The 72,089-nt window shown below is 37.8% G+C and overlaps 4 protein-coding genes, 1 long non-coding RNA gene and 1 other non-coding gene across 6 annotated transcripts; 5 read left to right on the top strand and 1 right to left on the bottom strand.

Moving 5' to 3' along the window:
- Nucleotides 1-448: 448 nt before the first annotated feature.
- On the top strand, nt 449-4,453 carry LOC145166080 (uncharacterized). The gene is made up of 7 exons (XM_079085007.1): nt 449-700; nt 952-1,756; nt 2,046-2,128; nt 2,223-2,937; nt 3,040-3,122; nt 3,216-4,212; nt 4,315-4,453. Exons 1-6 carry the CDS (start codon nt 587-589, stop codon nt 4,203-4,205), a joined length of 2,790 nt encoding a protein of 929 aa, XP_078941133.1. The 5' UTR covers nt 449-586; the 3' UTR covers nt 4,206-4,212; nt 4,315-4,453.
- Nucleotides 4,454-11,917: 7,464 nt separating this feature from the next.
- LOC145166081 (DNA (cytosine-5)-methyltransferase CMT2-like) lies at nt 11,918-17,688 on the top strand. Its single transcript, XM_079085008.1, has 21 exons — nt 11,918-12,775; nt 13,033-13,067; nt 13,155-13,263; nt 13,372-13,479; nt 13,779-13,901; nt 13,983-14,070; nt 14,147-14,331; nt 14,418-14,483; nt 14,571-14,822; nt 14,909-14,967; nt 15,253-15,319; nt 15,431-15,760; nt 15,858-15,926; nt 16,011-16,097; nt 16,181-16,268; nt 16,398-16,510; nt 16,597-16,695; nt 16,780-16,823; nt 16,914-16,983; nt 17,067-17,170; nt 17,261-17,688. Exons 1-21 carry the CDS (start codon nt 12,104-12,106, stop codon nt 17,436-17,438), a joined length of 2,946 nt encoding a protein of 981 aa, XP_078941134.1. The 5' UTR covers nt 11,918-12,103; the 3' UTR covers nt 17,439-17,688.
- A 163-nt stretch (nt 17,689-17,851) lies between these two features.
- LOC145163714 (Leucine-rich repeat (LRR) family protein) lies at nt 17,852-19,139 on the top strand. Its single transcript, XM_079082506.1, has one exon. The coding sequence runs from the start codon at nt 17,852-17,854 to the stop codon at nt 19,019-19,021; it is 1,170 nt and encodes a 389-aa protein (XP_078938632.1). The 3' UTR covers nt 19,022-19,139.
- A 3,860-nt stretch (nt 19,140-22,999) lies between these two features.
- Nucleotides 23,000-23,776, top strand: LOC145162427 (early nodulin-like protein 3). Its single transcript, XM_079081573.1, has 2 exons — nt 23,000-23,195; nt 23,304-23,776. The coding sequence occupies exons 1-2, from the start codon at nt 23,012-23,014 to the stop codon at nt 23,750-23,752; spliced, it is 633 nt and encodes a 210-aa protein (XP_078937699.1). The 5' UTR covers nt 23,000-23,011; the 3' UTR covers nt 23,753-23,776.
- Nucleotides 23,777-54,517: 30,741 nt separating this feature from the next.
- On the top strand, nt 54,518-55,239 carry LOC145162428 (uncharacterized). The gene is made up of 2 exons (XR_013739102.1): nt 54,518-54,864; nt 54,959-55,239. It is a non-coding gene; the product is annotated as an uncharacterized LOC145162428 (long non-coding RNA).
- A 350-nt stretch (nt 55,240-55,589) lies between these two features.
- Nucleotides 55,590-55,685, bottom strand: LOC145168122 (small nucleolar RNA snoR31/Z110/Z27). The gene has a single exon (XR_013741709.1). It is a non-coding gene; the product is annotated as a small nucleolar RNA snoR31/Z110/Z27 (small nucleolar RNA).
- Nucleotides 55,686-72,089: the final 16,404 nt, after the last annotated feature.

Raw genomic sequence — 72,089 nt, forward strand, 5'->3', positions numbered from 1 at the left:
TTGAAAAGAACTTTTACATCTTCCTAACATCTTTATAACTTTTTAAAAAAAAGTTAAAAGACAAAAGTCATTTAAAAAGTATTCCCAAACACCATTCAAATATAGATTTATAGTTTTTTCTTTTTTTAATTTATAATTATCAATAACAACGACAAACCTCGAGTGCTACATGCACGAAGTAACTTGATACGAAGCATCTGAACATGTTTTCAAAAAAGATTTCACTCAGAAAAACATAAAAAAGACCAAAAAAACGCGATGAACGAATAAGGTTTCTTACATTTAAAATGTCAGTCCACGATCAAACATTTTATTATAGTTTTTTAAATTTTATTTTACAGCCCTATTTGTAAAGGTTATATAATATTCAAAAGATGTACATTTTTTCTTTTTTATTCCGAACAAAAATCATATGTTTTTAATGATGTAACACTCGCAGTTCGGACAAGGGTTTGATGCTTTGATATATAAATGTCGTTCTATGCTTGCGCGCCTCCTCGTTGCATTTTGAGTTTCTCATTCATGTTCGATCGAACTTCTTCAAATTGAAGCCCTAATTTTATCCCAGTTCGCTAATAGATTAGTCATGGATTTCCAAACCCTTAACAGAAGAGAACTTCAAGCTCTCTGTAAGCTCAACAAAATCCCTGCTAACATCACCAGCATTGCCATGGTCGAGGCTCTCAAATCTCTTAAGACGGTTAGTTAATTGATTTCAATCAAATTCGATTCTGCATCTTTTCTGTTCTTATAGTTGAATCATGCGTTTTATGTATTTTAATGACTAATGTTTTCATATATCTTGTGATAGCGAGTTTTTCATTTTTATATAATTGGTTTCTGCATTTTCGTATTTTGGAACTCCATTTCATCCGCATCTAATCAGTAACCATTTACATATAATTTTTTTGGTGTTGATTTGGAGACTGATGTTTGTAAATACATTATCAGGTGGAAGGGATTGAAGAGTTTTTGAATTCTTCAAGAACAGAAACTGTCGGATTGTCAATTGAATCGCCTGAAAGAATTGAGATTACATCACCTAGGGTTCCTCGCACAAGCTCTAGAACTTCTTCACGAAAAAAGGCAAAGATTGAGCTTAATGAAGTCCTGAAAACTCCATTGATTTCCTGCACCAGAAAGAAGGATCCAGAAACTTCTTTCCATGATGTGGCAAATCAACTGAAGGAGTGTGAAGTTATTGCAAAAAATGAGAGTTTAGTGAATCATGAGAAGAACTGCATACCAAATACACCTGTGGAAACATATAGCCAGATGAAGGTGACTAAATCAACTCATAAAGAAACTGTGAAAAAGGAAACTACTACTACTGTACAGAGAGCTTACAGCACAAGAAGATCCACAAGGTTAGGTGCAAAGACATCTCAAGGGGCAGGTGTAACATCTAAAGAGGATTTGGGTAAGCCCTTACAAGAGAGACATGATGTTATTGTTTTGGATGAAAGTGATGAAAATTCAAAGATTGAGAAGGTTGTGCATGTGGACACTACATTTGAAAATGAAAAAGAGAAGGTAGATTGTTGTGAAGAGATAGACAATTTAAAGTTGAAATTAGTTGAAGTCTTTGAGCAACTTGAGGAGAAAAGTGGCCATGTGGACAATCTAAAATCAGGTGCAGAAGGCATCTGCAATCCAAGTGAACTCACTGAGCTGGAGCCCTCAAAATTGGATAATCATAATGTTGATGAGGTGATGAATGTAGAGTGTATAGAGGAGAACATCTCCGGAAATACGGGTAAGTTTCATTATTCTCTACTCCATATATTTAAAAATCTTGAGCCCCAAAAATCCATCAACCTCATGTCTCTTAAAGTCTTGATTGCTTTCTTGACAACACTTGAAAAAGGAAAAATATACCATACATACATGCTCAAATAATTAGTCTTTAGATTTATGTAGATATATAAATAAAATGTTACTTGTGCACAACATTATAAATTTTAACCAAAGTGTATAAGTCTTTTTCTTTTACTTCCTTTCAAAATGAGATTTTTCCTCATCTACATTTTCTGTGGAACTATTAGTTGATTTTGTGAATCCCAAGAGGCAAAAGGTGAGCATGAGTTTTGAAGGTGAAGGTGGAGAACCACAAGAATCTTTAATTGAGGTAATGTCTATCATATCTTTTCTGTAGCTGTAATACATAGTATAAAATTGGTTTTATTGATTTAGAAACAGTTGTTTTTGTTATACGTTATTAGGTTGAAAAGATTCTGAATCCTTCAAGTTGTGAAACCAAAAGGATTGAGGTTACTTCACCCAGGGTTACTCGGAAAAAGGCAAAAATTGATGTTAATGAAGAAGTCTTGAAAACTCCATTGATTTCCTGCACCAGAAAGAAGGATCCAGAAACTTCTTCTTTCCATGACGTGGCAAATCAACTGAAGGAGTGTGAAGACATTGCAAAAAATGAGAGTTTAGTGAATCATGAGAAGAACTGCATACCAAATACACCTGTGGAAACTTATAGCCAGATGAAGGTGACAAAATCAACTCATAAAGAAACTGTGAAAAAGGATATTACTACATCTGTACAGAGAGCTTACAGCACAAGAAGATCCACAAGGTTAATTGCAAAGACATCTCAAGGGGCAGGTGTAAGATCTCAAGAGAGACATGATGTTATTGTTTTGGATGAAAATGATGAAGATTCAAAGATTGAAAAGGTTGTGCATGTGGACACTGCATTTGAAAGTGGAAAAGAGAAGGTAGATTGTTGTGAGGAGGTAGAGAATTTAAAGGTGAAGTTAGTTGAAGTCTTTGAGCAACTTGAGGAGAAAAGTGTCCAGGTGGACAATCTAAAATCAGATTTAGAAGGCATATGCAATCCAATTGAGCCCTCAAAATTAGATAATCTTGATGCTGTTGAGGTGATGAATGCAGAGGGTATAGAGGAGAATATCTCCAGAAATACGGGTAAGTTTCAAAATTCTTGTCTCCAAATATTTAAAAGTCTTTTGCTTTTACTTCCTTCAAAATGAGATTTTTCCTCATCTACATTTTCTGTGGTACTATTAGTTGATTCTGTGAATCCCAAGAAGCAAAAGGCGAACATGAGTTTTGAAGGTGAAGATGGAGAACCACAAGAATCTTTAAACGAGGTAATGTCTATCATATCTTTTTTGTGGAGCTGTAATACATATAAAATTGGTTTTATTGATTTAGAAACACTTGTTTTTGTTATACGTTATTAGGTTGAAGAGATTTTGAATCCTTCAAGATCTGAAACTGCTGAGTTGTCAATTGAATCTCCTGAAAGGATTGAGGTTACATCACCTAGGGTTACCCGGAAAAAGGCAAAAATAATGGCTGATGTAGAAGTCCTGAAAACTCCATTGGTTTCCTGCACCAGAAAGAAGGCTTTATCACCTTCTTCTTGCCATGATGTGGCGAGTCAACTCACTGAGTGTGAAGATGAAGATATTGCAAAAAACGAGAGTTTGGTGACTAAATCAACTCCCCAAGACACTGTAAGCAAGGATACAACAAGTGAACCCTTAGGGATTGTGAATGATTTGGGTAATTCCATACTAGAGAAACATGATGATGTTGTTTTGGATGAAAATTCAGAGATTGAGAAGGTTGTGAATGTTGTGATGAATGAAGTTGATAATCTAAAACCAGATTCAGAAGTTGATTTTGTGAATCCCAACAAGGAAGAAGAGGTGAGCATGGATTTTGAAGTCCCTGATGCTGGAGAAGCACAGGGGTCTTTAATGGAGGAGATTGGTGTTGAAACAAGACATGAGTCATCAGTAGCTCATGTTTCTCTTGTTGAAGAAGAACACAACCATCAATTTTCAACAAATGCAAATGATGATTTTATTAAAATGACTGAGGTTTCAGACAACATAATTGAAGAGAATGAAAAAGAAGTTGTAGTGGATATGGATGTGGATGTGGATGAGAAGGCTAAGGCTAAGAGTGTATTTGATAAAAATAGTATAAGGCAGTTAAAGAAGAAACTGAAAGCAACTTTACTTAATAGCCCACCTCCAACATCAATAAGGATTAAGACTGAGGATTCAGACAACAAGGATATAAATAAACCACAGGTTGTTGTAGTTGAAGAGAATGAAAAAGAAGATGCTAAGAGTTCAAATAATAATAATGATACTTGTAGTCTGAGGCAGCTGAAGAAGCAGCTGAAAGCCATGTCAGTAAAATATAACAGCAGTCATTGATGATAAGGTTAATATTTTGTAGTCAAACTATTTTTATTTTTGTAGTGGGATTGATTAAAGATATTGTTTTGACTAATTTAATTTTATGTTATTGTTAACGAATGAGCAGGTGACAACTACAGAAATGGACGACTGAGAGCTATCTTACCTTACCAACGGAAGTATGCAAAATTTTGACATTTTCACTCTTATTTAAAATAGTCACATAAACTACAAAATACATGGCTCCCAAGTTTTGAAACATAATAGAAAATATATATATATATATATATATATATATATATATATATATATATATATATATATATATATTATCCTAATTGATGCCTCTATCGTCTCATAATTTTTATAAGCTCTTGGTTTCTGTTCTGACATCTCAAACTCGGACAGATGAAGGAAAATAAATAATCTCTTATTGGTAAAGGATCTTTGGATACTTTTACATGTCAGAAATCTCACTCTAACCTATACAATATTATTAACTAAACCTAAAATACAACTCTCACACACAGTGTGTACACAAAACTCATAGTAAACAAATGCCAGACTCAGAAAATATTGGAATCCAATATATACAAGTTGCAAAGAAAGGGACGAGAGTGATTTAGGGTTTTCTCTAACTGGGATGATGAGTTATGAGAAACCTCGTACATACATGAGAAAATAGTCATCATGTATCAAGTACAGTGTTTGTCGCATAAGATCAAGAGGAGTATTAACCAATTTATATGATCAAAGCTCAAACTACTTCATTTTTAAGGCAACAACTAATGTAGTATGAATTTTAAAAATGAAGTAGTTTGAGCTTTGATCATATAAATTGGTTAATACTCCTCTTGATCTTATGCGACAAACACTGTACTTGATACATGCTGACTATTTTCTTATGTATGTACGAGGTTTCTCATAACTCATCATCCCAGTTAGAGAAAACCCTAAATCACTCTCGTCCCTTTCTTTGCAACTTGTATATCTTGGCAACAACTAAGTTTTTAAGAACTAAGTTTTTAAGTTTTCAAAATACACGTTTTCTTCATTAAAAACTTAGTTCTTAAAAACGTTTTGACAACTGAAACTTCACTTCTACAACTACCGGTTAAAATTATATCATCAACATATACCAAACAAAAATCTAGAAATGCCTCATCTAAATTTAGAAAGAAAAAAGAATAATCATTTTTTGCTTTGAGCAAAACCAAATTCAATCAAAGATGAAGTCAATTTTTTGTTCCATTTCCTATAACCTATAAAAGGACTTTACTAATTTACACATGTTTATCATCTCTTAAAAAAATACATATAAACATCCTATTTAAGAGATCTATACAAAAAAAAAAAAAGCATTTATAACATCAAGTTTGATATAAATTAAAGTTAAGATTAACAATCATACAAAATATGCATCTTACAGTTACAAGTTTAGCAACTGGAGTGAAGATTTCATTAAAATTCAAACCTTCTCTTTGATTGTAATACTTAATAACAAACTTTGTTTTATACCGCTTAATTTCGCCATTAGATTTGTACTTAATTTATAAACTTGTTTATCCAACTGAGTTTTCTCTCATTGGGTAAACCGATAACGATCCAAGTCCTCTTCCTATTATTTAATGCCTGTAAACTAATAAGAATCTACAAAGAAGTAATAATAATATAGAGAGAAAACGGCTAGGGTTACATTATTGATAGAAAACGGTAGAGAGAAAACGGCTAGGGTTACATTGTTGCTAGATAACTGTACAATACAATGAAAGACAAATAAGTCTAGAGTTAATCAAGCTAATGGCCTAACATAAGGCCTAATACAAAAAGAGCCCAAAATATTATTATGCTAATATCCCCCCCCCCCCCCCCCCTCAAACTCACAATACGGTGGAAACAAACATTGAGAGTTTGTCTTCAAAGAAACGAAAATGAGAATCTGAGTGTGCTATGCAAACATTCATATCCGCAAGCAACCAAACAATATACATTCCTGTAGCGGCCAACAATCTTCATCGAAGCAACAATACCGAACAATCTTCAAGAGAAGCAGCGGAACCAAAGAACCTGCACGAAAACATCCAAAAAAACAAACAATCTGCATAAAGACAACCAAAACCAAACAATTTACACGGAGACAGCCAAAACCAAACAATCTGCATAAAAGCAGTCAAAACAAAACGAACACTAAAGATAATACCGACAACAGCCAAACAAAGAAAACCCAATATGCAAATATGCATTACACTAAACTAATGTAACCAATCCTCCTTATTCAATTTTATTAAACTAATGTACTCAATCCTCCTTATTCTCTTTCCCTCCCTCAAACTCACAATGCTTGAGCAATAAACATTGAGAGTTTGCCAAACAACAACATTGAAACAAAAACAAAACCCAATGAAAAATAAAAGTAAATTAGAGATGCGAAGCAAAAATAGAACAAAAGCAAATATAACCAAACAAATACAAACCCGAATCGGAAATGGAAGCTACAACTGCAAAAACAAACAAAAGAACTCAAATCGGAACAAGAACGCTAAAATAAAACCAAATTAAATATTGTTGAAACTAATATGGATCAAATGATACTAGCGGAAGTGGAAGTTGCAACTAAATTTACCAAACCTTAAAAAAACAATCTCATTTTTTAATAATACCAAATGAAACATAACATCTATATTTTTTGTAATACTAAACTTAAATAAAAAAAACTATTAAAACCCTTAACAAACCATGTTCATAACAAGAAGGTAAGACAAAAACATTATAATTGCTCTTTACATAAAACGATATTCTTGTAAAAGTAAAACAAAAAACTTTTTTTAAGGTTTAATAGGACGACGTAGATTAGACCAATCATTCAACATAATAAAACCTTTTTTAAGAAGCTTTCAAAATCAACGGAAAAAAAAACATGAATTCAATCGGAAACATTAAGAATAACAAGAGTAGGAAAATTTTGACGACCAAGGTTTTCAAGAGCTCCGACAACAAAAGAAAAATGTAATAAAACCTTCGATTAGGTTTCATAATGGAAAGGAAATTATAATAAAAGAAAAGTGTAATAAAAGCAAACTATTACCAATCAACGAATAGAGGCAAATACCTTCAACAACCAAACAAACAAAACTTCGAACAATAAAAGTGTGGCGCAATATGATAATCGCGACGAGATATCGACGAAAAAGGATATTTTCGCGGCGGCGGCAAGATATCGACGAAAAAACCCAAATTGTGGCGCAAAGAACCCCAAAATGCGACGCAAAATATGAATACTAGAAATAGTCGAAACCCCCAAAAAAGGCAAAATCGAACAAATAAAACCAAACAAAATACAAAACCCTAAACAGATCAGAAAATCATATTAAAAATCGTGGCGTGGTGCATAAATTATGACGAGATTCACACAGTCGCATCGAAAAATATCGATCAAAATGTATTTTCACGGCGCGATATAATAAATCATGACGCAAAACCGACGAAAAACAAACAAATCAAACTAAAAAGTGACGAAATAATTAATAAAACCCCACCTCAAAACGACAAATTTAAACAAAATGAAACCAGAAGGCATATAGAAACGAATAAGAAAAAACATTCCAAACAATCATAAAAGACGGAGCGAACATAGCTCTAACTATGTAAACTAATAAGAATCTACAGAAAGCTAATAACAATATAAAAAGATCACAGCTAGGGTTACATTGTTAATAAAAAACTATAGAGAGAAAACGGTTAAAATTACATTATTACTAGATAATTGTATAATACAATGAAAAACAAATACGACTATAAATATAAAAACTATCTAGTAATGTTATAGGCTAAGATAGAGTCTAATATAAAATGAGCACAAAAATATTATTATGCTAACAATGCCTACATTTGCTAATTTATAGTTGTCAACTTCGTAAGGTTCATTTTCTTTATTTTAATATTAGGTGTAAAACTCGTGTAATACATGAGTTGATTAAAAAAAGATTAAATATCAAACTGTAAATAATAAATATTTTTTAAAATAAAATTTTGAAATAAGGAATGAAAAACATATTAATTGCAATTTTTTATCACATTTATTACATTTAATACTTTACATATATATATAAGTATAAGTATTATGTTATTTTAATTTTAAAAATTGAAAAATCTAGAAATTGACATGTGTATATTATTTTATTTTAAATAAATCATAAAATGACAAGTGTCAAAACTTATGAGAAATTGACATGTGTCAAAATTGATCTTCATTTATTATAGTAGATGCCACAAATAAAAATCTTTAGGGTTTAATTTTGAATACCTAACTATTTTATTAATCTCAAACTTATGTTTATCCTCTATTACAAAACCACTAAAGTAGGTGCTCTCCTATCCCTACTAGACCTTTTATTTTTCTAACACAAATTATAATGTAAACTAACTTAACCGTTGGAGTGATCTCCAAGGTTCGCCTAACAATTCATAATGTTGTTACAAGTGTCGATTCGAGATCACATTCTTCGAAACATTGTCAAACTTCCCTACAAGACGACCGTAACATCACTACATACGTATTATATCAATCATACGTATTATATCAATGAAAATGGTGTTGTTCTTTATTCTTCATCATGTTATGTACTCTTCATGTGTTGTTAATTTGTTGTATGAACAAATAACAACTTTCTAAAACAACTGCAAACATTCTATGAAAATGACACATAATAAAAAACAATTGTTCGTGATACTTACCCATTCCAAAACCATCGAAAAGGCGTTAAACACACTTATTACATCTATTTACAACGATTAATTGTAGAAAAAAAATATACACAATAAACATAATTTGTAAGTTTAAATCTTTGACAAAATTGCAAGAATGGTCATTGTGGTATGTCGAAATTGTCACTTTGGTCCAAAAAAGTTTAGACTAGCATCATCAGTCCAAAAGTTTCATTTTGTTGCTAGTTTGGTCCAAAAGTATTTTATATTTTTAAAAATGACGAATTTACCCCTTTTAATTTGTTTTTTCAATTTTCTTTTGTTACAACAATGAAATAGAAAATAAAAATTAATAACAATACTACTTTATCCTTCATCTTTCTCTTTTACACAACACTCCATTTCTCCCCCTCTGTTGTGGCAGAAAAGCATCGCCGGCCACCATACCCATCTTGCTGAAAACGCCGATGCCACTACTGTCGGTTGACGTCATCGTCGATGCCACCACCGTCGTCGCCGTCAGCCACCACCGCCTTCAGCCCACATCGTCTCCCCCACCACCAACCTCCGACAGATCTGAAAGCCACCATCATCTACAACAAACCCTAATCGATTCCCACCACTAGAGACCATTTTATCACCTTCTTGGTTCGTCTTCTCCACCATAAACCATGTTCATAACCCCCATTTTCGACAACTCCCATTTTCGACAGAAACCATCACAAACTTCTGAAACCCGCTGTCACCTTATCTCATATGGATTAGGGTTTTCGGAGAAGAAGGACGGCGGAAACAGAGGGTTTTCGACGACGAAGAAGAAGGGTCGTCGTTTGGGAAACCCTAACTCGTCGGATCTGAAAACCCTAACTAGTCGTCGGATCTAAGAGAAACGAGACTCTTCGAAAAAGGAGAGAGAGACGGATGCGTCGTTTGTGGCTCGAGTTTTCAGACAAAGTTGTCGTCGGGTTGTGAAGACGGCGACGTTTACAGATTTGGAATGTCGTCGATGTCATCAACGCATATCTAAACTCTAGAACTTGAGGGTTTTCAGATCAGACCACTTTGACATCGTCGATCTGGGTTTTCACGTCGTCGCCGCCTTTCGTCTTCTTTGGTACGTCGTCGCCTCCATTTGTAACTAAATAAACTAAGCGGCGCGAGATGAGGCTCGCCAGATTTGTAGCTCGATAACCTCAACGACGCTGGAAATCGAGTTGCCAACAAAAGATCTGAAAATCGCCGGAAAAATGGGGGCTTCTTGTTCGCCGGAAAAATGAGGGTTTTCAAATCGGTGGTGGTGGTGGTGTTGTTTATATTCGCCGGAAAAAACTCGCCGGAAAAAACGAGGGTTTTCCGGTGGTATTCATATTTTCTGGCAGTAGTAGTGTTCATATCTTCCGGCAGTAGCGGTGGGTATTCTAGAGAGAGAGAGAGAGAGAGAGAGAGAGATGCTATATTTATTTTTCTTTTTTTTTATTTTTAATTAGGAAAGTATAAAATTAATAAAAAAAGTATAAAAAGAAAATATCAAGAGTAAATCCGTCATTTTAAATATTTTCAAAAAAAATATGACCAAAAACGCAACAAAATCAAACATGTAAACTATTGGTTAGTCAAAACCTTTTTGGACCAAAATTATGGGGGAAACAGACTTATTAAGGTAATTAACTTTTCGGTTTGTTCACATCTGGATAGCTATCTTTTTTTTGTACATATCAAGGTAACGAACTTTTTGGAAGTGTTTACATATGACCATTATGACCGGCTGTAGCAGGTTACATCCGGTCATAACGGTCATATGTGAACACTTCCAAAAAGTTCGTTAACTAGATGTGTACAAAAAAATTAGTTGCTCAGATTTGAACAAACCCAAAAGGTAAGAGTAAATTACACAAATGATCATTGTAGTTTGTGTAATTTGTGTGTTTGATCCCTAACTTATTTTTTAACTCGGATGATCGCTACTGTTTACTTTTGTCGTGCGTTTGGTCCCTGTATTACCTCAAAAAGACTATTGAGCCCTTTTTATTTTATTTTTAATTAATTTTCTTATTTATGTATTTATTTTTTATATGTTTAAAAAAATTAACAGACCCCACATATTTGTATCTCCTCACCCTAAATCTAAAACCACGTTTGAGAAATTTAAGCTGGGTCCCACCGGTCACCATCCCATCTCTCATCCTCCTCAAATTCTATTTCTTTCCATCTTTAGTGACATCGACGTCTTCACCATCCATTCCTTTTTCAGTCCTTCAATTCCGACGAACCAACACCACAACCCTTCTATTGGGTTGTGGTGGTGGAAAATTCAATGAAAAGACAGTGGGTTGTGGGTGAGGAGATACATATATGTGAGGTCTATTAATTTTTTAAATATATACAAAATAAATACATAATAAGAAAATTAATTAAAAAATAAGTTAATAAGGGCACAATAATCTTTTGAGGTAAGACAGAGACCAAACGCACAACAAAAATAAATAATAGGGATCATCCGAGTTAAAAAATAAGTTAGGGACCAAACACACAAATTACCCAAACTACAGGGACCATTCGTGTAATTTACTCTTACCTTTTCAGTTTGTTTACATCTGGGTAACTATTTTTTTTTTTGTACATATCTTAGTAACAAACTTTTTGGAAGTGTTCACATATAACCATTATGACCGGATGTAACCTGCTACAGCCGGTCATAACGGTTATATGTGAACACTTCCAAAAAAATTCGTTAGCTAGATGTGTACAAAAAAAATATAATTAACAGACGTGAATAAACAGAAAAGTTAATTACCTTAATAAGTCTATTTCTCAGATCATTGTTACATTTTTGTCTTAAATATTTGTTCTAAATATCTGATTTTTAAAAGCATAGTTGCCGAGTTGGAGTTAAAAAAAGAGTTGGAGGTTTTTTTTTTGTTCATAATGGTATATGATAATGCATCATGGTCAAACTTCATGAGATGGAGAGATCTAGAGAAAGATTTGAAATGAAAAGAAAAGAGGGGCGCGGGGGAAGTAGGTGTGAGAATGTAGATCAGGGAGATTTTGAAACTCAAATTTTATTTTTATTTTATTTTTATCGGTGTTGCCCCATTTAATTCCCGATTTGGCGATTTCAGTATACCAAATCACCCTCACACTTGTCAGAATCAAACTCTATTTCCCATAATACCCTTCTCATCTTCCCGTCTCAGTGGAGTCAACCAGAGATGGTTGGTAATATTGATGGCAACGGCGGCGAGGGTTCTACTTCTACTTCACATCCACCCTCAAGATCTCCACTATCGCCGCTGTCTCCACACCCATCTTCTATAACATCCGGCACCGGCGAAGAGGGTTCTAGCTCCCATCTACCCTCAAAACCTCCATTATCGCCGTTATGTCCACAATCATCTTCTCTCCCAAGCTCAACAAGCCAAGACACCCCGGCTGCGCGTTTAGCCACCGGCGGCGAGGATTCTTCTTCCCATCCACCCACAAAACCTCCAATTTCGCTGTTGTTTCCGGAGCCATCTTCTGTAACAGCAAACCATGATTCCCCGCCTGTGCATTTCGGCACCGGTGGTGAGGGGTCTAATTCCCGTCCACCATCTAAACCTCCACTATCGCCGTCACCTCAACAGCCATCGTCTATAACAGCAAACCATGATACCCCGGCTGTGCATTCCGGCCAAATTTCACGCAGACGGTCCCCTAGACTTATTGACTGTAATAACGGCGGCACAGACAGTTCTTTTGACTTTAATAACTTTCCGAAGAAAAAGAAGGCTCGGACTACTGAACCTTTTTCTTCCCTCCCCAATAATGTCTCTTTCTTGATCGGCGATCCAGTTCCCGACGAAGAGGCTCGACGGAGATGGCCTTGGCGTTACGATTGTGGGGTATATTTTTGTGTTATTTTTCTGTAATTGCATTCGCTTTATAAATTCTTTTTATTGCTTATTGCATTCGAAGTTGAGACCGATCTTGAATTAACTCGATTTATTATTGCCCTAATCACTAAGTCATATGGAAACGTATTCTTTTGTTTGATTGTAATAATTAATCTGATTAACTGTCGTATGTCTGGAATTCTGGATTTATTAATCTAAACTGTCGTATGTCTGGATTCATTAATCTAATTAATTGTCCTATGTAGGAACTCAAAAGCAAAGGTCGCTTCCCAAACACCAAGTCAGTGATCACTCTAATGGTGCAATTAATTTCATATGCAGTATCAGACACTTGTTTTTCTTGTTAATTAGTTACTTAATGATGCAGCAATGATAATGGAAATGAGGACAAGTTGGTTTTGAATGTGAAATGCCATTATTTACAAGCTAATATCGAGTCACATATATTTGATCTTGGTGATTATGCATGTGTGAAGGTAATTTTATCATTTTTATCACTTTCCATATACTAACATTAAAGTGGCTATAATCCATTAACAAGAAGTCAAGAACATAGTTGCTTATTGTGCTTATTTTCCTTTCAGGGTGAAGAAGGTGGCCATGATCATGTTGGTAGGATACTTGAATTTTTTAAGACAAATTCAAATGAAGATTTTTTCAGAATTCAATGGTTTTACAGAGCTGAAGATACTGTAAGAATGTTTTGTATACTTTTCAAATGCATTGAGAGTTTGAGACTATGACACATCACATATTTAATTTTATTTTTCTGCTAATTTAGACTATAAATAACAGCTCTCTATTCCAAATGGGGTGCTTTTAGAATCCTGTATGAAAGGAAATCTGCAATGTAATATGTTACTTACATAACTGTTATTTATCTATGTAGGTAATAATAGAATGTAATCTAAGGTAGTAAGGTGTATGAAATTAGTATTTTTGTAGCATATCCACCATATTATTGTGTCATGAATGCATTTTATTTCTTCAGGTAATAGGAAAAGATGAAGCAGCATCTCATGACAATAAGCGGTTGTTCTATTCTACCTTAAAGAATGACAATCCATTAGATTGCATTCTCTCAAAAGTCAAAGTACTCAAAATAGCACCTGGTGTATGTTCAAAACTTATAGTTCAATTTTTTTTTATCTTGTTCTTATACTCATAATTCATGTCTTGCTATTTTATTTCACAGGTAAATTTGAAGTCTATTCCACCATGTGATTATTATTATGACATGAAATACAACATAGATTACTCCACATTTTCTACAATAGAAGATGGTAAGTCGTTATTATTAACACATTAATGTCATTTTTATGCTTCATTGTGCCTAACATTTTTTTTTGAATGTTACAGATGTTCCATGTATTAAGGAGGAAATCCATAATAACGGAAGCAATGATACTAACATAAATGGAACAAATAATAATTTAAAACCTAAAAAATCAGAATTGTCACTATTAGATATGTATTCTGGTTGTGGGGGAATGTCAACAGGATTATGTTTTGGAGCAAAGGCATCTGGGGTAGATCTGTCAACAGTAAGATACAATGAGTTCATTTAATTTAACTTAATTTGTCCCTTTTTTGTTTTATTTTACCAATTTGTGTTGAAATTTATATGTAGAAATGGGCTGTAGATGCCAACAAAGATGCTTGTGAAAGCTTGAGGTTAAACCATCCAGAGACACAAGTCAGTAGTAACATTTTGCTTTTCTAAAATCATTTTCATGAAATTAAATTTTTATAATTTTACTGATTATCCATTCTTGTTTTACAGATTAGAAATGAATCTGCTGAAGACTTTCTTGACCTAATAAAGGAGTGGGACAAACTCTGCAAAAAATATTCAGTCAATGAGGATAAAGATGAAGATCAAGATCAAGATTCCATGTTGGCTGAGTCAGCTGATGATGTCAGCATACCCTCAAAGCCTGATCATATTGTTGCAGAAGATGAATATGAAGTTGAAAGATTGGTTGATATATGTTATTCTGATTTTGGTAAAAATAAACGTGAGCTCAAATTTAAGGTATGCTAAAAACGTTGTGTAATTATATATATTACTATTTTAGATTTTGAATTTGGAATTAAGTTTTCTAAAAACAATATTTTCAGGTGCGTTGGGCTGGATATGGTCCAAGTGATGATACATGGGAGCCACTTCAGGAGTTAAGGTAATGTATTTATATGTTTGAGTAAATTACGCATATGGTCCCTATAGAACGTTTATAATTTAAAATAAAATACGTTATAATTTAGAAAATAGTTTAACGATAAAACTAAGATTAAATTACAAATTTGGTCCCTGTGGTAGTGTTTTTTTTGGGTTTGGTTCAAGGGCTTTTTTGTAATTTACTCTATATGCTGTGAACAATTTTGTTGTAGAAGTAGAACGCAGACTTTACTACTACTACCTACTTATGTTTTCCATAATTAATTTTTATTTTTCTTTTTCATAGCAACTGCGAGGACAAGATTCATGAGTTTGTCCAGAAGGGAATGAAGGCAAACATATTGCCACGTCCGGTATTAATATTAATAATTAATAAATAAACAAATCCCTTAAACTAATATTTGCAACAATACATTATGTTTATTATAAAAAAGAGTTATTTCTTGTGTTGATGTTGCTTGCAGGGTGATGTTGACATCATCTGTGGTGGCCCACCATGCCAAGGAATAAGTGGTTATAATCGCCATAGAAATTTCGAATCTCCTTTAGAAGACGAAAGGAATTATCAAATTGTAGTATTCATGGAAACTATAAACTTTTTGAGGCCAAAATTTATTCTGATGGAAAATGTGGGTGACATTTTGAGATTTGCAAATGGTTGCCTTGCAAGATACGCAATCAGTTGCTTGGTTCGCAATTATTACCAAGTACGCCTTGGGATTATGGCGGCTGGTTGTTATGGTCTCCCTCAATTCCGCTTGCGTGTCTTCTTGTGGGGCGCTCATGCTGACGTGGCAAGTATTTTATTATTATTATTATTATTATTATTAATACTATAAAAAGTACAAACCTAAAAATTATAAAATGATTTGATAAGTATTTACAATGCAGAATCTACCACCATTTCCACTTCCGACTCATGATGCCATCTTTAAGTATGGGCCTCCAACTGGTTTTGAGGTGCTAACTCTGGTTAATTGAATTCAGGTTATGGAGTGTTTTTTTTGTCTTTTTTTACTAATGTGGTTTTATATTATATTGCAGCGTAATGTTGTTGCTTATGATAAAGGGGAATCACGGGATCTTGAGGAATGCGTTCTTCTTAAGGATGCCATATCTGATCTTCCACCTGTATAAACTCTTTCTCTCACTTGTTGATGTTTGCTATGAATGAAAGTAGATTTATTAATCAAGAAATAGCAACATACTTTCAGGTCTCAAACTCTGAAATTCGTGATGAAATGAAGTATGGAAGTGATCCAGAAACCGAGTTTCAGAAATATATTAGGGCCACAAAGTCAGGTGAGTTTATTTAATGTTTTGTTTATTGGTCACATGTAATTATTATACCAATAATATTCAAACATTTCTTATGAAATGAAAACAATAAAAGAAAAAGAAAAAGCTAATTTTGATTCCAATGTGGTGCAGATATGTTGGGAATCCCTTGTATAGAGAACCATAAGCCTAAACTACACGATCACCGCCCTAAAGAATTAAACGAGGATGATTATTTGCGTGTTTCTCAAATCCCAAAAACAAAGGTTATTACTTACTTTTAGTATGATGGTGTTGTGTTACTTTTTTAATATGCTTTAGGTTTTTTCTAAAGTTTTTTATTATTTTTTAGGGAGCAAGTTTTAAAGATCTCCCCGGCATTATTGTTGATGATGATTATACTGTAACCAGGTTACCTGAAGCCGACCTCATGCCATCTGGAAAACATTGGGTAATTTAAAACTTACATTCCCTACATTCTATCTTTTTTTTTTTTTTTTTTTTTTTTATAAAAATCATATTTTTATTTATGCAGGTCCCTGATTATGCAATAAATTTATTAGAAAGGAAGAGTGCAAGGTGAGAAATTCTGTCGAATTGTGTAGATTATTATTTATGAATCTTGTTATCTTTCTCGCATTTCATCAACTTTTTTCCAATAAAATTTAGATCTTTTGCACGTTTATGGTGGGATGAGACTGTTTCCACTGTTTTCTGTTTGCCAAATTTTCGTGTTGAGGTAATTTTTTTATTTTTCTGAAATTATAAAATGCCACAAAGCCATTTTATAGGGTTATGAATTTGAATTTTCTTTGATTTCAGGCTGTTTTACATCCGGAACAAGATCGGGTCCTGACTATTCGTGAGAATGCAAGGTTACAAGGTTTTCCCGACTTTTATGCACTATGTGGTACTGTTAATGAAAGGTATAACAAAACTCTCTTATTTTTAATAGTTGAATATTTCTTTTTATACTTTTTATGGGATTCCAATTCCGATTCCGGTGGGAGTTGCAGATACCGGCAAGTGGGTAATGCTGTGGCGGTTCCGGTTGGGCGTGCACTCGGTTATACACTCGGAATGGCATTCCAGAAATTGACCGGAGATGAACCTCTGACCACTCTCCCGCCAAAATTCTCACATTCTACCACCATCGCCTTGTTGCAGCCGCCAGTAGCCACCACCATCCCTTAATACGCTGATTGGAATTGATGGCATTAAACAAGAAACAAAAACATCCAATAGAAATAGAGAATTTGATGTTCATGTATTTGCTTTTTGACTTTTTGGGTTCTAATTTATTTATGAATTCCTTTGTATTCAAGTTAACCTTCCATCATCTCAAACGGTGGTTGTCTTTCTCTCTTAACCACTGATCGAAAACAACATGGAAGTTGTCATCTCCTTGTCATTACACTTTTCAAATTAACAATCGATTGTTCTAGGATTTGTCTTGCAATTTATTCTTAACCTACAAAGATCCTCTTATCCTATCAAACTTTCAAACGTCAATAATTTTGTCACCCAATAACGTTGTTTAAGGATACATCTCCTTATAAATATCACATAATTAACAACATATAATTACCATTTACCAAGAATAAGAAATGGCGTCCAGAAGCTCTTTAGTTACTACCACTACTGCTGTGTTTTCCTTTTTAATTCTTTACCTCGCCAACATAACAGCCAAACACCGCCATTCCACCACCAACGACCACCACCATCATCAGCATGACTCAAGTGCATCAAACCCACGACTCCAACAAGCTTATCTTGCACTTCAAGCATGGAAACTCGTGATTTACTCCGACCCTTTTAATACAACTTCAGATTGGATTGGGCCTTCAGTTTGCAGTTACACAGGAATATACTGCGCTCCGTATCCAAACGACACAAATATCCAGACGGTTGCCGGAATCGATTTAAACCATGCAGATATCGCCGGATTCCTCCCTAATGAACTGGGCTTGTTGTCTGACCTTGCGCTACTCCATCTAAACAGCAACCGCTTCTGTGGCATCCTCCCGCTCACTTTATCGAATCTCACTCTCCTCTTCGAGCTTGACCTAAGTAACAATCGATTCGTGGGTCCTTTCCCTTCCGTCGTCATGTCCCTCCCTAGCCTCAAATTTCTCGACCTCCGTTTCAATGAATTCGAAGGGCCATTGCCGCCGGAGCTCTTCAACAAAAACCTAGACGCCATTTTCATCAACAGCAATCGTTTAACGTCTGTGATTCCTTCGAATTTGGGGTCGAGCACGGCTTCTGTGGTGGTTTTCGCGAACAACAACTTGGGAGGATGTCTCCCGCCAAGCATAGCAAACTTCGCAAACACCATGGAAGAACTGTTGCTGATTAACACGAATATATCGGGGTGTTTGCCTCAGGAGGTGGGGTTTCTTTACAAGTTAAGGGTGTTGGATGTGAGCTCGAATAAGTTGGTGGGTGAAATACCTTACAGCATTGCAGGATTAGCTCATTTGGAGCAGCTAAATTTAGGGCATAATATGATGAGTGGGGTGGTTCCATTGGGTGTTTGTGAGTTGCCTAATTTGGTAAACTTCACGTTTTCGTACAACTATTTCTTTGAGGAAGAGGGTGTTTGTGGGAATTTGACGTCGGTGGGGATTGTGGCGGATGACCGGAGAAACTGTCTGCCGGAGAGGCCTCTTCAGAGGAGCAAGAAGGAATGTGATGCAGTGCTTGAACATCCTGTTGACTGCTTTGAGCTTCCCTGTGGTCATACTCATATTCATGATGCTGGAAACAGGCATTGATAACTTGTACCGTACAACACGCTGATGCTCTTCCTAGGATTTTTAATTATAGAAAGAAGTCATGTTACTAATGTATGTATAGTAAGTTGTATAAGTATAGTAGGACATGATATTTGTAGCTCCATCGACTGTTGAATAAAATACGTAATTAAACAGTGACACTTGTCAGCCTGCCTCCCTTACCATTTTGCAAAAAATATAAGCTTTCCTTTCATACTAGTCTAGTTATATGTTGTTATAGTTATGTGACTAAATATACTGAATTTGTTAGAAATTGTAGGTGCAAATAGGGTGTTTTCTACTTACGAATGGGTTTCAAGATATTCAATATGGTTAATCCTTAAAAACATTTTCAGTTTTGGGTTACTAATTAAAGAGTATATGGAATATTCAAAATCTTGACAAAGTGCCAAAAGTTGTGTTTTAATTATATACACATGTATTAATACATCTGAAAATAGGATAAAGGATTGAAGAAAATGACACTTTCCGGTTAGAAAATAGATTCCGGAAAAAACGTCAGACAACTTAAAATGCTTAGGCTATTCGGAATGGTCTACACGTGAAGATGTGCCACCTCACCCAAAATATTAACTCACAGACCATTGGAAATGATGTTTACTAGTGTGTGAGTGTGTACGAGAGAGAGCCTTGTGACTGCCCGTAGACCAACTCACGCCAACTCACACTCACTAGGTATAGAAAATAGTGTTTCACCGGTGACTTGATTGCCACATCATCTTACGTATTGAGTCACGGACCCATTCCATATAGCCTTGGAGGCAACTTGGGGTGTGACCAATCACCAGCTTGGGCTGTCAAACAACTCGAGTTGTACGAAAACTTTAAACAATTTGTGTTGTTCCGAACCAAATCAACACATGCTTTCTTTTCCTTATTACTTTTTCCACTGCACTTCGAAACTGAAATTTTGTAGCGGGACTACCGTCAGGGGCTCTTTCCCTTAGAACCAGCAAAAGGCGCTACCCCTTGACCCTGCAAGAGGACACAACCCTTTGTCCCAATCTTTCGGGTCTGTTCGAGACCGAACTTGCCATAAGATTATGTTAAAAATCATTGTTGTAGCTAGACACCCGTAATATCCGGTTTCTGGATGTTTTTTATTTTGCAATGACAGACTTTAATTTAGTCAAGAGAATGTCTCAAGATTTTAAAGATGAGATTTGGACCTTAAAGGATTGAGATTTTGGGCTAAATGTATAAGGCATATGATTTAAACGGTTAGTTTTAGGCTAAGACCGTTTTGGGTTTAAGCTGATCGGGCCTTGCTGTCACAAACATTACTTTATTTATTATAAATTATTCTGTGATTACATTGTTTTAAAGTCAAACACGCAACCTAAACATCACTAGAAACGATAAACAGATGAAACTAAACTCCTGTAGCTTCCTTGAAGACTTCCTCCTCTTTGACACAACTATCCTCCACACTCATCTCCATGAGAATACATGTATTTTTGGAAAACATCAACATAATGTTGGTGAATGCACGAGTTTTTTTTTTATAGTTTTCGGCTTTTATTTGGTTGTATTAATTTAAGAAATCATTTTTTTTTTAGAAAAACATTTCCTAAAGTGTTTTATCAACCCTAGCTTACTATCTTTTCAGAATATCCAACGATTATATCTTTTTATATTTTTAGGATATATTTATTAATCCTAATTTACTATCTTCGTAGGATATCTAACGATCATAACATATTTTATCTACCACTCTAAGGCGTCTCTAATGGTAGTCGAATCTCTAAGGTGTTCTAATTTATTACCATGAGCCCCCATAATCGACGTTGTTTGACTAATAATTTGCCACGCCAAGACGTTTCATTGGACGTCGAATAGTGAATAATAAGAAATTTATCCTACCGGGATTGTAGCTAGCAATCGCAGGTGGGGTTGTCAGACCACGTATAGATCTATACATATCTTCTTAACTCTCGCGAAATTAACGATTATAGGTATCGGGGAATGCCGAATTTAATCAAGGCCTTTGGATGAATATCAACAGCTCACTAACGCATTGACCTTATGTATTTATCTTTTATCTTTATCATTTCTAGGGATTTCCTATAACTATCACAATATAAATCTTTTATCTTATATTTGATAATTATAACTTTTGACCTCATAAGTATATATAAGTATTCATATATATATATATATATATATATATATATATATATATATATATATATATATATATATATATATATATATATCCTAATTATGGTTATTTGAAAACAATATATTTTGACAGAGTAACAACTAGGTACGGTGCATATCCCCATATTTAACTATCATAACTTCTAGGTACTACGTTATCCTAGGTATTTAGTCATTCTAACATTTAGGTATTATCTCTTCCTAGACTATCAGACATCATAACTCTTAGGCATAATATCATAGCTTACAAGTAGGCATAGTATCTATAACAACATTATCTGAAGGCTTTAAGTTTTATAAAATGATTTGATATTTATAGATATAAATATATTTTGATAAAACCATTTGATAAACATGTATCCCCACCCCCACCCCTTCCCTCCCTTATTACATTTTAAATAGTAAAGTAGGGGCCGTGAACTCACCTTAGTCGTGCGAAACCTTTGATGTAGGGTTGAATCGGGCTCGGGACTCCGGGGATCGCTCATAAAGGTAGCAGCTTCGAGATAGAGAGTGAGAGAGAAGATTGAAGATGTGTAGAAATGGAATGACACTACCTTCTATTTATAGTTGAGTTTTGGAGGTGAATGCCGGACAAATATATGCGCGCGCCGCGCGTTATCATTGTGGCTTCACAGGAAGTTGCCACGTGTCACTCATCCACTCAACCATGTCTCTCGCAATCTACTCGAATCCGGTGTCAGGTATGCGACGTGCGGAGACGCACACATGACACGCACAAAAATATTTTGCAAAAATCATAACTTCTTCGTGCGAGCTGCGATCTAAGCCATCTCTATATTTATGTGATGATCTCAAAGGGTACTACAACTCTCATTTAGGTTGTTTTGGCTAGTTTTGAATTTCATTTTCATGCCTAACGAGGGTAAAAATAAATGATTTTACAAAAATCTTATCTCTTTCATACGAATCCCGTTTTTGGCAAACGTTTTCCTAAAGTTTATATCTTGAGGAGTACTACGAAACTCCTTTTTGCACTTTAGTCAAACTTAACCAATCTCTAAGTACCGTTTTGACATAATTAATTTTAATTACGCGGTAATTTCTATTTTATAAAATCCATAACTTTTCCCTTTGGAGTCGGATTTTTAAGAATATTATATCCTTGAGATCATGTCACCCGCCCACCCACCCACCCACCCGCGTAAAACATTTAAAACAGTAAAATAGGAGCCTTGATCTCACCATAGTCGTGTGAAACTTTTGATGTAGGGTGGGTACTCATTTTATAAGCACAATGATTTAATTAACAAATTAACATGTACAATTTTTTTTGAATTAGATTAGAATATATGATTGTTACTTGTTAGTTTCATTTCCTTAACGCGTGCTGTTTTTCAGTTAATTAAATTGTTAATTGATTAATTCAGATCAACCTTAAAACGCTAGATATATGAAGAATTTTGGCTCGACAGACACTTCAACAATGAGTAAAACATGTTTTGGAACGAAGACTGGATATGTATATATGAGCAAAGTGCAGTGTTAAAAGTTTATTTAATTATGATAAGTTGGTGAATCTTTTATCTATAGGTTGATATTGTATTTGTATGTATATAGATGACTTGATCCTGATTGTTAAGGAAAATCCAGAATTTGAATTACAATAACCGTTACAGTTTTACCAACATGATATGCGGTATGAAAATCGTGGCCTCCAACTCAGCTCCAACCAAGCGAATGAAGCGATTACCATGCATTCCAACGGTAACTTTACTTGCGTATCTATTATAAATACGCCATTTCTTCATTTCTCATCTCCCAAACACACAAACACAATTCTCATCTATGGAACACCAAATGAATCTGCTTACAAGCTTCGGTTTGCTGTTCATCATATCCGCAGGGTTCTTCAGGTCATGTTATGGCTACACGTTCCATGTTGGTGGCAAAAATGGTTGGGTTATTGATCCTCGTGAGAGCTACAACCATTGGGCTGAAAGAAACCGCTTTCAAGTCAATGACACACTTGGTAATTAGAAATCTCTCTCTTTAATTATATGTTTGCATGACTGAAAATCAAATGGTGTCAAGATCAGTTTAATGGATCGATGTTTGTGTTTTGTTTGTTGTGTTGCAGTTTTCAAGTACAAGAAAGGGATGGATTCGGTTTTGGTCGTAAACGAAGAGGCTTACCACAACTGCAACAAAACTGACCCCAAAGAAACCCTAAACGATGGTTACTCCGCCTTCATATTTACAAGATCAGGTCCCTTCTTTTTCATCAGCGGCCACGACGGTAAATGCGAGAACGGTGAAAAGTTGTGGATCGTTGTCATGGCGGTGAGTCACCGGACTCACATCGTGCACTCCACTGCCGCTCCTCCCACACCAGCATCGGCCACCCTCCCCCCAACAACACCGGCTCCTCCCAAAACAGCATCGGCTCCGATGCCATCAGCCATGCTACAAGGTACTGATAAACCGAAAATGCACGCACCGGCTCTGGCGACTTCAGGCGTGGCATCTACTGCTTTTGGGGGTTGGGTTGGTTTGATTTTAGGTTTGGGTTTGGTTTTAGGGTTTTAGAATTTTAGGATTTTGGGTATGGGCTCGAGGAAAGAATATTGTTTGATTCTGTATTTTTAAGGTAGTAGTAATCAATGGGATTTTTCTATTAATGATTTCATTTACGATTCTTTTAAGTTTTAACAAGAAAAAATTTGTGTTTTGAAATTAGAATTGGTATATTGTTTTCGTTGTTCAACATTTGATATTGCAAATTAATCGAAAGCAGAATTATATCATCTTTTTTATTTCGTAATGCACTTCTTGAGAATAATTATATTATGAACTAATTTTATGCATGTGTTTTGTATTTTGTATAGTTTGTTTCTATTAAAATATATTTAGAGTTTTATTATTATTATTTTGTAATTAGTAATAAATCTATGGGGAACAATTATAAACTGATGATATAGGTTATTTTGTAATTATTAATAAATCGGTAGAAAATAACGTCAATGATAAATGATGTTCAAGAAAATAAAAACGGTGATAAGTTATCATAAAAATGGCTTTCTTGAGTAAGTTAATTTAGAATTTTACAAAAACCAACAAAATTTACATCTCTCAAAATTTGATAATTTTTAATGGTTGAGTACAACAACAATACTGATTACTCAAGTTTTCAAAAGACACGGAAAATATTTTTATTAAAAACATCGGATATAGGAAACGTTCGCCCATTGTAAATGCATATGATGCTACTTGATAACGGGAGAATAAGCAGAGAATGTGAATAAAGAAAATGAAAAAAATCAGTATGTTGTGAATTCAGTGAAGAATAATAAGTATGTTGTGAATTCAGTGAAGAATCTCAAGAATGGGGCATATTTGGAAAAACCATATGGAGGCCTAATCAAATATTAGTTGAGCTTTTCTTTTTGAAATATATCAAGTAATTTGAAGTTGTATCAAATAGCTGTAATCATCAAAAAATCGAGGCAGAGGTATAATTAGAATGTCATGTTTGGGTGTGAATTATTGGCATCGATGTATCAATTAATTGATGATTTGAGTATTAATATATTTTGATTTCAATCTGCAAGGTAAAAACCGGGCGTACTGCTTTGTTGAAATCTTTTCTCGGTAGCATTGGTATATTTTTTATGTCACCTTCTAAAGTTCCAGAAAAGATGCTTAAAGAATTAGAAAGTTTGAGATGCAAGTGTATGGGGTGGGTAACCTCACGATAATAAGATGATTACTCTACCACATTCATAGAAGAGTTGTTATAGTCTTTTCATTTACCTATTTATTATTATTATTATTATTATTATTATTATTTTAGAACGGCAAATCTACACTACTCCTAAGTTGTTATTTTAGACCATTAATATACTTTCGCAATTCCTATTTATTTGTCTGAATCATTTGCTAAGTGGAATAGAGAATACTTTTCTTCAAGAGTTTTATGGTATCAAAGCCTATCGACCACCCCTCATGCCCATTCCTTCTTTCTTTCTTTTTCCTTCCTCCACAGCCATGTCTGCCTCCTCCTCCACCACTCATAACACCCTTCCCCACTCCCTTGCTCACTTAATCCTTATGAAACTTTTCCCCTCAAACTAGTTACTATGGAAAAACCAAATGATTCATCTCCTAACATATCAAAGTTTCATCTCCCATGTAGATGGTTCATCCACAACCCCTGTCGCAACCTTCACCGACAATGAAAAAACAACCGAAAATCTTGTGTATGCCGCTGATCATCACACCATTATTACCATAACTGTTAGGTCACAATTTTGTGGTTTGAGCTAGGCATTCATCTTGTATAGGTCTTGGTAGGCTTTGGGGTTTGTTATCGTGGTTGTAACTTTTGTGTGGCTGTGTGCGGTCGTACATGTGTGTGCGGCCGTACATGTGTGTGCGGCCGTACACCCTGTGTGCGGCCGCACACGCGTGTGTGGCTGTACACTGGTGTACTGCTGGGTGTTCTATAAATAGTAGGTGTCTGTGTCTGTATTAGGTGACGTATGTGGACGACGTATGTGTGTGTGTTTCCCAAGGTGTACCTGACATTTATACGTAATAGATGTGTGCATGCTTGGCTTTATTCTCCTTCTACTCCTTTTACACTCTGTTTGATTGTTTGCAATTCATTGATCACTGATTTGGATCTATAGATCGGGACTTACAATAACGCTACCTTATCTGAAGAGGTTGTCACGGTTATCATAGGTCTTTCAACTGCTCCTCAGATTTGGGTTGCATTGGAGACTGCTTATGGCAGGTCAGATTTGGGTTACATTAGAGATTGCTTATGGCAACTCGTCCATTGAACGGGTACACAATCTTCGCGTTCAACTTGGCCTGGTTCAAAAAGATTCAAAAACCATTGCTGGTTATGGTCGTCATTTTAAAACTCTATGCGATCAGTTAGCCGCCATTGCTTATCCGGTTGACAGCAATGATCAAATTCACAGCTTTCTCTGTAGTCTTGGACCATCTTTTGAGACATTCTCCACCGTCATCCGCTCGTCTCAACCTGCTCCATCCTTTGTCGATCTCTTGGCTAGGGCTGAAAGCCATGAGTTGTTCATTCATATCCTTCATAGCACTTCTACAACACCGGTGGCTTTCTCGGCTCAAACCTACCGTCCCTCGTCTCCTTCTCAGGGATGTGGTGGTCAGTTTTCTCATGCTCCCAACAACACCGGTGGACGTGGTGGACGGGGTCATGGTCGCCGCCCTCCACATTGTCAACTTTGTCGCCAAGATGGTCACTACGCCAATGCATGTCCGCGTCTGGCAACATGTAACTCCTGGTTCTTGGGACACATTTAATCATAGTTTATTCACTTTTGTAGTGCAACTCAACGAGTTGGGAGCCCCAAACTCGTCGAGTAGAAACCAGAATGGACGCGAGATTTTAAGTCACCTACTCGACGAGTTGAGAGCCTCAACTCTACGAGTAGGGCTGCCAGGATGAAACCCTAATTTCGGGGTTTTGCACCCTATTTAAGCATCCTAATCCTCACTTGATGGCCTCATTTCCAGCCTTCAAGTCCTAAACCCTAGATTCAGAAACCCTAATGCATTTGTGAGCTTGTAAGCCATTTTTGAGTGAACTTTGTGTGTTTTGAAGCTTGTGAAGGAAGGAGAATCTTGAGGATTCAAGGAGAAGATAGTAGATCCAAAGACTCCATTTCATCCTCATCATTTTCTGGTAATCAAGTCTCAAACTTGCTTAGTACCTTCTTACACTACAAATAAAACGAAGTTTAATGGCACAAAAAAAGTGCAACTAAAAACCAAAAAAATGTCACTAAAAACACCCTTGGGAATCAGCGACACAAAAAAAAGTGTCACTACAAGCGCTCCCACTAAAGGCTTTTAGTGGCACTTTTTTGTTGTGTCGTTGCAGCCCTTTTAGGTTTTAGTGACACTTTTTTGTGCTACTATAGCACTTTTGGTTTTTGTGACACTATGCCACTATATAATTGCTAAAATAAAAACAAGTTTTATGTTTTAGCGACACTTTTTTTTACCACAAAACATTTATATTTCAAAATTAGATCCGATGTTTTTTTCATAAATTTAAATGGAATATAAAATAATAAAAAAACAATTAAAATAATAAACGCAAAACACAAAAACATTACTTAAATTAATACTTAACTTTTTTTACTGTAATATTCTCAATATTTAATACAAAAATATATTCCAAAAAGCTATTATAAGTTTAAAATTGTGCTAGTAATTACTCAAAATATTAAACTATCAGATTTAATACTTGTTGGAAAGAGACACAAAAGTTGACATAAAGATGAACTTTGCATAGTTGCTCCTCTTATTTATCCATCTTGAACAATTCCTGTAATATAACCATAATAAATCACATAAAAATATATAAGAATATCACTAATAATCACAAAAAAAGATGTAATAATATCACTAATAATAATCACACATAAAAAGAACCATAGATCAATTGGTTATTCTAATTGAAAGTACTTACCATTGTAACAGTTACATGCCAGAAGGACCATTTCTATAATATATCCCTGCTACAAGGACCATTTTAACAGCTTCTTAAAAGACCATTTTTGTCATGTTTTCCTGGGACCATTTTTGTAACAGTTACCTACCATAAGGACCATTTTTGTAATATATTTCTGCAACATGGACCATTTTTGTAACAATTACCACAGTTGGAGTTATTTTAATCAACATTAAAAGTAAAACAGTTCATCTTTTCTTTCATATTTCATCATACTATAGCATTGTAGTTTTAGAAATCTATGTGAGCATAGCAAAGTACTTTCATTGATTTGTTGATTAAAGCACTCTACTTTCACTGTTTATCATAATCGAGCATTGCATTTTTAGAAATTAATCCAAACATAGCAACATACTTTCCCTGATTTTAGAGCATTGCATTTTTGGAAGTACAATGCTATCATTGGGTATATTTTTCAAAGAATAATGTCTTACAAATGAAAGTTGAATACTTTAAATTTAAAGAAATAGAAGTAGAATGGTATAATAAGAAAAAAAATGCATTGATAAACATCTTTTTCACTGTAAGGATTTTAGAGTCTTTGTTATAACAATGTACTTTATTGATATGTTTATTATAGCATCCTACTTTCATTTATTTCTTATTAAAGAATTGTCCTTAGAAAAAAAATCACCTAACTAAAAATTCAGATTTAACACCAATATGTCTAAACAAATTAGACTGCTTTTGAGTTTATCTAACACCTATTATAATGATGTTATAAAAATAAACAACAATAAACAATCAAGTAACAAATATTTTGACCATTTGAGTTCTTAACTGATAAGTTGAGACAGATGAGAAGAAATAATTAACTAAATTCATCAATTCCTAGAACCAACAACACAACCCATAGGTCTGATGATTGTCCAAACAAATGAAAAAGAATCCAAATTTGTTATCATTTTACCAAGTTTTCTGCCAAACACTTATATTTTGATTTCAAAATTCGTAATTTCAGATCCAAAGATGCATGCTTGTAGAGTGAACTAGACTCACACAAAATTTACTCTTTTACCCTTGACATGAAGATTAATTTACGCATCATACCTGAATATGAGCCAAAGAGGAATTTTATGACGTTTGTAATCAACAGTTGTACTGCCTTGAGAAGCCTGGTTATTTTGAGTAAATCAGAATCAGTAATTTTCCAAAAATTATTACACATGTTATCATTGGTATTTAATTTTTGACCATCCAACAGGCTAAATATCAGTAATTAAAATATTTTGCTCTTATGTAGGAGTGGCTAAGAGCATATGATTACTTTGTTCTTTAAATATTCTGAATTTGTTGATAAAGATTAAGTAAAGAGCATTTCAGTCTTGTTTGGACAAGAAAGCATAATAATCAAGAGCCGGTTTCAAGAAAATTAAACACACTAAAGTATTTATCTTAAAAAGTGTCAAAATATGAAGGATTAAAACCAAAGTTTATAAGAAAACTTATATTAGAATAAACAAACTACATGCATATATATGTTATTGCTTCTGAAAAAAAAAGTAGCATATTAAGGAACTTCCATCGACTTTCATTCCACAGATCCAGTAGTTCCCTCCCATATATCTCACTTTCACAAGCACAAAATTAACAGCCAAAACAAAGGTAAATCTATGTAACTTATGTGTTATTTTTTAACAATAAGTGAGATAATAATTTCAAATACCACACCTTATAGCTTGGGTGGATATCAGTTTTGTAACCGAGTCACATTTCTCTTTATCTATGATAGATCCTGTAATAACCTATTAGAATACAAATGAAGATAATATGATCACTAGTAACATGCGAAATTAGCTTGCAGGGTGAAAAAGATTACCATGTCAGGGTAAAAAACTAGTCCATCAGCAGGAAAACCAACTATCTTTAAAATCTCCATACAATAGTCATAAGCCCGTCCTTCCTAAGCCTTCATGTTCATTATTTAAGTCATTTGCAAAACACAAGTAAGGTCAAATCTCAGTAGCCATAGGGTGAAATGTTAAGCAAGTAAGATTCATTGGAATTATGAAATTGATCAATACAGTAAAACTGAATATATAATCAATTACTATTGAAATCTATGACAATTTCTTCATATAAGATAAATATTGTGTTTGATAATTATACACTATTTGATAACTTAGTTTAAGCATAATTGTTGTAATGATTGAAGTCTATATGCAAATTATTGGTAGCAGAAAGTGTCACACCCCCAAACCGGAACGGCGGAAACGTTCGGGGGTGGATGGCGTCATGTATAGTATCACAACAATTGTATCATAGCAATCATAGTAAACACAACCAAACATTAAATACATGTGTGAAAAAGGTTTACATATGTTTAAGACTTGTTTAATTACATCAAAAGTAAAAGTAAAATTTAAAGACATCACTTTAGTTGCTCCAACTTCTCAAAACTCCAGAAGGTACCTGTCTACTGATTTCCTGAGAATACAAGCAGTTTTGAAAGAGTATCAGCATAAAGCTGGTGAGTTCATAAGTGAGGTTATGTAGCAAAATCTATTTATGAATTTTGTAGAAAGGTTTCCATGCTTCCAAGAAAATCCAATATTTTCTTATGTTATGAAAAGTAGTCTTAAACCCTAAGATCCAATGTAAGTTCGTTATTGAGTTCTGTTCTTATATTTGAAAGTACTTACATGAAATTCCTGGCTACTATCAGTAACGTAAGTATCATATAGTGTGAACACCCTGGTTAACACCAGTATGTATAGTAGGTTTAATTACTTAAATAAAACCATTGAAGAGTGAAATCCCGTAAACATATGATTAGTTTACACTTATTATGAGTCGTATAACCATGCTTGATATGACCTAGAGACCTTTACAACGTTCTTCAAGTGTTGGTTAAATGACATTTGTCACCTCAGGCATGCCTGCCTAACTGTAGCTAGCAGTTCAGGTGTGGGATTGTCAATCCCGAATAGATCTATTCACAAATCTCACGCTCTCCCTCCAGGAGACTCTGGTTATACTAGGATAGGATTTAATTCAGTACCCTAAGGGTACAGTTTTGAAGTAGAGCTTCACAATGTTGTACAATCTAGTTTACATGTAATTCTAAAGTGTTTTCTTGTAGTAGAATCTGTTGGATGCAGTATACAGTAATAATTATACTTAAATAATTATACTTAAATAATTATTAAATGCCATACCCTTGTAGTAAAGAATACCATAAACTAAATCTGCCATAGTTTATATGTTTAGTGGTGAATAACTCTGAATCTGTAAAAGTTATGATTTGAAAACCCGAAACTATACCTATTATAGTTTGCATGTATATAATGTGAATGTTGAATCTGAAAAACTATGCAATTTTGGTGGTAAGTTGAAAACGTCCCATATGCTCAACATAGTACAAAAGGGGTAAGGTATCTAAGTATATGAAAACCTTTTTCTGAATTCAATTGCATGAGTTTTATACTTGTTAAAAGTCCGTTTGTATTAGTTCACAAAAACATTTGTGTTTAGCTTGTATTCCCCCCTGAAAACGTTTAAAAATCATAAAAGTGTAGGGGTATGAAATCACCTTGAGTGAGTGGTTTGTACTAGAGATCGATATGAGATGCCGAGTGTCAAGTGAAACCTCGAACACAGTTTGATCATATTTAACATGTAATAACACATATAGGAGCCAAATTAGGGTATTACCCTACTAGACATGATAAGAAACCACTATAAGGACTTGGAAACACTTAAAGTAAGTGTTAGAACCATATGGGATTGAGTGAAGGAGGTGTACGGCCACCCTAAGGGTGTGTACGGCCATGGGTGTGCGGCCATGAGTGTGCGACCATACTCTCATGATGGGATGTGTCTTTGAGGTGATTCCAAGGTTCTAACTAGCATTCATGAAGTGTTCTAGGTCCATGCTTAGTTGTAGTGCAAGTTTGAGGCCAATAAAGGTCATCAAACTGGGTTTGCGGCCACAAGGTGTGTGTGCGGCCGTACAAAGGAGTGTGCGGCTGTACACTCCTCATGTTTATGCCCAAGTTGTCAACTTTAAGGTGTATCAAGACTAGGATCATGTCCAACTTGAAGATAGGGGTCAGACTCTCACTTTGGAGAGCCTTTAAGGGGGGTGTACGGCTGTACAAAGGGGTGTGCGGACGTACTCCTTCAAAGAGTGAAGAACATGATGGAATTTGATGAACTAAGGCTTGAATCCAGAAGTCCTTAAAGTATAGCAAGCTAAAGGATGGAATACTCACGTTTTTGAAGTCTTGGAAGGGTTCACGGTTGATGAAGCTTGAGAGAAGGGAGTAGTGTGCGGCCAAGAGAAGAAAGGAATGAAGTAAAGGAGTCTACCCTTATATATAAAAGGTGAGTGTGCGGCCATGAGGGGGGGTGTACTGCCGTACACCCTTGTGTGCGGCCGTACACTCCTCCTAAGAGTGTGTATGGCCCGATTTTTTTACTGTACGACTTGATAACTCATTCCTAATCTCAATCTTGGTTGTACTCAAGCTTAGAACACTTAAACGAACCCTTAAACAGTGCTAAAAGACAACAGTAACGAGTTTAACATTGACTGAATTGGCTAATTGTAAAAGATAGAAGTTTCGGGTTGTCACATCATCCCCCCGTTAGAGGGAATTTCGTCCTGAAAATCAAGAATAGAAATACAAATCATGGACTTGGAAAAAGATGAGGGTACTTCTGTTTCATTGAATCCTCATGCTCCCAAGTGAATTCAGGTCCCCGCTTGGCATTCCAGCGAACCTTCACTATCGGGATGCGACTTTGTTTCGTTCGTTTGACTTCCCGGTCCATGATTTCAACTGGCTCTTCCACGAAGTGTAAGCTGTTGTCTAGTTCAATCTCATCGAGGGGAATCACAAGTGTCTCATTGGATAGACAGTTCTTTAGGTTCGATACGTGGAAGACGGGATGTACGTTGCTAAGTTCTCGACGTAACTGAAGTTTGTATGCCACAGGACCGATCCTAGCAAGGATCTCGAATGGTCCAATGTATCTTGGATTTAGCTTTCCACGCTTTCCGAAGCGTATCATGCCTTTCCAGGATGAGACCTTCAAAAGGACATGATCACCAACCTGGAATTCCAAGGGTTTACGTCTCTTGTCGGCGTTGCTATTTTGTCTATCTCTTGATGCTTTTAGTCGTTCCCGGATTTGTACGATCTTTTTAGTCGTCTCTCGGATGATTTCAGGACCTGTGAGAATGTTGTCGATAACTTGACCCTTGACTAGCTGCGTGTCACCCACTTCAGCCCAGCACAGAGGGGATCTACACTTACGGCCATAGAGAGCTTCAAACGGCGCAGCCTTAATGCTGGTATGGTAGCTGTTGTTGTAGGAAAATTCGACCAAGGGTTGATGAGTGTCCCACGACGTGCCGAAATCGATGACGTAGGCTCTCAGCATATCTTCCAATGTCTGGATTATCCTCTCACTCTGACTGTCTGTCTGTGGATGATAAGCCGTGCTCATATCCAGTTGAGTTCTGAGAGCCTTTTGTAGTGATTTCCAGAATCTTGAGGTAAACCTGCTATCTCGATCGGAGATAATGGATACAGGTACCCCATGAAGGCGAACTATTTCTCGAAGGTATATTCGTGTGAGTCTCTCCATTTTGAAGTTTTCTTTGATTGGCATGAAATGGGCAAATTTAGTCAGTCGATCGAAAATTATCCAGATGGCGTCATGCCCACTCAGAGATCCGGGTAACTTAGTGATAAAATCCATTTTAATCCTTTCCCACTTCCACTCAGGTATTTCTGGCTGTTGAAGTAAACCTGAGGGCTTTTGATATTCTACCTTCACCTTGGCGCAAGTCAAGCACTTGCCAACAAAGGTAGCGATTTCTGCTTTCATGTTCGGCCACCGCTAGAGTTGTTTGAGATCCAGATACATCTTATCTGAACTTGGGTGAACAGAGTATCTAGTCTTGTGGGCCTTATTCATGACAACCTCCCTGTACCCGCCGTACTTTGGGGTCCAGATTCGGTTCATGAAATAGTAAACTCCGTCTCCCTTGACCTCTAAGTTCTTTTCCATTCCCCGTAGGGATTCATCTAACATGTTCTCTGGTTTCAAGGCTTCTAGCTGAGCCTCTCTGATTTGCGCGAATAATTGGGAATGGATGGTCATTGTCAAAGCCTTCACTCTACGACCTGAATACTCCTTTCGGCTGAGAGCATCTGCTACCACGTTGGCCTTGTCGGGATGATAGCGTATTTCACACTCGTAATCACTGAGTAGCTCTACCCATCACCGCTGTCTCATGTTTAACTCTTTCTGATCAAGGATATGTTGTAGGCTCTTATGGTCGGTGAAGACTGTGCACTTGGTTCCGTAGAGATAATGTCTCCAGATCATTAACACAAAGACCACTGCTCCCAATTCTAGGTCGTGAGTTGTGTAATTGACTTCGTGTGTTTTCAACTGCCTCGAGGCATAGGCGATAACCTTTCCTCGCTGCATGAGTACACAGCCTAGGCCCTGATTGGATGCATCACAGTAGACAACGAAGTCTTCTGTCCCTTTCGGGCAGGGACAAGATAGGTGCGCTGCATAGGGCCTGCTTCAAGGTTTGAAACGCAGTGTCTTTCTTGTCTCCCCAACTAAAGGTTACACCTTTCTGCGTCAGGGTAGTTAAAGGCTTAGCGATTCTGGAGAAGTTTTGGATAAACCTGCGATAGTAGCCTGCGAGATCCAAGAATTGGCGGATTTCTGTGGGTGTCTTTGGTGCTGACCAATTCTCAATCGCTTTGATTTTGGAAGGGTCCACGTGTATGCCTTCCTCGCTAACCATGTGTCCAAGGAAAGTTACCTTCCTGATCCAGAACTCACACTTTGAGAATTTTGCATATAGATTCTCCGCCCTTAATGTTTCTACCACTAGTTTCAAGTGTTGTTTATGATCATCTTCGCTCCGCGAATAGACAAGTATGTCGTCAATGAACACGATCACGAACTTGTCTAGGAAAGGGCGGCACACCCGATTTATCAGATCCATGAATACCGTCGGTGCGTTGGTTAGTGATGTGCACGATAGTACCCACTAATTTTATAATTTATAACCTAACTAACTAACTAACTAAAATGCACCTAGGCAGTGTACCTAGTCGAATTATAGAATAGTTTGGTAAGTCGGGTGTCGATCACAGGGAACGGTGTTGACTAATTAATTTATTTACTACTAAACTAACCTAATTACTAACGAGCTAAAAAGGGGTTTTTATCTAATTTTGCAAGTTTAGATGAATTTAATTCTTTAACAAAAACTCAATCAATAAACAAAACACTTCTGTTAGTTCGAATCCGCTTTCACTCAATGGTTATACATTAGCTAGGACTATTACTGTTTGTTACCAAATTAAGAAGTATTAGCAATTTAGTTCTAAATCTACTAATTATTAATCAATTCATGTAAATCTATGTATGGTCATACAATAGTTAACACATAATCAATTATTAAATAAGATTGGAGCCATGAAAGATTGATTAATCGAAACACAATTACAGTCATAATATGAGTTCTCTAACACAACTTAATTCAATGATTCAATTACTTATCTAAGATTGGTTTGATCTTAGCTCTAATAACTAGTGTTCACTATATTATTAGGTATTCAAATTCATGCAGATTTGTGTTCACTAACTACACAGAACAAGAAGTTAAAGCAATCAAATAATTAATTCAAGCATGCTAGGTAAAATCAATCAACACAAGCGTATCACCAACAAGTAAAGTCAATTCTAACGCATTAAAACCATGAGTTCCAGCTTCATCTAGCTAACAGAAGCAGCTAGATTTAGCTGGACATACTAACAGCTAAATAAACAAAAACTATAATCAAAGACATGTTTAAGTGTACCAATCTATAAACCAAATTATGAACTTCTTCTTCCTTGGTGTTAAAACCAGCTCCCAGAGCTTCTTCTCCTCTGAATTTCGTCTCCAGGAACCCTTCTAAGCCAGCCAAAAGTCCCCCAATCGTAATGGAGAAGGGTATATATATTTTCTCCAAAATCACCGTTCACGTCGTGAGAATGTAAAACTCACGTCGTGAACTCGAGGTAATCGTGATCGTCAAGGATTCCTTCACCCGGATGCTTATCTTCTAACTTTTTCCACTCACGTCGTGAACCATTAATTGTTCACGTCGTGAGTACGTCTTTTTTTGGGTGTTTTTCTTGTCTTTCAAGCCTTCAACCTCCAAAGTTCCATCCTTTAACGCTTCTAGTCCCTTTTCTTCAAAATGTCTTCTTTTTGGCTGCAAAATATAATTTAACCTTATAAGTACCATTATTCTATGCAAATGACCAAAATATATATAAAAATGTACTTAAATATTGCCTAAAAATATGTATAAATATGGCAATATCAGTTAGACCAAAGGGCATTACTACAAACTCGTAGTGTCCATAGAGAGTTCAGAATGCTGTCTTAGGCACATCATTCTCGTGAACCCGCAACTGATGATACCCTGATCTTAGATCTATCTTCGAAAAGTAACTGGCTCCCTGAAGTTGGTCGAAGAGGTCGTCGATTCTGGGTAGGGGATAACGGTTCTTGATGGGAAGCTTGTTCAGCTCTCGGTAGTCAATGCACATCCAGAAGGATCCATCTTTCTTCTTTACGAATAAAATCGGGGCTCCCCAGGGTGAGGAACTCGGTCTTATGAATCCTTTGTTGATCAGCTCATTGAGCTGGCTGGATAACTCTTGCATTTCTGTCGGCACTAGGCGGTAGGGAGATTTAGCTACAGGAGTAGCTCCGAGGATTAAGTCGATACGAAACTCAACTTGGCGCTCGGGAGGAATTCCTGGAAGATCTTCCGGGAAGACATCAGGAAAGTTGCAGACTTCGGGGATGCTCTCGAGGTCTTTAACTTTTTGCGTTTCATCAACAACATGAGCTAGGAATGCATGGCATTCCTTCCGCGGATACTTCTGGGCTTTGATGCATGAAATGATACGAAGGTCTGAACTGAATTTATCACCGTAAATAGTGAGGGCTTCGCCAGAGGGAAGATTGAGACGGATGGCTTTCTCAAAACAGAGGATATTAGCACGATTGGGGCTCAACCAATCCATGCCGATTATGACATCGAAGCTTTTTATGGAAACTGGCATAAGGTCGATGGGAAAGGAATGTTCGTCTAGGGTAAGAGTACATCCTATGAATATGTCGTTAGTGCTCTCTTTCTTTCCGTTAGCCATCTCGACGGTAAACGTTTAAGTTAAGGTTAGGGTGTACGTTTGAGTAGATGTTTGAATGCATGACTAACAAAACTCTTCTCCGCACCAGAATCGAAAAGAATACATGCATAAGAGTTGTCAAGGAGGAACGTACCCGTAACAACGGTAGGATCAGCGACCGCTTCCTCCTGGCCCATAGCCAGTACCCTCCCTGTGTTGCCAGTTGTTGTTGCTTTGGGACAGTTTCTTTTGAAATGCCCAACCTCTCCACATCCATAACAGGCTTGACCAGCGCCTGCTCCAGGAGTCTGATTGGTTGGTTGAATAGGTGTCTTGCAGTATCGAGTCGTGTGTCCCTTCTTTCCACAGCTGTTGCATTTCAATTCACGGCAGGGTCTGTGATGATGAAAGTTACACTTGTTGCACAGAGGTAGGTTTCCAGCATAACCACCGGTAGGAGCTTGAGTGGTTGGAACAGCAGTTGGAGTAGCAGCAGGAGTAGTAGCAGCATGAACTGCCACTGATTGTTGTTTCTTGGAGGGCTCCTGCGAAGACTGTCCCTTGCGTTTGTTCCAGATGTTTTTCTTCTTCTCTCCACTATCCTGTTGTGGCTTGGGAGTGGCTGTCACCTCATCAAGATCGACCCCATGATCTATTAGAGTCTGCGCCAGACACTTGGCGCTATCAAATGTAGTGGGCCTAGCAGCCAAAACATTTCCTTTGGTTGGGGCCGTCAGTCCCCAAATGTACCTCTCAATCTTCTTGCTTTCCGGGGTGACCATTCCCGGACAGAGGAGAGCCAGATCAAAGAATCTAGCGATGTAGGCAGCGATGTCGGAACCCTTCATCTTCAGGTTCCAGAGTTCGTGTTCTAACTTTTTCATCTCGCCCCTTGGGCAGTATTCAGCTAGCATGAGTTCCTTCAAGCTCCCCCAACCCATGGCATTAGTGATCGGCAGGGTTAGGGATTTGACTCGACCATTCCACCAGGTCAGTGCTCGGTCGGTGAAGGTGCAAGCAGCGAATTTCACCTTGTTTGCCTCAGAGCATGCGCAAATTTCGAAGATGGATTCAATCTTCTCGAACCATCGAGTCAGGGCAATAACACCTCCACTGCCATCAAAAGAGTTGGGTTTTGCGTTCATGAAGTCCTTGTAGGAACACTCCTTTTGTTGTCCCTGATCCTCGGGGTTCTGGGGATGAGTAACACTTCCGGATCCACTGGAGTTTTCTTGTGTCATTTTTGCAGTCACAGCGGCGGTAACTGCTTCCTGGAACATGACAGGATCAAACTGAGGAGGCGGCGATGGCGGAGTGTTGTTGTTCCTTCTAATGGGTCTTCTTCGGGGAGGCATCTTGCTCTAGAACAATCCGGAAGAAGAGGATGATAAGTCCCCTGAATTTAAACAAAGATATATGAAACAAGATATATCTCATTTTGAAAGTTAAAGCGTTCTACGAAGCGATATATAGAGGAGGGTTACTATTGCAAGTAAATATCGCTAAGAAAGGATATGTAGTAACACTTGAAATGAATCTCTATGTTATATTTGGCTCTATCTACAATACTCCTATAGTATTTTAAGTTGTATGTTTTTGGTTCTATCGATATCTGATGTATATATACTTGGTAAGTTTTAGGCTTGCTGCAACACTACAGTCACTCCCAAGTACATGTTGGTCATGTCTCGAGTAAATATAGTTGATCAGGCTATATTGACCCTAGACATGATTACATAACTGCCCAGGTTTAACCACAGTGTCCAACATCCAAATACTTTTGTTCTGTTCTACCTATGACTATGGTTCTGTTAAGTATGTATATTTGTATACTTCTTATAAAACACTTATATTTTGAAAATATACTTTTAGTTTCAGAGCGCTTCAGCCCCTTAGTGTTTATAGTTGTATACCATGTAAGGTTCGGTATACTTAGTTCACTATAAACAAGATCTCTGATACCAATCTGTCACACCCCCAAACCGGAACGGCAGAAACGTTCGGGGGTGGATGACGTCATGTATAGTATCACAACAATTGTATCATAGCAATCATAGTAAACACAACCAAACATTGAATACATGTGTGAAAAAGGTTTACATCTGTTTAAGACTTGTTTAATTACATCAAAAGTAAAAGTAAAATTTAAAGACATCACTTTAGTTGCTCCAACTTCTCAAAACTCCATAAAGTACTTGTCTACTGATTTCCTGAGAATACAAGCAGTTTTGAAAGAGTATCAGCATAAAGCTGGTGAGTTCATAAGTGAGGTTATGTAGCAAAATCTATTTATGAATTTTGTAGAAAGGTTTGCATGCTTCCAAGAAAATCCAATATTTTCTTATGTTATGAAAAGTAGTCTTAAACCCTAAGATCCAATGTAAGTTCGTTATTGAGTTCTGTTCTTATATTTGAAAGTACTTGCATGAAATTCATGGCTACTATCAGTAACGTAAGTATCACGTAGTGTGAAAACCCTGGTTAACACCAGTATGTATAGTAGGTTTAATTACATAAATAAAACCATTGAAGAGTGAAATCTCGTAAACATATGATTAGTTTACACTTATTGTGAGTCGTATAACCATGCTTGATATGACCTAGAGACCCTTACAACGTTCTTCAAGTGTTGGTTAAATGACATTTGTCACCTCGGGCATGCCTGCCTAACTGTAGCTAGCAGTTCAGGTGTGGGATTGTCAATCCCAAATAGATCTATTCACAAATCTCACGCTCTCCCTCCAGGAGACTCTGGTTATACTATGATAGGATTTAATTCAATACCCTAAGGGTACAGTTTTGAAGTAGATCCTCACAATGTTGTACAATCTAGTTTACATGTAATTCTAAAGTGTTTTCTTGTAGTAGGTCCATGCTTAGTTGTAGTGCAAGTTTGAGGCCAATAAAGGTCATCAAAGTGGGTTTGCGGCCACAAGGTGTGTGTGCGGCCGTACAAAGGGGTGTGCGGCCGTACACTCCTCATGGTTATGCCCCAGTTGTCAACTTTAAGGTGTATCAAGACTAGGATCATGTCCAACTTGAAGATAGGGGTCAGACTCTCACTTTGGAGAGCCTTTAAGGGGGGGTGTACGGCCGTACAAAGGGGTGTGCGGCCGTACTCCTTCAAAGAGTGAAGAACATGATGGAATTTGATGAACTAAGGCTTGAATCCAGAAGTGCTTCAAGTATAGAAAGCTAAAGGATGGAATACTCACGTTTTTGAAGTCTTGAAAGGGTTCACGATTGATGAAGCTTGAGAGAAGGGAGTAGTGTGCGGCCAAGAGAAGAAATGAATGAAGGAAAGGAGTCTACCCTTATATATAAGGGTGAGTGTGCGGCCATGAGGGGGGGGGGGGTATACGGCCGTACACCCTTGTGTGCGGCCGTACACTCCTCCTAAGAGTGTGTATGGCCCGATTTTGTTACTTTACGACTTGATAACTCATTCCTAATCTCAATCTTGGTTGTACTCATGCTTAGAACACTTAAACGAACCCTTAAACAGTGCTAAAAGACAACAATAATGAGTTTAACATAGACTGAATTGGCTAATTGTACAAGATAGGTGTTCCGGGTTGTCACAGAAAGAGATCCACGCACCTGAAGCAACTTATGAGTCTCCATGGGCTTAGATATTGGTGATTCGGCGTGTTTCCCTCTTCAAGTACTTTGCCACTCTTTATCCTTATCATCTAAATAAAATCCTCAAAAAATACCTAAAATCAGTTTTACACTTACGAGAAATAAACAGATATTGATTGACCTTCGAATGAGTAGGTTCGGAGAGGAATTCATCGGATCTAGACCGTATTGTTTGAGCAAATCCCTTTCTCTTCTGTGGAATAGAAACTTATGTTGGTTCTAGAAAATGTTATCGTTTTAGGGCTCGAAATTCCTGACCTTCCATTTATGAAAGCAAATTAGGGCTCAAAACAAAAGAAAGAAGAGGCACAAAGAAATCTCTGGCCTTCGATTTATGAAAGCATAAGTTCACAGAATTAAAAAAAATAAAAAATAATAAAAAAATTGTAATGGAAACTTAGTTTGATACTAATAGATGTTGTAGGAGGGTAGGCGACGACGACCGTGACGAAGGGGCCGAAGGTGAGTCGGTGGCGACAAGGATTGGCAGTGAGTCGGCGACGGCGAAGGATGGCGGAGAATGATTGACAATTAGGTCACAACGACCATGAAGTTGAGCGATGATGGACCACAGGGTGGACGAGGAATGAAGTGACATAGATATAATAAATTTTTCCCTTTAAAAATTTGCCAACATTTTGCCAAGAGAGGAATGAAGTGACATAAATATAATAAATTTTTCCCTTTAAAAAATTTCCAACATTTTGCCAAGAGATTATGGAATTTTCAGGCCCGACTTCTTTAAAAAATTGGGACGGAAAAGCGGGAGAACAGAAGGCAACCTGAAAATGATATATTAAAATATGTAGAGGCATAAAAAAATATGTGTCATTAAAAACATAACATACATTGGCACAAAAGATATATGCCATTAAAACTATATGCCACTGAATGTAATTTTATTTGTAGTGTTAGATCTCTTTAATATCACTTTATTGGGTTTTTGTCCAAGAAGCTTGGTCTTTGGGATATGGACGTCCCAAGTGAGTAAACCTTTCAGATCTGGAATCATGGAGGGTTTTCATGGCATAAAGGTGCAAACTTTATGGCCATTGAAGCCCCATGCAAGCTATATGATACCCTTTTGGCCTTTTAAGCTCCAAAAGGTCATGCAAGGAGTGAAAGGAGGAAGCTTCACGTGTTCATGTAGTGTTTAGGGTCTAGATCTATGTTTGTATGCTTTAGTTTGGAGTATGTATGACTTGTAGACCAAGATCTAGGTCCTAAAGATTTAGGGTTTGAGCTAGACTCATTAAGTGAGGGTATTAACGGGTAAAGTTAGAAACTTTACCCTTAAAAGGACTTTTTTCAGTGTGTATGTGAAGTATGAAGCCCAGATCTGAGGATTAGGGGATTAATCTGTTAAGATGGCTTAGCAGACTGAAGAACTCGTCGATTCCATAGAGTAACTCGACGAGTTGGGACGAAGTGTCCTGATTCTGTTAAAGGCAAAAACTCGACGAGCTCAAGGATGACTCGACGAGTTGACTAGGAGAAGTCTTGATGCTGTAGATAAGAGGAACTCGACGAGTTGTAAAAGAACTCGTCGAGTGGGATCACGATTTCAGGGTTCATGATTCATGGAACTCGACGAGTTGATGGACCAACTCGGCGAGTTGAATCAACACAGGATGTTGACTTTGACTTTGACTTTGACTTTGACCAAGGTTGAGACGTGAAGGGGTTTTGAGTATGGAATGTTATCTAAGAGGTTGTTCTATATAGGGTGTGAGTAGAGCCGGTTGCGGAGCAGGGACTTTCAGCTATTCACAACATTGAGGTGAGTTTCCTTCAGTAGGAACGTGTCTAAGGCACCAAGGCCGACCCGTATATGTGATATGATTAGTAGCTGAGTGTGGGCGGGGCCCGTATCTCCTAGATAGCTGATATGGTACAGATTTATATGCTTAGTTATACTTGTTGTCTGTGTGATACCTGTATGTATTTTCATGACTAGCTGATTGTGGGCGGGGCTTGTATCTCATAATAGTTGAGTGTGGGCGGGGCCCGTATCTCATAATAGTTGAGTGTGGGCGGGGCTCGTATCTCATTGAGTGTGGGCGAGACCCGTATCTCCTAGCTGCATGTTATGTGGTAGTTTGGGGAGACTCACTAAGCTTCGTGCTTACAGTTTTCAGTTTTGGTTACAGGTACTTCCGGTAGCAAGGGGAAGAGCTCGGGATGATTGCAGTGCACACATCATTTGTTTAGCATGGGATGTTTTTACTCTGATATGTTTGACAGATGTTTATGATATTTCGAGATACATGACTTATCATTTTTATGTGATGAATTGTTAACCATGGTTTTATTAATGATTTAAAACGAAATTTTTGGACCGTATTTTTGGGATGTTTCAAGTTGGTATCAGAGCCTTGGTTTGAGGGATTTGGGCACACTCTCGGGTGTGTCTGGACTCAAACTAATGACTTGGTATGAAAATTTTTCAAAAGAAAATTATTATTATAAAAAGAATTTGAAAAGAATTTGAAAAGAGAAAAGGGTGTGGTGCATGCAATCAGCCGAGCTCAAGTAAGTACTCCCAAATTACCCATACAAGTTTATGTTATGATATGTTTATGAGAACTGCATGATCGATTAGGGCTAAGGATCTAGGAAGGATGCCTTATGTGCTTGTTATATGTGTATGAGCTTTATGAACTGCATGCTAGTACAGATTAGTCAGTGATATGATGGCCTGATTAGGATATGCTTGATTATGTTTACTCGATGCTCGAATGTTGCTTTCTTTGTGCTTTTAGGAGTCCTAGTTATCTTTAACTAACTAGTAAACGGATATTTTAAGTTACACATTACGAGGATTAAATAATTTCAGAAGGTTAGGTTTAGCTCTATTTCGTAGCTCTTGTTTAAGTCCAACCGTTGTAGGGTAGGACCTCTCATTCGAAGAATTATATAGTTTTAGTGATATGTAATGGTATTCGCGAGCTAGTTAGGGGGAGATAGCAGGGATTTCTTATGCAGCTGATGGCGGGGAGTGGGTTGGTGATTACCCTAGGGAAAGCCTAGGATGATATTAGCATAAGATCAACAGTAGTAGTAGAAGGGACTTGGTGGAGTCAAGGAAGTTCTTGAGGAATGTATGGATAGATGTGGAAAGTAGTATGGGCCCGTACTACTGAAAGCAGAGGATCCGTACTCGAATCAAGGAAGGCTGAGATGATCCATGGAACTTGTAGTGTGTGTGATCCCTCGTGTTATGATGAGTTTTCTGATGTTTGTTATGGTGTATTTTTAGAATGGTGACGCTACGCACTAAACCAGTCGGCACTTTGGGAGCCGGAGAAGGATCAGGCTCGGGCTCTGGAGTCGGGCAGCTCGACAAGCAGATGAGAGAGTTCATTTCGTCTTAGGTCACGTGTAGTATTTTAGACCAGACTCCTGTGATCTTCGGTACGATCAAGGAGGGTATTTTGGAGCTTTTGGATGAGAGACTGAGTGCATTCCGCACTGAGGTGGCGGTCATGATGGGGTCGTGCACGCTGACGTTCAGGGAGTTCAGAGCTTGTGGAGCTCCCGACTATCAAGGGTCTCGGGACCCCATTGCTAGCAGCAGGTGGTTGGCTGATGTCGCCAACGCCTTCCGTACGAGCCGATGTCCTGAAGGGGACAATGTCCGACTTGCTTCCTGTCTTCTGAAGGACAGAGCACGTGACTGGTGGGAGGAGGTCGGACATGTCATTGGTGATGATGAAACTCTTGATGCTATGACTTGGAGTGACTTTTCATCCAGGTTCAGGGCCGAGTTTGCACCTGCGATCGAGGTGCAACAGCTTGCTAGGGAGTTCCAGGATCTCCAGCAGACGACTGAGACGATGACGGAGATCACCGCTAGGTTCAAGGAGAGGGCCCCTCTCGTTCCGCAGTGTGTGTCGGACGAGGAGATGAAAAAGGCCTGATACCATGAGATGTTTCGGAGTGACATCCGCCAGTTTGTGAGTCGATCCAGCTGCAAGACGCTGGAGGATATGATTGCTAGGGCTCGTGAGAGAGAGATTGATTTAGAGATGGAGAGGAAGAGGAAGCCAGAGGCGGTGTTTGGCGTGGAGGGCTCGGGAAAAAAGCCCAAGGTAGATTCCCGAGGGAAGGGCCAGCAGGGCCGAGGCCACTGCGGCAAGTGTGGTAGGATGCACGAGGGCACGTGCAGGGCGGGTAGTTCGGGCTGCTTCAAGTGCGGCCGAACTAGACATGTCAGCAGGGATTGCACTGCTACCACCACCACCACGGTATCTTATCTGATTTGCTTCCAATGCAATTAGAGGGGCCACAAAAGGTCCCAGTGTCCGAGTTTAGCAGCAGCAGGGAAGGTAGCGGCACCCGCTCCTGCTACGTTGAGGATTACAGACGGTCGGAAAGAGGCGCCAGTGGCAAAGGGCAGAGCCTTCGAGTTGACAGCAGAGGAGGCACGTGCAACTCTTGATGTCGTTAGGGGATCGTTGTTAGTGAACAATATATCTGCTACGGTATTGATCGATTCAGGGGGCTACCCAATCTTTTGTGTCGCTCGCACTTAGCAAGCGATTTGTTGGAGCTCCAGGAGAGCTAGATTGTCCGTTGGATGTTGAGATAGCAGATGATAGGACCGTTCGGGTTGCCAATGTTCATCGGGGGTGTACACTGCAACTGTTCGATGAGCAGTTTTCAGTAGATTTGGTCCCCATTCCCCTGAGAAGGAATAAGGTTACTGTGGGTATGGACTGGATGGGTCCCAATGGAGCAGTGATCGACTGCGAGCAGCAGGTAGTGAGATTTCAAACTCCTAGTGGGGGAGGGTTAGTGATTCAGGGCGAGAGGTCGCGGTGTGGACCGACTATATGTTCAGCAGCGAGGGCTAGGCGCTACCTTCAGCAGGGTTGCGCATGTTATGTCGCCTATGTTATGGATACCCGGGATAAGGGTAAGGCAACAGTGCATGATGTACCGATCGTACGGGATTACCCGGACGTGTTCCCATAGGATTTGTCTGGGGTGCCTCCGGAGAGACAGGTAGAGTTTAGGATTGACCTAGTTCCTGTTACGGCTCCGATAGCCAAGGCACCATATCGGTTGGCTCCTCCTGAGATTGCAGGAGTTGTCTACACAGCTGGAGGCGCTGTTAGACAATGGATTTATCAGGCCGAGCAGTGCGCCATGGGGAGCCCCGAACTTGTTTGTGAAGAAGAAGGACGGGTCACATCGGATGTGCATAGATTACAGGGAGCTGAATAAGGTAACGGTGAAGAACCGTTATCCCCTCCCGAGGATTAATGATCTATTTGACTAGCTACGGGGTGCATCTTGGTTCTCCAAGATCGATCTACGATCAGGTTATCACCAGATGCGAGTCAGGGACGACGACGTGCCGAAGACAGCCTTTCGGACTCGCTATGGTCACGATGAGTTCGTGGTGATGCCGTTTGGGCTCACCAATGCTCCTGCCGCGTTCATGGATCTCATGAACCGCGTGTGTAGATCGATGCTGGATTGGTCTGTGATAGTCTTTATAGATGATATCTTGGTTTATTCCAAGATCCAGGAGCAGCATGAGGAGCACCTGAGGGAGGTGCTAGAGACACTAAGGAGGGAGAAACTTTTTGCAAAGTTCTCCAAGTGCGAGTTCTGGTTGTGCGAGGTGCAGTTTCTGGGGCACCTTGTCAACCAGAAGGGTATTCTGGTCGATCCGGCCAAGATAGAGGCCGTGATGCAGTGGGAGGTTCCGAGGTCTCCATCTGAGATTCAGAGTTTTCTTGGTCTGGCGGGTTACTATCGGAGATACATCCAGAATTTCTCCAAGATTGTTGTTCCCTTGACCCGACTGACCAAGAGGTCCGTGACATTCCGCTGGGGGCCTGAGCAGCAAGAAGCCTTCGAGACTCTCAGACAGCGATTATGCGAAGCACCGATTTTGACGTTGCCGGAGGGCGTCGATGATTTCGTGGTTTACTGTGACGCTTCGATCACGGGTATGGGTGCAGTACTGATGCAGCGGGGTCATGTGATAGCTTACGCTTCGAGGCAGCTGAAGCCTCACGAGGCTAACTATCTGACGCAGGATTTGGAGCTGGGGATGTGGTTTTCGCCCTCAAGATTTGGCGGCATTACCTCTATTCATTGAGATTTAAATCGGACTTTTACAACATCTTGATGGTTTTTATGAAACTTGTTCAAAATCAATTCTCTTGTAAAATAAATCTTTCAACATGATGGTGGAACCGAATTTGTCAATCATAAAACTCAATCTTTATTTGAAGAAAATGGGACACTCCATAGGTCGTTTTGTCTATATACGCCACAACAAAATGGCAGGGTGGAATGCAAACACCGACACGTTATCGAAACTGGGTTGGCCATGTTATTTAATGCAAAAATCCTTCATTCCTTTTGGGTAGATGCATTCTCTTTGTTAGTTTACATTTCAATCGCCTACCTACACAAATACTTGATGGCAAGTTTCCGTTTGAAATCTTATATTTGCAACCACCCAATTATAACACTTTTCGGGCTTTTGGTTATCATATGTTCCTTTATCTAATGGATTATTCAAAACATAAACTCTCCCCACGAAGCATACCGTACATCTTTGTCAGTTACAACTCCATCTAGAAAGGATATCGTTCCCTTGACCCTATTACCTCATGTGTTTATGTCACTCGTCATACTAGGTTTGATGAAGAGGTTTTTCCATTCCTTGATACTTGTAACATCCATAACAATCATGATAAATTTTAACTTTTTTAAAATACAACCCAAATCCATAAAGTGTTTACAAAATAGTTTTCAAAACATTTCCGACATAAGAGTTTCCCAAAATCATAGATCATAAACCAGAGGATGTGTACGGTCACGTCTTCGCCTTCCCGTGATCATCCAAAGTACCTGAAACATAACCAAAAACTGTAAGTCAACGCTTAGTGAGTTCCCCCAAAGTACCAACACATAAACAAATAACATATATGATAACAACATGGAATGGGTCAACAGCTGAAAGACTGGATTACTGTAACCCACAGATTCGGGCTAGTCAATTTAGACACAGTAAGCGTCAAAAATGAATTTTTGATAGAATATTATTTAGAATGAATAATCTTAACTAAGTTATAGTATATGTCACAAGGGTTACATACATATAAAGAACGTTGAAATCCGAGTTATAACGAAGAAGTTATGACCCGACAAAGTTTTGCGACAAAACCGACAGGGTGCTATGAGACGTAAAAACTGAGTTTGCGATAAAATACTTTTAGCCTTAACGATCTAAACGAAAGTCGTAGTATACGTTAGAACGCCCAAATCTGACTTCGTATGAGGAAGTTATGATTTTTCTAAGATTTGGCATAGCAGTATGCAGCCCGAGATTCGAATATTAGATCGACCGATTTTTAGCCGACACAACCTAAACGAGAATCGAAGATCTCGTTAATAGGAGCTCAATGATAAAAAGACAAACGAAATAGGACATCGGATGACAAAGTTATGAATTTTTAACGGACTTTACCTGTCCAAGCCTGTTAAAAATATAACTTTCAAAATAAAGTCAAAATTAGCCGACGGAGTCTAAACGAAAGTTGTAGAGTACGTCTCCACCTATGCGTGGATATAAAGAATGTCGAAAACAGAGCTCGTATGTGAAAGTTACAGAATTTAGAATTCGGAAGTGGCTGATGCGAGATGCACGTGAACGCCCCGCGCAGAAGAGCTCTATCCCCCGTGTTCTCGCAAAGCTTGGCTCCGGAATGACAACATCGCCCCCATCGAAAGTTTGACACGTGCCTACTCATATGCGCTGCGTAAGCTTGTACGCCCTGCACACCGGGAACGTGCAACGTTCCTCTGAAGAGCGCCCTGCGCACCGAGGACCAGCCCATCTATAAATAGTATGTGAGGGATGCATTCATTTCTCACACCTTAGCCTCTCTTTCTCTCTCTAACCTCTCTCTAAATCCCTCCCAACCCCTAGTAACTTCTAAGTGCTAGAGGAAAGCCCCCGGAGCACCAGAAGGCTCCGAAAAAAAAGAGCTTTTTGGCTTAGAAAGTTCTGCCCCTACAGAGCCCGGTTTCTAGCAAACCTCCCGGTAAGTGAGTTATGTTATAGCTTAGGTTTAAATTTATTATCGTTATTATGAAATTATAAACAATATATATTATAAAATATAATATATAAAGAGTTATTATAATATCTTTTAACTACTCGCGGTACGAGGAATCTGGTTTGAAGGGTCGCATAGGGTTGTTGGATTTCAGAAGTGCTATAATGCCAGAATGGTCCTGCCCTCCGGTGTTTCATGTTTGGCCCCTGTCTATACATAGTGGTTGAAAAGTATTTTTTAACACTTATAAAACACTATCGCTCGTAAATAGACGCGATAAATATTAGACTAAAATCTAGTGGTAATAATACTAGCTTTCGTCGAAGGAAATTATATTATTAAGAAGCAAAGCGCTGTCCAAGTTGGAATCACCACTTTAACAAGTGAGTGCATAGTTACTTTCATCTTACACATAGATATGAAGTATTTATTATAAATTACGTGTTACGTGTGCATATTATATGTGTTCTTGATATCTATGTTGGATAAACGATTTATACATGTTTTAAATGATTTAAACTGTATATGTATTTTATATCTACGAAAATGTTGGGTAAAACACGGGTATATGAAATAGTTGATGTGTGATAAGATGATGAGAGCTCTCGATGTTTACGATGATCCAGTCATCTAGCGGAGTATAGATGACGACCACAGACTATTCTAGACAGTCCAGTGGAACGCTGGCAGGCTCGCAACCTGTAGGTGTTTATTTGAACTACGTGTTCACCAGGTGTACTCCATCCCCCTCAGGGCCTCACAGATGCCTTATTTGACATAAATTGTTGAGGAATCCCCTAAGCAGTGTTGTCACCCCGATAAAAAAAAAACCCTTAGGCTAGGTCGCTTGAATTAGATGCTTTAGGGACATAAAGTGAGGATAAGGGGAACGGGTAATCGGGTTGTTTGATTTAATGAAAGTAATAAACTTAATTATTGTGGGTTCAAAACCTTATGTGCTCACCAGGATCCCAAGCCCGACCCACTCAGTTTATTTGTATCACAGGTTTCGATACGAAGCTATATTACACTGAGAGATTAAAGGAGATGGAAATCACTAGTGTAAATGAATGTAAGGTCTGCTTATGCTTATGTTTCTGTATTAACGATGAAATCCCAAAGTTTTAATATAAACAAAATACATTTCTTTGGAAATATTTTGATAATATATTTATCACGTTTTTCTGGGAACAAATTCCGCAACACTTTCTTTAAAAAGTTACTCTAATTTTCAAATAAAGCATAAACAAATCGGTCTTTTATGGCCGTGAAATTGGGGATGTCACAATTACCCCTGAGCCCACAACATAAGTCTGGCTTGCCCTCGGGGCCCACAACTTATGTATGGCTTGCTCCCTGATCAGATCAGTCATCGGACTGAAATACCATCAATCCCTCAGTACGAGTCTGGCATATCGCCCGACCCTCATCTCGTATCTGGAATGCTCATGAGCCCTCAGTATGAGTCTAGCATGCCCTACCCTACCATCAACTCATATCTGGAATGCCCCAGGGTTTATTGGCTACCGCACGGAGCAATACAACCTCAACCCTCCACAATATGTCGACATATAACAGATAATAAACATATACAGATAGTCATGCAGACAGAATCACATGTAGTCCTACAGGTCTACCATACTAGCATATCAATAACTAGCATAATCATGCATATCTATTTCATACTCAACATATCAGTGAATATTAAACCAATGGGCCGGCCTTGGTGCCTTCGACCCACAAGTACAGTGAGAGAAAACTCACCTCGCAAGCTGGACAAAACTGATGAAGTCTCGGCTTCAAATCTCAGCTCTAACCGACTCCTATTTCAACCAAATGACCAGTCTTAGCCAAAATACCCTTAAGGTCAAACTTGCTCAAAGTCAAGGTCAAACTGGTCAAACCCACCGAGTCAACTGAATCAACCCAGTCGAGTCAACTCATTCGAACCGACTCAGGGTGAGTACGTGGGGTGTACTTTGGAGGTACGTTGGGCGTACTCCTCCGTTGACCAAAGTCGGGGCCGCTGACAGCGTACGCTGGGCGTACCCCAGGTACGCACGACGTAACCCCCAAATTTCATTTTCTCTATTAAGTGCTTAATACAATAACTTAACACGTCCAAAAGCATATCCAATGTCAAAATGTCATTAGGAGTCATAAAGTTTCCAACTTTATGACTTAGCATGTTCAATAAGTGCTTAATCCTTACAAACCCATCATCTTAATGCCTTAAGACACTCTATAACATGCATGGGATAACTTCAACCATTAGGACTTCATTTTTATGACTTAAGACCCCTCCTAGGGTCTGAAAGGACAGCTTAATGGTCAAGAACATGCCATGCACAAGATCTAACATTTTTGGGACCAAAAAGCTTTATAAAGACATCCAAATCTAGATCTATATGCTAGAGAGATAAAGTTGCAACATTTATACCTTAGGAAGGTTGCAAATGATGTAGAAATCCCAAATCCAAGTGTTCCACGCCTTCAAGATGAGCTTGGCTTCCTTTTTTCTTCTTCTAAGGCACCAAAATACACACTCTAAGCTTGAAAAGGCTTCTCAAGGTGAAACTAGGGTTGCACAAACGTATAAGAGGGATGGAGGCAGATAAGGTGAAGAAAATGAGGTCATAAGAGTGCTTAAATACGAGCCTCACCCTAAAAATTAGGTTTTCCATATCTGGAAAGTACACCCCGCATACACTAATGTACGCCCAACGTACACACGTACGCATGGCGTACTCCCAAGGCTAATTTTACGAAAATGCCACTAGGGCCCCTTTTTGCATATAATCTCGGACTTAGGGACCAAAAATGCAATATAATAAATTATAGGGTTGATATTCGAAGTACCTCGCCATCGGGATGTTACAATACTAAAGAAAATAAACCCATTACAACCCTTTAGTTAAGTACATTTGATGACAATTCATTCCATATACCAAATCCCTCAAATACTCCATGATCAAACCCACTTCCACCTACTACACCCAATTCATCATACCCTCCATGCCACCTTTGCATGGACTTTCCCACATCACCCAATCCAACAACCCTATTCCAACCAACCCTCCTCCCTCTGACTCACCTCCATCACTTGAACCCACCTCAGTTGATCCTAGTTCAGAAGCTTATTTCACCTTATCCCCAACCTCTTTCGTCACTAAATCACCTCAAGTACCTCGACGCTTCTTCCACCAACTTCCACTCGCCATATGGTCACCCGTGCAAAAGCAGGTATGTTCAAACCCCGACATTGAATCGAATTCTCACCTGTCGCTCACTCATCATGCCTTATATGCTTCTCTTTTTGCCTCAACGGATACTAAGGGTTATAAAACTACTCTCAATAATCCCATATGGGTGATGGCCATGCATAATGAACTTGAGATGTTACATAAAAACAACACATGGACCCTTGTCCCTCGTCCACCCAACCATCCTATTGTTGGGTCCAAATGGTTGTTTCGGACCAAGTTTCATTCTGATGGATCCATTGAACGTCATAAGGCTCGTCTTGTCGCTTAATGGTATAGTAAAACATCGGGTATTGTGTAACATCCCAAAAATCAAGGTAAAAATTTCATTTTTAAAATCCAACCAAAAACCATAATTATTTACAAAAAAATTGTTCCCAAAAGTAATAATCACAAATTAGAGTATCCCAAAATCCAATATCATAAGACCAGAAGAATGTGCACGATCACGTCTTTGCTTTCCTACGATCATCTAAAGTACCTGAAACATAAAACTTAAACCGCAAGTCAAAGCTTAGTGAGTCCCCCCATAGTACCATACACAACCAATACAGATAACAACATGCACATATGAGCCTTCACCCTGACTGGACTGCCTCGCAGCGCCTACAACCTATCTGGACTGCTCTCCGGGCCTTCGGCCTGACTAGACCGCCTCGCAGGCCTTTGGTCTATTCGGACCACGCCGGGTATCTTGGCCTTCAGCACAAAGAAGGACCGATTCAACCCAATAAACCATAACATGTCGACATATACAATAACAATCAATAACCAGCAACATAGGTAATCATACAGATCTACCAATCTAATTCATACTCGGTTAACACAGGTAATCATACAGATCTACCAGTCTAACACATACTCAGTATAACTTCAATCAAATATATCAGGATATAAAATTCAATGGGCTGGCCTTGGTGCCTTCGACTTAGAAGTACAGTGAGGAAAACTCACCTCAAAGTCTGATAAGATAGTTGAACATGTCACAACTCCGACTGTTGACACAACAGGTCACCTATACATCAAACAGTGACCAAATCTCAACTACAACTCAAAATACCCAAAATATCCCTAGGTCAAAATCCTGGTCAAGGTCAAAGGTCAAAAAGTCAACCGAGCCAACTCAGGTTGAGTACGTCTGACATACTCAGCCATTACGCCTCGCAGAATACATTATTTGGCCAGCTTACGGGGTCCTGACCAGGTACGCGTAACGTACCCTTTAGTACGCCCATCGTACGCGGCTGCCATCTTTTCTCCCCTATTAAGTGCTTAATCTATTAATTCCTTTCGTCCAAAGCCCATATCTTGTACGAAATAACGTCTTAAATCATAAAGTTTCCAACTTTATGATCTTGCATGGCTATTAAGTGCTCAACACCAAAACCCTAACTTAACACAAGGTTTTAAACCACTTAAGAGCATGCATGGAGGGATATGAACAACCAAGATTCCATTTTTATAACGCAAGACACTCTAAAACGTCCAAAAGGACAACTCATTTGGTCTAGAGTAGTCCATACTCTCTTAGACCAAGAATATGGGACTAAAAAGCACAAAACTCCACATCTAGCAAGATCTAATAAGATAATCAACAAGTTTAGAACTTTATACATTTTGGAGGTTGCTCAAAGAGTGTAAAACTCATATCTCAAAGCTTGGAGTTCCTTCCTTGCTTTCCAATGGCTTCTTTCCTTCAAAAGTGGACCCCAAACACCAAAAATAAGCTCAAAACACCGCAAATGGGAAGTAGGGTTTGTAAGGGACGATGAGAGGGATGGAGGCTGATGAAAATGAAGGGGTCTCAATGAGTTAAGGGTGCTTAAATAGGGTCCAAACCCAAATAATTAGGGTGCGTACACACAAAAGACGCGTTTTCCACTTTAAGTGTCAAAGGACCAACTTTGCAAACAATTCTCATACTAAGGGTCAAAAACGTAAATTACCTGAATCAAGATGTTACATATTGATTACTCCCACACATTAAGCCCAATTGTTAAAGCCTCAACTAAACCTCAACTTTTCGAATTATAATTTTTCGAATTATATACTCTCTTTGGTTGTTCTCAACAACTAGAACTTGTATTTTTAAATTTCATATATGTCCTTCTTAAGCATCAAAATATCATATTTGTGCAACTTAATTTCTTAATATCATATTTTACCATTCATAAACATTCAAAATATGCTATTTACTCAAATCTTTTTTACAATGTTTTTAATAGTTATAATAATTTTTATATCTTATCATTATTATAATAATTAAAATTTTTAACCATATTATCCCTACGTCTATATTAATGGAACATATACTTCTAAATTGCAGGAATGTTTAAAAAAAAAATCATATTTAACCTTCTCCACGATGAAACATACATTTTAAATTGTTGGAATGTTGTTCTGTTGAAAAAAAAAAAAAAAAACCTTTATATTTAAGCCTTCTCTATAAAATTATATATTGATTGCTTAGTTTTTGTTCGTTGTTGTTGAATATTGTGAATTTTGTAGGAGGATATTTTAGAAATTATTGTTGAATATTGTGAATTTTGTAGGAGGATATTTTAGAAATTAACATTGTTATTTTGATATTAACATTGATATCGAAAAGGAGGAACGGGTTGTCCACACCCGAATAATGATCCGACGGACAACTGTCAGCTGCAGAAAGGAAAGATCTCGTTAATTTTCCCCCTTTTGATTCTCTGTTGCAAACCATAATTCAATTCACCAATCGGGAACCTCTAAGAACTTTGAACAACAATGGCTACCAGATACTGGATAATTTCTCTTCCCGTTCAAAGTTCCAAAAACTCACGACACTCCTCTCTGCAGAGTATAGCACTCATGGCAATCGCTTTCGCTTATTTTTACCAAGTATCTTATTCAATTTGAGTAACTTTGCAGTTTAATATCCCAAATCTTCGTGTTGGCACTCTGGATTCGCTTTCAGACCCCAGCGATGAACTCAAGGTTAATATTTTAATAGTTAGTGAAAGCTTTATCCTAAATTTGATTTTTGGTTTGAAACTGGTTATTGACATAACTGTGTGCATGTTCTCACAAGATACGGCGTCAGACTGAAGATTTGGAAAAATTTTAGTAGTTCCTTGACCGTTGATGGAGTTCCTGTGGATTCATATCTTACAAAGTAATGGATCGACATTTGTTCTAATCATGTTTCCGTATTGATGAAAAATTATGCATTTTGATTGGATGAATTTGATATTGTAGATTTGTGTATGAGACACTAGATTCGCTTGTTAAGATCAACTGAGATTCATATGATCCTTGGGTTGTAAATGTATTGAGGTTATTTAACTTTGATAAAAGGATTATTTTGAAGTACATTGGAATAGTATAAGCAGTCCTATCACCTATATACTAGGTAAATGATGAGAGTACCACTGATATGTGGTATTTCTCAATGAAATGAGCTGAAATCGTACAGTATTAATTTACAAAAAGATAAACTTGATCGTTATAAACTAAAACCACAAATGACTAAATAAGTAGATATGTAAAATAAACTTACAAGACAAAATATGTATGCACGATAACCTATTCAGGACAAATATGTACACAAGCCATTAAACCCTAAAAAAATAATCTTTTTTGATAATAAGTTTCGCAATATTTTTAGTGAATCTAATCGGAAAAAGCCATCTGCAATGGATACAAATTTTTATAATGAAATCATCAAAATCAGAAACAAAAAATGCTTTCTCATACACAGCATTGTCAAACCGTGTCAGAAGGTGTCCTAAGATTTTTCTGATTTCATCATCTTTGATGATTTCAATTCTCGCATCCACGCAAAATCTCAAAAAATAATAATAATAATAATAATAATAGTAATAATAATAATAATAATAATCCAAAGCAACATAAATCAACACAGGACTAAAGAGTACATAAAAAAAGAGATTGAAAAAACCAAATATTATGATCAGAAAGAACGTAGCAAGGAGATATCGGGATCATTTGATATTAAATCATCTCCGCTCCATTATCCTCATCTCATAAAAAATCGAATTTTAAAAACAGAAACGTAAGCCCGATTAAGTCATCGATTGATTTCTTCTAGGGCTTGAAAAAGGAAGAGGTGGGAATGAAACGGAATAGGATGGAGGGAGAGGAGAAGAAAGGCTAGTTTTATAGTGGAAAATTGTTATAAAACCCTAGCGGCAGATTAGATTTGCAGCCGCTATAATATGGTGTTTGGTTGAATGTATATTGTTGTCCTTCGTCTGGATTAGGGTTTTATATTTTGGTGTTTGGCACTTTGCTTTTTTATAAAAATCAAAAAATCAAAAATAATTTCTCTATAGGTTTATATATATAGACAAAATTGTAAAAATGGTACTTGTGGTTTGCCAATTTCGTTGGCTAAGTTCTAAAAGAAAATTTATTAGCAAAAAAGTCTTTATTTCGTGGTTTTCTTGTGGTTTTGGAAAATAATGGATCGATTTACCTCTGTGACCATTTATGCAATTTTGGCAAATGATGGATTTACCTTTTGTAATATGACTGTTAACTTTTGGCAAATGATGAATTTACCTCTGTGACCATTTATGCAGTTTTATCTTTTTACCAAACTACAAGGACCAATTATGTAATTTCTTTTTCATTTTATTAAATTATTATATATTAATTCTTTTAATTACTTTTTTTTTAACTTTTTTCTTATTGTATTATTTTTTATTGGATTATTATATATTAATAAATATTATTTTTAATAAATTATATTTATATATTAATAAATATTACTTTTTTTTAATTAATTTTTTTTGAATTTCTTCTTTTATGCATTAATTCTTTTTTATTGGATTATTATATATTAATAAATATTATTTTTAACATATAATATTTATTTATTAGTAAGTGTTACTTTATTGGATTATTAATTTCATTTAATTAAATTTTTTTAATTTTTTAATGCGTTAATTCTTTTTATTGGATTATTAATTTAAATTATTTTTATTTATAAAAAATCATATTTTTTAATTGTTTTTATTTTCTTTTAATTTCTTTCTTTATTATTTTAAATAAAAATACCAAAAAATCTCACCCACCCCACATTTCCCAATTTATTTTAAATATTTAGAAGATAACATATTTTGGACAACACCACCACCATCACTCAGTCACAACAAACCACTATCGGGCTGTCTCCAACCCTGTTACTATATATATATATATATATATATATATATATATATATATATATATATATATATATATATATATATATATATAGTAGCCGTTTACCCGCGCTAAGCGATGGGTACGAATAATTTCTTTCAGAATTTGTTTCTAAAGGTAATTTTTTTTTGCGTAGATAGTTACTACATTTAAATAATTATCAATAAGAGTTATGTTAATAGAAGCGAAATCAATAAGAATTAAAAAATGAAAAGTTGGAAATATTTACAAATGTACATGACCACATGATAGATTGTGTATTATTAATCGTGTAACACTTCTTTATACACCACAATTGATGTATAGACTTCACTGTCGTTGAATTGTTTGTTAGACTCCACTAATACTTTTGTATTGACATGTGATATCCCTCTCGATAATATCACATAAAGTTGGTCATGCAGTAAAACCGGTTTTGAAAGATAAATACCAACATTTGGAATTGTTTATCCCTTATTTTATGAATTGTCATCGCGAAACATATCGAATTGAAAATTGTTTTCTCTTTAGCTTGATGGGAACATGTCATCTTCAGACGGACATAGATTGCATCAGTCAAAGCATTCAATGACTTCTTATTTTTTTTAGTGAAAGGAATTACTATATCATCGGGGATGCGAATAAAGTTTTCTTGCACAGTTTCTTCTAATCCATGACCAACAAGTAATAGAAAGTTAGAGAACCATATATCAGTTAATGCTCTAATATTTATCGTTGCAACTTGATAATTGAAGACCAAAGAGACGATATTTGTATGCTAATCCACAGTTTGTGCTCGTGTGAAGGGTGGTGCAACAAATGCAAGTATGTTAAAATTTGATGTTAAAATACAAATTTGTTGTCGTTTTGGTAAAAGTAAAAGTATTTTGATGTTTGGTAGCAAACGGTAAGCTTTATGCAATATCTCTTTAGGTTTAATCACAAAAAAATAACTTTATTTTATTAAACTTTTTTTGAACATCGGTTAATCACAAAAGAAATCCATATGTTGTTTCTTATTAGATTTAGGGTGTTCAAATAACTAAAACCAAAAAAACCAAAACTAACAAATCATTCCATTCTACGATAATGCCTATGTTCTAGAACAAATCCAACTAAAAGAAAGTAATCCAATAATATTAAAAATAGCTCATCTAGACCCTTTCTTCCCTCTGAATATAATCTAGTTGTATAAATTCCACGTCCCCAAGATATGCGGCGAAACAAAAGCATCCAAACCTGCTTCGGCATTGGTAGACAACCTAGCTTTGTCGATGACAACATTCAAATGTAAAAATTTATTGAACAAATACATAAATAAGTACATACACATACAGAACACGAACTCATAATACACATCACACACGGGACCATAACAATATGCTTTAAAAATGACACATTTAGCTAGTCCAAATGAATTACACTAATAATCCCGGGAATTTGAAAGCGTGTAGAAGATAAGTATGTTACAATTTAATTAAGTTCAATACCATTGTACTTTCAATTATTAGTTATTAAGCCATTGTACTTTGAAAATCCACCAAATTCTAACATTGTACTTTCAATTTGTTTTCTTATTATTTTATTATTGACAAAAGGCTTTTGAATAAATGTTCATATCGGAGTTTAATATTGTCCCTAATCGACACTACATCATAGTTCCAAATAACCATATAATAGTTTCAAAACTGACCATTTTGAGACTTCTTTTCAACAAGCTTTTACTATTTTTACTGTACTCTTGACTAAAATGACCATTTTGATAGAAAAGTGCTGGAACATTTTTTTGGAAAATAACCATATCACAGTTTCTTATTAGACCTAAATGACACCATGTCACATTTCCGACATAATCATATAATAGTTTAAAAAATGCCTATATTAACCAATTTACCTTCTTTTTTTTTGGCAAAATGACCAAGTCAAGACCGTTCTAATGAAGAAGATAAAATCACCCATTTCAAGACATGTAGAAAAACTAACACACATGTGTGGAGTTAAACATAGCACCTTTGAAAGTCCATAAGCCACATGATCTTCTACTTTGATTTTGTTCATACTATAGGAAGATCAGAACTATACTTTCTAGTGGTATGACATATCAAGATGACGGAACTGGTTGATCAACTATCATTTCCTAAATAAAAAAGTTGAATGGCTTCTTCAAGTTTCCAACTTGTAGCCTGACTTTAGGGAAGCATCATAGTAAATAATATTGATAATGGTTCCAACAGTCTAAAAGTTAACATGTGTTTATCGAAAAAGGTAAATTGTGTTATCAGATAGTCAAAATCAATGTCTTTCAAATGCAAGAAAGAAAATATTGCGTTCCGATAAAACCAACTGGTGAAGGTATGTTGATATAAAGCCTTACACAAAATCATTTTGAATGTACAATGGTGTATTAAGAATAAATGAAAGTACAATGTTATAGCAAACAAATCTTGAAAAGTATATTGATATTACTTGCATATATCCTAAAAAGGATATAAATTTTTTTGGAAAGCACATTGACACTACTAAACTAAAGAAGGAACATAAATACAAAACAAATATATATAACAAAAAATAAAAATTTATTTTTAATCAATAAAAGTGGATACCCAATGGGTATCAGTTCCAAATATTTGAGAAAAGGAACCAATCCTATTTATATAGGTTTCGGTCTCCAATTTTCGGTTCTGTAGCAATTCTGGTTATACACCTGGGGACCAAGATTAGATGTTCACCCCTAGTATCTCCAATGCTAAGGCTGGTCTGTAAACAACATTTTTGACCCATAGATTAATTCGAGAGTGAAGGTAGTAAGTACCTGGGAAGTGATTTCGAAGTGATAAAGGTGTTGGGCAAGGGCGGAGACATTGACGCTGGATACCTCGCTGGAGAGTCCAAGGTCATCGATAATTTGAAATTATTTCATTCTGATGGCGATCGAGAGAGAGAAAGAGAGGCGAGAGAGAGAGAGGGACGTCTTCAGTGGGGGAGGTCGACAGCCATGGACCTTCGGTCTTCGGTGGGAGACGTTGGTGGAGATTTTTGCATCTTTAGTGGAGACGATGAGACAGCGGCTGTGTTTAGGAGATTAGGGTAAGGTTCGCGTGTAGTGTAGTGTTTAATATTATTGTACCTGATGTAATACATGTTGTACCTCTTAATTTTCAAGAAAGGGGCAATATGTTTAATAATATAGTAAAGATATATATATATATATATATATATATATATATATATATATATATAATTTCAGTAATTATTCACGAAGTGAGATCATCGTGTGTATTTTAGTTTTTGTGTATTCACATGTATCTAAATTTGTTATATATTTCAATAAACTTATGATTTTAACTTATGATTTTGACATATATAATTTCCCTAGAAATATTTCTACATGAAATACGCAAAAGTGTCGTGTTCCATCGTTGAAAATCGGTCGGACAACCGCGAATAACCTTCATCGATTGTTCGGCGAAAACCCCACCAACTTATTACACCCAATGCCACCAATAGCCACCTAAGACAACCTCATCACAATCTGTCAGAATCCTCTATATCTGCCACTAAGCTAACCATATTCTGCTACAACCACCAGGAGGTCCGATCGAAACACTCCTGGTCAGCTCCTCCTTTCGTTGCTTTTTACCATCTTGCGTCGTCGTATCATCTCGCTGGAAATCATCGATCATCGACTACATTCGACCATTCTCAACGAAAACTACACTAGTCGACTACCCACACAATGTGCAATAAACCCCAGAAAGCATACAGCCTCCAGCCGACTATTCATTAAAGATATTGCCATCGATGACGACAATGTTAGATCGAGGGTTTTCAAACCACCATAGCCACTACAGGTGGTGGCAAGGTTGTAGAACTCGTTATTCGGTACTCGTTCGGCCAACCGCCGAGTAGCGAATACTTGGATTTGGTAATTCATGTAGAAATATTTGTAGGGAAATTATATATGTCAAAATCATAAGTTTATTGAAATATATAACAAATTTAGATACATGTGAATACACAAATACTAATATTCACACGATGATCTCACTTCGTGAATAATTACTATAATTATATATATATATATATATATATATATATATATATATATATATATATATATATATAATATATATATATATATATATATATATATATATATATATATATATATATATATATGTATATATATAGTAACAGGGTTGGAGACGGCGAGTTGACGGGTCAACTCGGCGAGTTGAGTTGGACTTCATGAGGGTCCTGGGGGACCGAAGGGACTCGGCGAGTCGCATAGATGCACTCGGCGAGTCGGGTCAACATGGACTGTTGACTCAAGTGTTGACTTCTATGACTTTAGGGTTTGGTCAAGGCAGGGTTGTAGGGACATGGAGGGGAAAATGGTCTTTTACCCATTCCAAGAGTTTGAGAGAGAGAATAACCTAGTTTACTTAGAGACGTGATTTGAATGTTAGTTAGAGATAATTATCTTATGTGTTAGGCGGAGGCCAGTTCGAGATTCGCGTACGAGAGTATTTACTTGCTTGCTTAAGAGGTGAGTCTTCTCACTATACTTACCTAGAGTGGTAACCTTTGTGTGACCGGAGGGTCTTATGTGCTTATTTGAGTTATGTGATATTATGCATTTTGTCTGTGTGATATATATGTTATATTCTATGTTTTACTGAGACAGGACCGGAGGGTCCAACCGGAGTTGTGGGACCGGAGGGTTTCCACTGAGACAAGATCGGAGGGTCCAAACCGAGTTGTGAGACCGGAGGGTCTTCACTGAGATACTGGACTGGAGGGTCCACCCGAGTTGTGGGACTGGTGGGTCCCACTGAGATACATTGACCAGAGGGTCGTATTGAGCTATAGCCATGAGAAGCTAATGAGATATGTGTGGTATTTTGGGGAACTCACTAAGCTTCGTGCTTACCGTGTTATGTGATATGTGTTTCAGGTTCTTCTCAGGACCGCGGGAAGGCGCCGGTTTGATTGTACACACCAGAGAAAGAGTTATGTTTTGAGGATCTTGGATTATTAATCAAACAATTATGGAGTTGCGTTTTGTAAATTAAACAAAAGGGATCTTTGTGAAATGTGTTATGAGAATTATGCGATTTTAAAATGAAATTTTTTTTTTGAAAATTTACGGTGTTACAAGTTGGTATCAGAGCCTTGGTTTGAGGGATTCGGATGCACCTTCGGGTATGTCTGGACTCAAACTGAGGATTAGAGAAAAAATTTCAAAATAAATGATTTTTCTAAAACGAGCAAGAGTTTCCAAGAGAAAAACGAGAAGGAACAGTGTGTACAATCAGCCAGAGCACGAACGGTGATTTCTCAAAATACCCTTACTTATTTGTGTTATGAGTTATTATTGAGATATTAGTGATGCATGCTAGAAGATAGGCTAGGTATTTCATATTTCAGGGATAAAGTTGCCTGATTTGTGATGCCTTAGCCTAGGAGTTGTTGCTATTTGTTATGTGCCTTGAGTATGTGCTGAGCAAGGTGTTGTTTGTTTTTTCGAAGCGAAAATTCGTGAAGTCTGCAGACCACCTCTGCAATCCTCAGTAGCAGAAGAGGTGGAACAAACGGCTGCAGCCCATAATAAGAAACATGTTTGTTTTTTAACATCTGCAGACTGCTGCAATAAACTGAAGTTTAAATAAACTAATTTTATAAACTGAAAATAGTTTTCAACACCGAAATTTAAATAATAATCTAGTCTTAAAACATTGAAAGAATACCTAAAAAGAACATGTAAAAAAACAAAAATATAAAACTTTTTAAAAAAACTTACAAAAATATAAAAGAAGCTAACAACTTTATTCTAGAAAAAAACTAACTTTAAAAAACATAAAAAAGAAAAAAAAAATTAAGAAAGAATTGCAAACGATGTCTACAAAGTTCGTAAAAAATTACACACGTTAACAAAGATGAAATTGAAACTGAAAATATTATTAACAGAAAAGGTAAAAGAAATTAAAAAAATTAAAGTTTTTTTTTAAATCAAGTTTAAAAAATTTGTAGAAACTATAATAAGAAACTGTATCAAATCCGTAAATAAAAGTTAAAAAAATCTAAGTTTTTTAAAAAAATAAAAGTTAAAAAAAAAGTTATACCAAAATTCTAAAAAACACTTTAAAAAAATGAAAGCTGAAGAGGTTTGAAGAGGCAAGTCAAGTGTTGCGCCACGCAGCACACGCGCAGAGGTTTTGCAGTCTAAAGTCTTCCAAAAAACAAACAGCTGCGAGAGGGAAAGTGCTGCGCGTGTGCTGCGCCGCGCAGCAGAAAGTGGTTTGAAGAGGTTTTTTTAAAAAAACAAACAACACCTAAGAGTATCTAGCATGAATCACTTAGGGAGAGAGTTCTGAGTCGAGAGATAATCTAGGAGAGATACCTAGATGTACATTAAGGAATCTACTGAGAGAGTAGTGAGATACCCACAAGAGGTGGGGTTTCCTGAGTTCGGTAATGCCTTTTAGAGTTGCGCATAGATAGGTGGAGTTGTAAGCCATAGTGGTTTTACGTTCTGGTGGAGGTTATTCGAAGCCCGAATGCTGCTTGCTTTGTGCTTTGTGGAACTCTGGAGGATGGGAGTCAGCTATCGAGTGAATATGACGATATTCAGGAGGTAGACGGTTGGCATCATGAGGAGTTCTTCAGCAACCGATGGCAGAAAAGTGTGAGAACCTAGGAAGAGCCTGGGGAGTGACTTTAGTCAGCTGAGTACGCCGACAAAGGAGAGTATTCACTGGAGAGCGACCATGTGTAACAGGATTAGTGATCGAGAAGGTTGAGCAGCTACTTAGGAAATCTGGGACGATCCGTGTGGAAAGTATGGGTAGATGTGGCAGGTAGTATGGGCCTGTACTACTGAAAGAAGAGGACCCATACTCGAAGCAGGGAGGATCCCAGAGGTTCTAAATAGCAGGTTAAAGGGAGATAACATGGTTCGGGTACCATGATTCGTAGTAGAGTGTACTTTCACCTTTACCAGTTATCCGACGATGGGTGTTCAAACTGAGAAAGTATACGGTAAACTGTGGGGCCAGAGGGCCATGTCGATTGAGCTTTGATAGAGTGTACCTTGTGAGGGAATTGAGTTTAGATCCCGAGGAGTTGACTGGTGGGCTGCCAGTTGGAGTCGCGGGACTTGAGGAAAAGTGGAGGTGATACACTGAGGAGAATTTCGATCTGGGTTAAGTGATTGATCGATGGCTGGGATGTCACATCCTGTGACGAAGATTACACTATTTCCGATTCTTGTGTGGAGCAAAAGAGATAACAAGCTTCCGGTTCCAAGGCTCGGAGGTAACCCCGAGGGGTAGCATATGATTGTGATATTTCCACCAGAGTATATATATATATATTGCTGTGAGGTAATTCTTATACCGTGAGAGAAAGTCATCAGTGGGGACTAAGATGGATGAGGATAAGGAGTTGTCGTAGTTGAGTAAGGCATACTTATTAGCAGCATTTTGATGCAATCAAGAGGAGTATACCAGGGCGGCGACCCTCGTTGCCTACGTTGTGTATCGACTGTGAGAGTGAGGTCTCTTGCTCCTATGATAATTTATGCGATGGAATATTGGTCGAGAGGTCGGAGACGCGGTGTGTAATAATGCATTACTGCCAGAGTAAGAGTCGTGACTAGTTCAGTACAATTGGGGTATCCGGCGGTGTGTTAGTATGAGATTTCGGGATGACTAGAGGCAGTCGTGTTGGGAGGGCTCAGAGGATTTCATCTGAGATTCTAGATATTTGGAGTTGCTTGGTCTCTATCGGGAAGATCATCGAGTGTTACATTGTACGATTCCAAGAGTCAAGAGTGATGTATCTGGTGAAACAGCTTATGGAGTAGACGGTTGGTATGCCAATTGGTGATGGTTCGAACCCTGAGTGGGGGAGAGCTGGGTATTCCACTGAGAGAATCATAGATCTGTTCAAAGGCGGTTATAGAACTGGTTAGGGAGATCTGCGGTGCGGACACTCGAAGACTTGGGTTATTGGTGGATGAGGCAAGGTGCAGAGCGGGATGATCCATGTTATACGTGTTCAGGAAAGGATGAGTGTATCCACAACGAGTATCCATTGGTCAGAGACTTATTTGTGGTTCGGAACTCTTCGAGTTTGTAGTGGTGGAGTTCGAGGCGGGTGGCTCGTTGATGACCAGTTCCGACTGCTGAGACTTTCAGGTTCGATGTATGGATTGTTATATGCACTCCAGGAAGGGCAACAGTTGTTTGACAACCAAATTCAGAGTCGGTATGAGTATTCTCGTATGGGTTTTGATCCGTAGAGGATGGGGTATCGGATTGTCGTCAACGTGTTCTTGACATTGACGATTCCTCCGTGTTTCAAGTTGTGAGTTAAAGTATTTCGAGGATTGCGAGTTGTGCGAGTGGAAGATCAGTGGTCGAGGTAAGACATTATGAGATTCTGAGAGGGTATGTTGTGGTATCCGAGTATGATGCTGTGAGTGGAAGATCCGTGGATGAGACAAGACATAGTGAGGTTCTGTGATGGTGTACCGGGGTATCTGAGTATGACACCCTAGGTGTCACACCCCGAAACCGAAGCCGGAAACGTTCCGGGGTGGAGGACGTCATGTATAGCATCACAACCAATGTATAATAGCAATCATAGCAGCACAACCATTACAATGAAAACTTAAATAAAAATGTTTACATAAATTTGGAAATCGTCTGGAACTTGTTTGAATTACATCATATATTTTGTATGAATATAAACATTAAACTCTTATTGCTGCCACTCCTCAAAAACCCAGTAGGTACCTGTCTACAGATTTCCTGAGAATACAAGCAGTTTGAAAATATCAGCATAAAGCTGGTGAGTTCATAAGCAGTAATTTGTAATGAAAACTTGTTGATGAGCTAGCCGAAAGGTTTGTATAGATTCAAGAAAATCCAATATTTTCTTTAGTGAAAATGTAGCGTTATCGATTACGTATAAAACCATGAATGTTCGTTACTGAAAACTGTAGTGATATGCGAAAATACTACCTCATGTGACTAGCTAAAGCTAATCATGAAGTATAAATGTTTTGTATGTAAAGCCATAACATAATTGGTTCTGTTTGAAAACCCTGGCTTGGCCAGTATACGTAGTGTGTTTTAGTTCTATTTAGTATAAATAAAACTGTTGAAGAGTGTCAGTTTGTAAACTAAAGGTGATTTATACATAATGTGAGTCGTATAACCATGCTTGATATGACTAGAGACCTTTCCAACGTTCTTCAGGCGTCGCGCTAAATGACATTTGTCACCCTAGGCCTGCCTGCCTAACTGTAGCTAGCAGTTCGGGTGTGGGATTGTCAGTCCCGAATAGATCTATTCACAAATCTCACGCTCTCCCTCCAGGAGACTCTGGTTATACTATGATAGGATTTATCCCTGTACACCTAAGGGTACAGTAGTGAAGTAGCGCCTCACAGTATCGTACAATCTAGTTTACATGTAGTGTAGTAGCGTTCTACCGTAGTGAAAATCCGAATGTATACCGTTTGTAGTGATAATTACAGTTATGAAAACGCGATAAAGTAGTGATGCAAACTGTAAACTATTTCTGTCTTAGTGCATACGTTGAGTAGTGAAACTTTCTATACTTGTTATGTTTAGAAAATCCCAAACTATACCGATTATAGTTTGTATGTAAAACGTAGTGAATAGCGAGTCCGAAAAATCATGCAAGTTTAGTGAAAACGCCCCTTATGCTCAACACAGTACAAAAGGGTTAAAGTATGAGAATTTCATGAGTTTTGAAAACATTTATGTTTAGCTTGTATTCCCCCTGAAAACGTTAAAAAATATGGAAAATGTAGGGGTATGAACTCACCTCGAGCGAGTGGTTTGATTGAAGGATCGATACGGAAAGCTGGGTGTTCAGGTGAAGCCTTAATCACGATTCGATCCTAATTATCATGTAATGACACATAAACGAGTCAAATGAAGGTATTTCACCACTATATGTGATGGAAATCCACTCTAGGGACTTGAAACTAATTGCACCAAGTGATAGGGCCTTATAGGATGGAGTGTAGGGGGTGTATGGCCACCTAGAGTGTGTGTGCGGCCATGAATGTGCGGCCCAAAGGGTGTGCGGCCGTACACTCATGAAATGAGGTGTCTTCAAGGTGTTCTCAAGGTCCATACTCACATCCACGAAGTGTTCAAAGTCTATACTCAATTGTAGAGCAAGATAAGGGTCCTAGAATGGGTGTATGGTCGCACACAAGAGTGTGTGGTCGCACACTTGGGTGTGCTGCCGCACACTTGGAGTGTGCTGCCGTACAAGGGTGTGTGCGGCCGTACACAGGTGTGTGCGGTCGTACACCCCTCAAAATGATGCCCAAAATGTCCATTCCAAGGTGCAACAAGGCTAGGGGCATGTCTACATCGATTATGGAAGCAAAACCCTCACTTTGGAGGGTGTTTTGAGGGTGTGCGGCCACCCTAAGAGGGTGTGCGGCCGCACTCACTTCCAAACACGAAGAACATGTCGTTTTTGCACACTTAGAGCTTGGATAGAGTGGTCTTTCATGGATTGCAAGATAGAGAATGAAGTACTCACGTTCTTGAAGCTTTGGAAGGTTCAAAGTTAGAGAGACTTGAGAGGAAATGATGTTGTGTGCTGCCAAGGTGCTAAAGGAATGAAAGGAAGGGGTCTACCCTTTATATAGGGTGAGTGTGTTTCCCACAAGCGAGTGTGCTGCCAAGGGAGTGGGTGTGCGGCCGCACACCCAGGTGTATGGCCGTACACTCCTCCAAGAGGTGCGTATGGCCCGATTTTCTCACTTTGCTACACTTTGACTCATTCCTAAACTCAACCTTGGTCAAATGCAAGCTTAGAACACTTAAATGAACCCTTGAATAGCACCAGAAATCAACAAAACAAGTTAAATATTGATTGAATTGATTAATGGTACAAGATTGAAGTTCCGGGTTGTCACACTAGGCTTTTGGGATTATTTGAGACTTGAGTTTGTGAGATGTCAAGTGGATCACCGAGTGGCTATTGTTCCATTGGGAACCCTTCAGCTAATTGTCATCGGACGGAGAATGAGCTAGTGGACTCAGTATGGTGATGACTTGAGGATGAGAATGTGGGGTGATAAGAGAGTGAACAGATCCGAGTGGGAGTAATCGCTTAGGATTGTCAGGGGAGACAGTGGAAAGAGCCCATGGAGAATAAGAGAGTGTATCGTATGATTATAAGGGGCTGTAACATACTTGAGTCAGAGAGAGAGAGAGAGTATCGTATGATTACGGGGAGCCGTAACATACATGATTCAGAGAGAGAGTGTCGTATGATTACGGGGAGCCGTAACATACTTGAGTCAGAGAGAGAGTATCGTATGATTACGGGGAGCCGTAACATACGTGAGTTAGACAAAGAGTATCGTATGATTACGGGGAGCTGTAACATACGTGAGTTAGAGAGAAAGAGTATCGTAAGACTGTGGGGAGTTGTAGCATTCGTGAGGCAATGAGAGAGTGCCATAAGACTACGGGGAGTCGTAGCACTTGTTAATTAGTGAGAGGGAGTGTTTTATAACTGCGGGGAGCCACATCCTTGCTAGTCAGGGTGTGACGCAGAGCGGCTCGTAGGTTTGGGTAGCCTTACCAGAGGAGTCTGTGAGAACCTGGTGGCCGAACCAAGGACGAGACTGGGGTCTCGGCAGTGGTCGGAAACTGTTGTTTTCTGAGTTAGAGAGGGGTTGTCGCGAATCGTACGGATCGAGGTGTAATGCATACGTATAATCGTAGAACATGGGCCATGATTTGAGTGCTAGATTGGGACGAGTGGTTCCAATTATGTGTCAGATCAGACTCTGATGGGTGAGTTTGGCTCTATTTGTGTGGAGGAAGAGTAGGTTGGGATTTCGGGTGGATCTCATTCTGAGAAGGATGTGTTTCCGTCTGATGTTTTAGACTTGAGTAGTCTAGTTCGTTGGTTTGGGAAGGACCACGAGACACATGGAACTAGTGAGTAGTACGTGACAGAGGTCGGAGGTGAAGCGACTTCAGAAGGGGATTGTAGTGTTCGCTTGAGGTAAGTTAAACTTCGTGACTTCGCCTGTCACATGAAGGGATGAGATAGCTATTGCGAGAGGAAGTTATAAAGTTAACTGTTGGATGGGCAATGAGTAGCCCTTGGAGGTCCAACTGTTGAGTCAGGAGTTGACCGGGTGTTCAGTGTCAGAAAGAACATTTGAGAGGAACTGGGACTTATGATTGAGGGTGTCAGAGGATCATTCTGAGCTGGCTTGACCGCTCTCTTGTGTCTGTGGACAAAGTTTTGAGGATCATTCCTTCAGAAGATTTCTGATAGTTGTTTAGGCGGTGGATCCTTAGTGGGATATGACCTTTCCGTTCCTTTTGAGTTACGACCGGGATCGATTAGAGAATCAGAATTGGTAGAGTGTTCTTAGAGTCTATTATTTGATGAGCGATTAACGTGATGATATTTTGTGAGGGTGGTCTGGCAGGGGGACAGACCACTAGAGTTTTTAAGTTCTGGAGAGGCAGATCATGTGTCGCAGCGGCAGAAGGGTTTGCCCTTTTTCGGGGTCGAGAGTTCCTGTTGGGTTCAGGTGTCTTTGAAAGAGATTTTTGTATGACATGAGACGACAGTGGTGCCATTGGAGAATATTCAGACTGATGATAGCCTAGATTATATTGAGAGGCTGATAGCGATCTTGGATCAGAAAGTGAAGGTTCTAAGGAACAAAGAGGTGCCCCTGGTTCAGGTCCAGTGGCAACGTCGGAAGGGGTCCGAATGGACTTGGGAGCCGAAGTACGAGATGCGAGAGCAGTATCCCGAGTTATTTCCGGAGCATGACTTCGAGGGCGAAGTCTGATTCTAGTGGGGGAGAATTGTAACATCCCGATTCCCAGGTACTTTATTTATTTATTTATTTATTTATTTATTTAATGAGTGACTCGACGAGTTGGGTGTTCGACTCGTCGAGTAGAGTTGGATTGAGCACGTGGGTTTAAAGACCGACTCGACGAGTCAGAGAGCCGACTCGCCGAGTTGGTGCTGAGAGATGAAACCCTAAATCCTCGGGTTTGGGACCTATTTAAAGGAACTTATGTCCTGATTTTCGCCTCACCAGCTACCCAACTCCCATGTGTGAAACCCTAATCGTTTGTAGTGAGCCAAGAGAGATATTGAGCTAATCCTTTGAGTATTTTAGTGCATCACTTGAAGAGAAGAGAAGGATTTCAAGCAAGGAACAAGAAGGGACTGTTGGATCTGTTGCTATTTCATCCAGAGCTTCTGTGGAAGGTAAAAAGTCTACACATTTCTCATTATGTTGGGTAGATCTCATGCTCATGGAGTTTTAGGGCTTTTTCCATCTATTATTGGGACTGTGAGTGTACTGAGCTTATCCAGAGATCTAGACTTCAGATCTGGACCTTATGAGGTCCCTAGAGTCGAAAGGTCCCAACTTTATTCAGCCATAGTAGAGCTTTTGTGTGAAAAACCCTTTTTGGAGCTTGTATTGGCATCATGGAGCAAATATGCCATGCATGAAAGTAAAGATAGAAGCTTTACGTGACATTCGAGCCTTGGGGGACTAGATCTAGAGTTTGGAGTGATAGATCTGCCTTAAAACGTCTGAATGAGAATACAGACGGAATGGACTCGCCGAGTCAATGAACTGACTCGACGAGTCGGCTAGGGTTTTCATGATGAGACTGATCACGTGATAACTCGGCGAGTTGACGGGTCAACTCGGTGAGTTGAGTTGGACTTCATGAGGGTCCTGGGGGACCGACGGGACTCGGTGAGTTGCATAGATGCACTCGGCGAGTCAGGTCTGTTGGGTTATGAGCATTCTAACACTCCTATGGTGTACATGCAACCCTAAATACCTTGGATCTATGTTTTCTCTATTATACATGCAAATATCAATTTTCCAAGGTATTGTTCTAACTAGCATAATATAAAGTACATGTAATATAAAATCTAGTAGAATTACATACCTCTTTGTTGTAGCTTGATTTCATGGAGCTCAAGAGCCTAGTGCCCCAAGTGTGACACCTCAAATGGTTCACACAACATCAAAACAACTTGGAATAACCATGAGAAGAGATACTTCACTCTAGAAATCGGCTTGCCCTCTTGTGTATGCACTAGTGCCAATTTCACCAACCAATGGGGTCTTTATATAGTGTGGCTATTAGGGTTACACTATGTAACTCATAACTTTACCCATTCCTTATGCTCCATGGATTTTAACCTCCATGGAGTATCCATGGGTCACCACATGGGTTAAACCCAACATAAGGATTCATGGATCATAAGCCCACATATATAAGAATGAATGATTTACACAATCAATCCCCATATATTTAATTAGTCTCTTTTGATCACTAAATTAATTCCAAATTAATTCTTGATCAATACTAATTAAATAATATGATTTCATATTAATATATTAGAACTTATAATATATTAATATGTCACAAATATCCTCTTCTCACAAAAGGTCTACCCAAATGTTCCGATGCCATGCAACCCAAATGGACCATGTCGGGTCGGGTCAAGTATATACCAATTATAGTTATGGACCTAGACACTAATCCAACAGTCTCCCACTTGGATAAGTGTAATAACTATTATTGCACAACTCCAACCTGACCAACAATCATAGCTCTTAAAAGCTATTGCCGAACTCTGAACAAATCAATGACTCGTCCATTAGATAAGACATTATATATTCCTCCATTCTAGATATCATATGGACTGAGACATGGATTATAATCATTCTCTCTGTCCATTTATTGTTTCCCGATTTCTGATTTATGACGACCAACTAATTGAACAAATCAAATCAGTCCAGGATTGGCCAAGCACTTAGGGTGTCATCACTAAACCATCGAGGGGCCCACAAATATAACTTTTATCCCTTTAAGGGTAAAAGGAATGGATAAAAATTTGACTCATATGCTTGTACTAACTACTTGTTGAATGATACA

This window comes from Lactuca virosa, chromosome 3 (assembly GCF_052849685.1).
Source record: "Lactuca virosa cultivar CGN04683 chromosome 3, Lactuca_virosa_CGN04683_v6, whole genome shotgun sequence".
NCBI classification, from domain to species: domain Eukaryota; kingdom Viridiplantae; phylum Streptophyta; class Magnoliopsida; order Asterales; family Asteraceae; genus Lactuca; species Lactuca virosa.

What these genes read in the sequence shown, in the direction of transcription:
- LOC145163714 (XM_079082506.1), top strand. Translation starts at nt 17,852, where the DNA reads ATGGCGTCCAGAAGCTCTTTAGTTACTACCACTACTGCTGTGTTTTCC.
- LOC145166080 (XM_079085007.1), top strand. Translation starts at nt 587, where the DNA reads ATGGATTTCCAAACCCTTAACAGAAGAGAACTTCAAGCTCTCTGTAAG. An exon ending in GAATATCTCCAGAAATACGG is followed by an intron (nt 2,938 to 3,039) that starts GTAAGTTTCAAA and finishes TGGTACTATTAG; the next exon opens with TTGATTCTGTGAATCCCAAG. An exon ending in CACAAGAATCTTTAAACGAG is followed by an intron (nt 3,123 to 3,215) that starts GTAATGTCTATC and finishes ATACGTTATTAG; the next exon opens with GTTGAAGAGATTTTGAATCC.
- LOC145162427 (XM_079081573.1), top strand. Translation starts at nt 23,012, where the DNA reads ATGGAACACCAAATGAATCTGCTTACAAGCTTCGGTTTGCTGTTCATC. An exon ending in TCAAGTCAATGACACACTTG is followed by an intron (nt 23,196 to 23,303) that starts GTAATTAGAAAT and finishes GTTGTGTTGCAG; the next exon opens with TTTTCAAGTACAAGAAAGGG.
- LOC145166081 (XM_079085008.1), top strand. Translation starts at nt 12,104, where the DNA reads ATGGTTGGTAATATTGATGGCAACGGCGGCGAGGGTTCTACTTCTACT. An exon ending in TATTAGGGCCACAAAGTCAG is followed by an intron (nt 16,269 to 16,397) that starts GTGAGTTTATTT and finishes AATGTGGTGCAG; the next exon opens with ATATGTTGGGAATCCCTTGT. An exon ending in TTAGAAAGGAAGAGTGCAAG is followed by an intron (nt 16,824 to 16,913) that starts GTGAGAAATTCT and finishes AATAAAATTTAG; the next exon opens with ATCTTTTGCACGTTTATGGT.